This window comes from Candoia aspera, chromosome 2 (genome assembly GCF_035149785.1).
Source record: "Candoia aspera isolate rCanAsp1 chromosome 2, rCanAsp1.hap2, whole genome shotgun sequence".
Taxonomy (NCBI): domain Eukaryota; kingdom Metazoa; phylum Chordata; class Lepidosauria; order Squamata; family Boidae; genus Candoia; species Candoia aspera.
The window spans coordinates 252,677,411-252,739,282 of record NC_086154.1 but is presented as its reverse complement, the minus strand read 5'-3'; the positions used below and the strand labels follow the sequence as shown (position 1 = coordinate 252,739,282).

The window sequence follows — 61,872 nt, the reverse complement described above, 5'->3', positions numbered from 1 at the left end:
TTCTGAGTCAGTGATAAATCTTTTTCTGTGCTTCAAGTGGGCCTATGTATTAAAAAGGGGAAAATAAAGATCCACATGTACAGTCATTTCCTTATACATTTGTTTTTGCTTAGTGAAAAGAGGTAGAAATATTCCAAACAGTTGGAAAAGCTCTCCAGTGAGATGCAGTTATGAATGGCTGGTGTGTCATGTTACCAAAGACAGTTATTATTCTATTTCTGGCTGAAGTGAACTGGTTCTGTTGAAAAGTTGGCATGAAGTAAAAGTCTATGCTGCTTTGGTTCTAATGGCCTACTCATACATACAAGTCATCACTTGATGCTACAGTAACAAACCTGCTTGTCTGATGAAGCGATGGAAAAATTCATTGCAGTCTTCATGATCAATCCGGTTGCATGCTCTGTGCTTTCTACCTTTCACAGAACTATATTTACTTACATTCCCCTCCCTACCCTTTTTTTAAAGAATTCAAAAATCACAGTGAAGTCTTGTGACATGCATTAGAAAATGCAGGTCAGCAGGACAAAGGGAAAGATCACTATAGAATTGGGTGGCCTTATAAATTTAATAAAATAAAACAATATATAATATATAATAATAAGATAAGTATGACCAGCACAGGCTAAACCACGTTTTTTCTTAAACCCTTTCCTCTTTTTTTCTGACGCATTTCCCTCATTCCCCTTCTCTCCCATCTTCTCAGATCTTAAAATAAATTTCATTCTGACTGGCTTGCTGAAAATTGGCAGCGGCATCTGAGTTTCAGTCACTTTATATTTTAGACAATTCTAAAGTGTGTTTTATCCTTTGTGTGGATCAAAATAAAATAACTGAAAACTGTTCATCGTGTTGATGGCCTACATGTACAATAAGTAAAATGTGACCAACAAGGGCTTGTGCAAGATTGCAGTTCCTCCAGTGTGGTGAGAACAATATGAGATTTCTAAACCTGTGTGGAAAAGGAACTGCCAACTCATGCATCTTCCCATTTAAAAGGTAAGAAAAACAATAAGTTGGCTTGACCTTCTTCCCCATTTTGGGTAGCTCCAGATGTGCGGGAACTGCAACTGCAAATTCTCAAGCAGAATTGTGGAAGTTGCAGCACAAATTATATGGAGGGCCTCAGGTTGGAAAAAGCTGAAATGGAAGGCATTTAAATGTTAACTTTCAAGGCAGTCTGGAAGACCAAGCCTGTCTTAAACAGCACAGAAATTAAAGTTGGGAGTTTAATGCTAGAAGAAGAACTTTGCATTACTATGAACCTATTCTGATTCAGACTATTGCGTCCAGCTCATTCTGTGGGCTATGATCCATGCTGCAATAAAACAATTGTTAAGAGATAGGAAAAGATGACTCTAGGAAACCATATAAGCAAACATTAGTTTGCTGCAGGAGAAGTAACTTCAGTTGGAAATAAATTCTCTTTTCTATTTCATTGTCTTCACCATCCATACAATGGAGGGTAAATAATTTCTTTTCAAGTGGTGTCACTATCTCTACAGAATGAATTATGAAGGTGAAAGGATGAAGAATCAGTTTATATATCTGTATCTATAAAGCATATCTATATATCTATATGAGAGCCAGTTTGGTGTAGTGGTTAAGGCACTGGGCTAGAAACCAGGAGACTGTGAGTTCTAGTCCTGCCTTAGGCACAAAGCCAGCCAGGTGACCTTGGGCCAGTCACACTCTCTCAGCCCTAGGAAGGAGGCAATGGCAAACCACTTCCAAAGAACCTTGCCAAGAAAACTGCAGGGACTAGTCCAGGCAGCCTCCGAGAATCGGACACAACTGAATGGATTTAAAAAATATCTGTCTGTCTGTCTGTCTAAATACTTTTAAGTCATAATTGTCCTGTGTTGCAAGCAGTCTTTAATTTTCATTTTCAATTCAACTCCAGCAAAAATGATTCTAAAATTGACTGATTTTCACTTACAGAATGGTGACTGTGACATTTGCCACAGATCTCGTAAAAGATAAAATTAAAAGTCCCATCTGAGACTCCTGAAATGAACAACAGTATAACTAAGTTAGGCATATCAAGAATTTTTGAAGAGAAGGCAAAGCAATCAAACCACTCAATTATTTAACAATAATAGCTACTGTTAAAGTAAATTCTGAAGTTCCAGGTTTTTAAGAATGCTATAGAAGATCCTTTCAAGTTGGTCTCCATAAATGACAGCACCCAGCTGAACCTTGTCGGGGTTGAGATGCTAAGCAGGATCAGACCAGGTTAGTACTTAAATGGGAAATGAATAGGGAATCCCTTGTTGGTAGACTACACTGAGATGTCCAAAAACATTCCAGAAGAAGGGAATGGTAAACCACCACTTCTGAAGTACCTACCAGGAAAACTGGGCTTGTGTATACAGTCATCAAGAATGAGGTTCAACTCAGAGGAGATTTTGCCTAGAAGCCAAACAGGACAGTAATTGGTTTACAATGAAATAATTCTTCTCTGAAGTGCTTTTACAACTTGCTGTAGTCATTGAGAGTAATTGAGAGAGAGGAAGAGGAAAGAAAGTAAAGAAATACATCCTGTTGCGAGGTTTGCCAGTGCTGTCATCACTATTTCAGAATAGCTTTCTATTTCTTCTTTCACAATCTGGCTAGCTTAGTGAGTTATCTAAGAAACAACAAAATGGGGTATGATGCTACCTTCCCGCCCACTTTATGATCCAGATCCTGGGCTAAATAGGTCCTTGATCTAAGCCAGCAGGATTTATCTTGTCTCCAAGAGACATAGAGGCCCCAAGAAAAGTGATCACATTTGAGCATAATGTGGAATTGGAAATTCCCTTAGGGTGGGATTTCCTGAGTTTGAGTCTCTTTAACCTAGTCCACCAACTGGAGCAATTGGCCCCAGCATCAGAAATAAGCCAACATTCCCACCTCCCAAAATTCCACAGCTCTTGGAGCTGATTTGCCAATGTAGGTAGCATGGTTGGAATAGTCTCACAGGAATGCTAGACTACAAACTGGTGGTTTTTCGTCTTGCAAGGAGTTTGAGAGAGGGCTCTGGTTGCCAAGATGCATAAGAGAGAAGAGGTAAAAGTACAAACCTTGAGGATGGGGAACCTTCCCTTGTTTAATGAAAACATCTCGTTGTATCAAAAAAAAAAATCAGAAAAGAATAAAATGATGTGGCTATGCAAAGAGAAGTAGAGATGCAAAGGCTAGACAGAATCATTAATTGTCTGGATAGGTCATTTCCTGCTTCATGCCGATAATCTCTTCAGTTGCCCATCACCATCAGTGAAGAAATAAAAAGCTTTTCATGGATTGGACATAAGAGTTACCATTACCACATCTCCATATATCAAAAAAACAACAAAAATTGAATGGGGGAAAAAAATGAGTGGTTGGAATCTAGAATATATAAATATTCTGCCTTCCAGAAACTCAACACTGCAATAGTATTTGCAGAGCTGCATTTGCTCCTTCTTCTAGTAATTCAAAATTTCTTCTGCTTATGGACAAGTAGCCAAAATCACTGCACAGGTATATTACAAATAATAATAGAATTGGGATAACTTTATTATTTGCAGAGACAAAACTTTGTAAAAGTAGAAGAGGTCGCTCCACAGATGTCTTAAAACAACTTGCTGGAATTAAATATTGCTTTAACTGGGTAAGAGGAACATTAGACTAGAGCGGTGTTTTTCAAACTTGGCAATTTTAAGATGTGTGGATTTCAACTCCCAGAATTCCCATGCTGGTGGGGGAATTCTGGGAGTTGAAGTCCACATATCTTAAAGTTGCCAAGTTTGAAAAACACTGGAATAGAGGAAAGGTTAATAGTTTAAAACCTGGATTGGAAGATGACTGGAATAGAATAGCAGGGGAAGGAAGGTAAGAGGAAAAAGACTGATGAAAGTAGGTTGAAGGACAGAAGTGGAAAATAAAAAGAAAATGGGAAAACTATACAGCCTAAGGAGGACTGAATGTGCTTAGTGAATATGAAATCTTGATGGAATTAAAAAAAAAGGGAGGTGTGACAATGGAATGAAGGATACCTGGAGAGGACTAGGCCATATTGCAGTATTCTCTTGCAGATCCTTGCTTGTTGTCTTTAATAAGAAATGAGCAGGGATAGAAAGAAGAATGTTATGCAACATTTTAATTTGGTTTTTCTCTCCTACCCAAGCATATGAAGAATGTTTTAGCCTAGAAGGAATGGATGAGTAATGGAGGGATATTGAAAATGGAGGATTTAATAGCCTTCTCCATCCTAAGCACATTTATTTAGAAATAAATCCTATTAACATCAGTGGGTCATAGGGAAACATAGTGGAAGGCAAGAATTAGCTTAAATGGAGAATTGTGAAGGAATGTTGATATATTTAAGTTTAAATCAATGTGCCTGGATGAGCCTTCTCCCTTCAACATTGATCTTAGTCCACCTACATGATTGTTGTAGGGATGGAAAGCAAAAAACCCCCCATGACTCACCCATAATATATTTGATTGATTAAATATCTTCTCTGAGTTGTTCTGGTCAAGGATAGAAATTATCTCACCCAATATTTCTGTTGCAAACCTATTCTGAACTTTGTTTGGTGAAAGTGCTATACTTAATACAGTTTACTTGTGTTGACGACCGATACAGAACAGTATCATGAAGGGACTGCAACAGGAGTGAAGAAGGCAGTTACCTTCTGCCATCTCTACCTCCCAGACATACAGAATTATACTTGCTGTTGATAACCAGAGGTTGGGAAAGAGCTGGGAGAGAACAGATCAGGTATTTTCCCGAAAAGCGAATCTCTCCTAAACAGAGAGAGGAGGTGGAAAGGGACTGAGGAGCTGGGAGGAAAAGAAGTGTTGTTGTGCTCAGAGGAGAAAGAGGGGGAGGGGGGCATCCATACTAACATCCCAGCATCTTTTCTATCCTCATCTGCCTCCTCCTCCTCTACCTCCTCCCCTTCTTCCAAGGCCAATTCTACCCCTTGGGAATGACACTGGAGATTACCTTGAATTCTTCTTTGAGTACGTGCCTCCTTCCATTTCCTATACATGTCCTTTTTTCTCTTCAGTATTTTAGATGGCTCTCTGTATATCCACAATGACCTCTACATTCTTTCCATTTTCTCTTCTAGGTATTGTTCACTCTTCTATATTCAGTATCTCATTTCATAGGATATCCCATCTTCCATGGATGCCTTTCTCCTTCAGGAATTCAAACCACTGGATCCAAGCTCCCTTCCCTCAGAATTCATCAAAATCCTATTTCTAAAGTCCAGTGTGATGGTCTGTTTCTTCTCACTTCATCCTCCCCTAGATATCATGTATTCAAGGATAATATCATTGCTTTCTCCCAAACTATCAGTCACCTTCACTTTCTCAACCAATTCCTTCTTATTGGTAAGGGTTAGCTACAGGATAGCAGACCCCTTACAGTCTTCTTCCTTCCACCTTGTGACAAATGAAGATGTTAGCAAGAGGATAAGAACATGTTGGTCCTCTGAGTCTTGGCCAGTTTAGGTTCCCAGAAGATACCTCTTTGAAGGACTAATCCTCTGATGGAGAAAGGCCTCATCTTCTCTCTGCCCAGGCAGCCTCTAATGGACTCCCGCAATGGTGTCACTTTTTTCCCCCTTCTCTCTCCTTTTATTCTTACCTAAACACTTTCAGCAGGATTTCCATTCTCTTAAATTAGAATTTCAGTGCAGCTAAATCATCATCACATCGTCATCATCCTCATCCTCATCATCCCATGCAACACCCGCAGTCCTGTCTGTTGGATCTGTTCTTTTTTCGTGTGCTATGTATCAATGATGGATATTGTTCATCCAAGTTTCAGTAATGCCTATCATACCATATTCATCTCCCTGAGTTAGGATCTCTAGTTCTCCCTGCTTATTTCTCATACTCTGTCCATTTTGCAGAAACATCTGAGGCCCCTACTGCCTCTCTGTGTAGTTTTGTGCAAACCCCTGAGTCCCCACCATGACCTCTTCCTTTTCCCTTTGTGGTCTGCCTTTTTCCCTCCAGTCCTTTGTTACATATTTGATTCTGTGCTTTTGCCACTCACCCACCTACCTATTGTAGCAGGTGACTCTCCTAGCCCTACTACCATGCAAATCTTCCCTATTAGCTTTCTTGGGTTGCAGATTCCGCCACCCCCTCCAAACACAATTGCTTTGATGTCCGGCTTGTGAAGAGAGGCATGGGGCACACTTGCACCATGATGAGGGATATAAATGTGCAGCAAGCATCTCCTCACTAGGTGGATCTTCCCATAGGAAGAGGATGTGCAATTCACTGACCTCTGCTCTGTGTATTATATATGGATAACAGCCATAGACCAATCAAAATGTCATGTTCCTCTTGTGCTTTGTGCATTCATTTGATGCAATTCCCTTATTTTCACTCCCTGTCATCCTTTATTTGTTCTCCCCAGTGTAAATATATGCAATATATATTTTTGGCTGCCGCCCTTCTGAATTTCCACACTTCCTTTTCCTCATAACATTTACTGTAATATGAGATGGGTATGATTGCTATCCTCTTTTTTAAAAAAAAGTTTGGCTTTGTTTATCTCTTAAACAGTGATTTTATCACTCAAAGGAGAAGGAGGGACTGAAACCTCTAATTACATACTTTTATGCTACAGGGCCAAGAGGGTTCACTGCAGAAATTATTTCATTCTTCCATCCCATTTTCATAGCGTAGTACAGGGGGATGGTACAGATTGTGGGAGGCCTATTTTTTTCACAGAATATTGTTAGGGGAAGGATACAATGTGAGATGCCCCCTGGAGATAAGTGGTAGCAGCAGTAACTACCATGCGGAAGGAGGGGCCAGGTGGACAGACTGGTGACATTTTGGGAAAGAAGATTTGATACTTCCAGCTTTTCATTTTCTGGGCTCCATCCTGACATGCCACCATACTTTGTGTTTTAACGGATATGAATTTTGGCTAGCTTAAGAATCTATGGTTAAGATAAACCTTATGTACAACATGAGCCAAGCAGTCTCCTCCTAGGCCATAAACCCACTAGGATGGTTTAGGCAATGCTAGATATTCCCATCTAAAGAGTATCAATTTTTATTGCATTCATACATCAAGTTATGCCATGGTATCATAGTTTTATCATTAGAAAAAGCATAACTGCTGGAATTCAGAGAACACATGGAGCTAAAAAAAAAGAAACAAAAAAAATTCCACATTTTAGCTTAAACATTTTAGTTTAAATGTATAATTCCAACTCTCATCATTCAAAAAGTATACATGAAACATAAGCTTTTAAAAATACTATTTAAAATTTAAACCATCTTATTCAAAATATCTGTGAATTTGAGAAATCTTAGCCTAATCTACTTTACAGAGTTGCTTTGGGGACAAAATGGAGTGGGACTGGAAAAACCATATACCATTTCAGAGTTTTTAAAGAAATATATGAGTTAAGTGTGTGTGTGTGTGTGTGAGTGATTTTTTAATTCCACCTTTGTTATTTTTATAAATAGCTCAGGGTGGTGAACATACCTAATACTCCTTCCTCCTCCTATTTTCCCCACATTTTCTATCCCATTTTCTATCCCACCTTTATTATTTTTATAAATAACTCAAGGCAGCGACGTACCTGATGCTCCTTCCTCCTCCTATTTTCCCCACAACAACAACCCTGTGAGGTGGGTTGGGCTGAGAGAGAGGGACTAGCCCAAGGTCACCCAGCCAGCTTTCAGGCCTACAGCGGGACTAGAACTCTCCTACTACACCTGATTGGCTCTTGGGCTGAGAGAGAGGGACTGGCCCATGGTCACCCAGCCGGCTTTCATGCCCAAGGTGGGACTAGAACTCTCAGTCTCCTGGTTTCTAGCCTGGTGCCTTCACCACTAGAACAAATTGGCTTTTATTAATAAACAATTAAGTATTAATAAATTATTATTTATTAATGATTATAGTATTTATTCAATGATTATTTATTAATAAATGAATTATTAACAAACAATATTAATACTGTTTTCTGTATACAGGATCCAAAGAATTCATTTAACTCTATTGTTTCTACTTCATTAATAAGAAAAAGTGTTGAACAAAACCTGTACCTTTCTTAGTATTCTTGCCTTTTTCATAAACAATTAGAAAATAAATCTCCAATAATTTAAATACCCATAGAAATGCTACTTTATCAAAGACATAAGAACTGAAGTACACCTTTAAACCTGAATATTTATTGGCATTTTCCCTCTTTCACATTCTTTCCTACCAGAGGCTAATTAATCCTTTTGTTTATTCCCCTCCGACCATCTGCCTCAAAATTAAAGCATTCAGATATTTGCAATTTCAGCCTTGAAATGATTTCATCTACTACTCTGATGGGGATGGAAAAATATATTAAATAAACAAATAGGAACAGAAGGATTCTAAATGTTGCCTACAAACAGCCCCAGTGTGGGAAGCAGTGTGTTGATGAGGCATTTCTCTTCTGCCATGAGCCAGGGTGAAATTAAAATGGAGATGCCCACAAGAAATTGATGAAGGTTTGTGACAATTTGGCTGCTTCTGGATGTACCAGTGAGTCAGAATCGCTGAAGATCCTGGTTTATTGTGCACAAGCAGTGTGCTGATACAAGGTGTGATTGCATCAGTGGACGCAGTAAAACTAGCAAGGAGGTTAAACCTGTGCAATACTTTTGAGCTGGTCCTACAAATAAAGCTGAAGACTGAATCCAGGGTCTGAAGCTAGTTTCCAATTCTTTCTTTGTTAGAAGAGTGAAAAGCCAGAATCTAGGTTCATATGTAACAATGTTTTTGCTTCCAGTTCCAATTCAGTCAAAATATAAATTCAATTAATAAATAAATTTACTTAGAACATTCAGTTAGCTGAGGAGCACTACAGCAGCATCGGAAGAAGAGAGGGGAAGCAGAGCAGGCTTGGACCTAACATTAAATCTGAGCAGACGCTGCACTCCCCAAGGACATGACATGGAATTAGCCACTTCCCCAATAATGTCTTTCTTTGTGCTCTTTAATTGTCTTTCAACTAAATGAATAGTCAAAAGAACTTAAGAAAAGAGCTGACAGGTCAGAACAAATGGTTGTCCATGTTTTTGATGGAACATGAAAATAGCTCAGAAGCTTCATTCACTTACAAATACCCATATGCCATCTTTATCTCTAGTGGGTTTGATGCTTGCAATTCCCCTCTTTAATTGGTTGAAATATCTTTTTGTATAAACATTACCAAATCCTATCTTATTCTAGCCTGGGTCTTAGAACAATTGTGGCCTCGAGAACTGCCTAGAATCGCCTCCTCTTGATCATCCAGTTTTTGTCAGATTTTCTGCATGCTAGTTTAAAAGCTGCTCTTTGATTTTTTGGGGGTATCCGGGCCAGCAGTCGGGTTCTATTTGCTCTCCAGGTGACCCCCGTCTCTTTTGTAAAGACTTGTTATCTTGTTTCCATATTTAGACCTCTTAACTTCCAGCTGTCTATTTAGTCCTGTGTATACAATATGTGACATTTCTGAAAATGCTGTAGGTTTACTGTCCAACTTACAACTCGAACTTTAGTATTTCCCCCCAGAGATACATGGCTGCATTTCCAAATACCATTTATGCTGAAGGGTCCCACAGAAATTACTTCTTCCTTTCTCCCAGAGTGCTCCATATTTTCTTTGGATTAATCAGTTTCAGCTGATTAATCCAAAGAAAATCCTGATTTCCCCCTTCCCCATTCCTCTATCAGTTCCAAATTATCAACCATCATTTCTGTAGGTTCAATTCAGATTTGTGTGTTAATTTAAAACACCTGCATTTCTGCTCCTATGGCTCTCCAGTTTGGCCCCCAGCAAATAATAAACCCTTATGTGGCCAACAGCTCTTTACTCATAAATTTCCTCCTTTCTCCTGCTACCCCCTTCCTCTCCCACTAAGAAAAGACTGTCTGGACACCTGGCATCAGATGAGAGTTAAAGAAGACACAGCTTATTTTAAGGTCTACTGCCCATTTTAGCACTTCTGCCTTGATAGAACATGTGATGGGATGAGATGACAGCAGTCAGTTTGCATAAAACGTGAGCAGTTCATGGCTAACCTTTTCACTGAACATGACAGGCTTGTTCATTATGTATGATGTAGAATTCTAACATCTCAATAGGATATGGAATTATATCTTTGGTAATGTGTTGACAGGTGGGACAGGCTTGCTTGCTATACTTTGCAAAACGTTGCCATGTAGTATAAGCACACCACAGTTGATTAGCCTGACTGCAGATCTTTTGTTTTAATAGTCTCATCCATTTCAAGACATTTTCTCACAAAAACGCACAATGCAGTTGCAATCAATTAATAGGAACTGCAAGAAACGTACCTTCTTGTTTAGATCTATAAATAAGCTGAATAAAGACAAGATTGGGAACAAGATGACATGACTGTTACCACTACCTGGTACTTTCTTGTTCCTTATACTTGCAATGAATCCTGATTATTTAATCTGTAAGAAAAGAATCTCTCTTCCCCAACCCAGTGCTTTCCAGATGCATTGCATTTTACCTTCCATAATCATTACAGGCAGTCCTCACTAAACAACCATTCGTTTAATGACAGTTCGGACTTACAACGGTGCTGAAAAAACCAACTTACAACCAATCCTCACACTTACGACACGTGATCACCATTTTTGAACTTTCTGGCCGGCCTCTGGCAAGCAAAATCAATGGGGAACCGCATGATTCGCTTAACAACCATGTGGTTCGCTTAATGCCTGCAGTGATTCATTTAACGACCGCTGCAAAAAAGGTTGTAGAATTGGGTTTGATTTGCTTAATGACCACTTCACTTAGCAACCAAAATTGTGGTCCCAATTGTGTTTGTTAAGTGAGGCCTACCTGTAGTCAATATGGACAGTGTTCATACCAGTTAGGAATTATGAAACTAGAAATCTGGTAGACACCAAAATGGGGAAGGGCTCTAGTCAACATTCTGTTTCCTACAATAATCAGCAAGATAATTTCAGAAAACCCTGCCCAGCAAAATATTTCACTCCGCAGTTCCCCATAGCAGTTGTTTTTGAACACTGATATTCACGACAGCCATTATAGGTAATATCTGTTTATGGACTCAGTATTTTTCAGGAGCACCTTCTCTTCATTGAGACAGTAATATTATTTGGGGCTTGGGATGTCACAGAGAGATTTTCTGAAGATAGGTAGATGCCCTCTATTTTGTAATAATGAAACTTCAAGTCATCCCATGGAAGTGATTAAAAAGAGATTCAGGAAATGTAAAAGAAAGTTCTAGCTTCATAAAATGTAGAATTGTATGTCACATAAAGATTACCACTAACTCAAATGGCCTTAAAAGAAAGCAAAACAAACTGATGAGGGATAAAGCTGTCAGGGGCAACTGATCATGAAAGCTATCTCCAATATTTGAGAAAGGACAAAGAGTGCTGTACTCCTACAGGAAGAATTCATGATGGATTTCTTTTCAGGTGGAATGGCTGGATCTACAATGATAGAATTTGGTGCAGCACAATAGGCATGTAATTCCAGCCTGCCTGTTTCAAAATCTTCCTGCGCCAAGTGTTGCCCCCAAATTGTGCACCATATGCCTAGTTACTGAAAACATTTTTATCCTGCATTTCTGCTGTAAAGTACCCACAGGACTCAGAAAAGAAACTGCTCCGGGAAGCTGCATGGAAGAAGCTTGTCCAAGATTAGATTAGGGATAATTCCTATGAAATGTGTGTGTGTGTGCGCGCACACGCGTGTTTTAAAAAATCCCCCAATCCTTTGAATTCACAAGGATATAGAAGGAAATGTGAAATTGACTCTAATTGAACATAGGGTGGTCTGAACATCCCTACATTCCTGTCTTGAATTTAGGCTTCTGAGGCATCTAAATGGCTATTTTGGAGAAAGAGACTGGAAGAATCTGTGGTTTGGTCTCACGTACTTTCATATATTCATTTATTTGCTCAATACGTTTTTAAAATTTTCTGGTCATCACTCAATCTCATGGCACTTGAGTCACAGAGAGAGGAAGACTCCAACTTTTTCCCTTTATGCAGGGCTGCATAAACTTCTCTTTTGTCTCTTTTCTTTTCCTTTCCAAATAGTTCTCCCTATCTCAGAATCAAGGATGTCATCACTGACATGACTTCCTCCAAAATTATTCCGGAAAAAAGTGTTGGTTCTCCTATCTCTTTTAGTTGGACTTTTAGAGAAGACATCTATAATCCCCATTCACTCAACATGTTTTGTAAAGGAGAAATTCCCAGCAATTTGTGCCTAAGAACAGCATTTTTTTTTTTGACCTTAGAAATAAAAGACAAAGCATCAGGCAAGAAATAAGTCTCTTTATAAAGGGCATTGAAATCTAAGAAACTAGATCAGGTTCTACAGCAGATGATCATTTGTATTTTCAGTCCAGTGACAATGATAGAAATAATAATCATTCTAGAGACTTTTAGCAGTGCAGAGAAATTTTCTAGGGCTGAATATTTTTTTTGTTTGATTATTTAAATTTATTTTAAATTTTCTACTCAAAGCACAGTCAGGGCAGAATGTTTGATACGTCTTCATCAAAAACGTTCAGTGGTAGAAGTTGCCAACTGATCAAGTGTTTTCCTATTGCACAGAATATCCTAGTGTTGGCAGTTTTACCCAAGTCCAAGGGCAATCAAACTCAATAAAATGGCAAAATCAGTCAAAATATTACGTGATGTGGCACACACAGGAGCATGGCCCACGGAGTCTGCTGGCCTCTGTCTTGATATAGTTTTTGGATCCAAAACTTCGTAAGTTACATGTGTTTGGAGAAGCTGCATTGCAAAATATGTATTTGGGAAGAAGGGCGCAAATTCCATACGCTGAAGCAAGTTACATTTGACAACTCTTACAACTTTCATGGCAGTTTTTTAAAATGTGAAAAAAATGGACAGAGCTGACTACATTCGAATAGATCTTATTAAATTTAGAATCTGATCTGTAATCTCACCAGAAAGGAAAAAATTATATTGCGCGCCTTCTTCCTATAGGGCTTTTAGCTGTTCAGGATGGGGTCTTTTAATGGGAGGAGGCTGCTTTATTAAATGGGCCTTGAAGTAAAAGACTTGGTGAAGCAAACTCCCCTATTTTATTTTTTTTTGCATAATCAACACACACACACACACACACACACACACTTACTTCATTGAATCTAATAGCCATTTCTTTTTCTCATAGTAAAAGGGTCTTGGGGTCTATTTTACAATTTGGCATCTCAGTCACCTGTTGTCCCTGCTACAGTATTGTCTTCCATGCTTCCCAGCTAGTTTGGGTTTAAATTAGATCTTCCTTAAACACTTTAGATGTCCTTGCTGAACCAGAATGTTTGGCCTCTCTTATTTTTGACTGATTTCAGCCACACAGTACAAGCCCAGCGTGCTGTACTTTTAGTCCACTGCATTTTTTTTTCTCTCTAAAAGTATGGATGTGGTCCAACAAGCCTGTGCATGGATTAAGTGGCAGAACAAAACAGAGTTTTGACACTATCACAAACCAGCTCTCAGGATTTCTTTATGGCTGGATTCAAAGAGCGCATGTGGGCATACATGGCCATTAATTAAACCAAACTACAAACAGCAGTGAAAGACTTTGTATTTCTAGGTGTGAAGATTACTGCAGATGCTGACTGCAGTCAGGAAATCAGAAGATGCTTAATCCTTGGGAGAAGAGCAATGACAAATCTCAATAAATAGTGAAGAGCAGAGACATCACACTGACAACAAAGGTCCGCATAGTTAAAGCAATGGTGTTCCCCGTAGTAACATATGGCTGCGAGAGCTGGACCATAAGGAAGGCTGAGCGAAGGAAGATCGATGCTTTTGAACTGTGGTGTTGGAGGAAAATTCTGAGAGTGCCTTGGACTGCCAGAAGATCAAACCAGTCCATCCTCCAGGAAATAAAGCCAGACTGCTCACTTGAGGGAATGATATTAAAGGCAAAACTGAAATACTTTGGCCACATCATGAGAAGACAGGACACCCTGGAGAAGCTGCTGATGCTAGGGAGTGTGGAGGGCAAAAGGAAGAGGGGCCGACCAAGGGCAAGGTGGACGGATGATATTCTAGAGGTGACGGACTCGTCCCTGGGGGAGCTGGGGGTGTTGATGACTGACAGGAAGCTCTGGCGTGGGCTGGTCCATGAAGTCACGAAGAGTCAGAAGCGACTGAACGAATAAACAACAACAACACAAACAGCAAGCAAGCCTCATGTGATTGTTTTCTTAGTCATTCAACCCATGCACACATATAATCGCCAATAAGTGATGAGGATGAGAAGAGACATACAATGCAACTAATAAGTAACACTCTGCCAAATGTTAGAAATTTTCCAAGTTATATCTGAAGACAGATGGAGCAAAAAGTAAGAGAGGGTGAACCCCAAAGCAATACTAGAATGGAATGCAGGAAATCTCACTTGTTAGTTACTATTGAGATGCCACAGGCAACGATGGAAATGCTTGCAATCTGCAACAGAGCCTAGTTTTTCATGTTTCCTTACTGCTAATGGATCATTTTAGAAGGTGATCCTCCCAGATAGAAGGTCCCGATTTTCCAAGCAGAAGCTGGTATTTTTCTCCTCTAGTTTGCTAACAGTATCACTCATGGCCACACTAGTGATCTATGATATAGATATAGGAAATGATTATAGGCTGTCATACTTGCAGGCAATTGGAAAGTTAATGTAGAGGTTATTTTTGCAAGATGTCAATATACATGACTAACACACTGTAAGCAGAAAAGAGGGGCAGAAGATGTGGTAGCAGAAAGATGGGGTGCTTAAAGCTAAAATAACAACAGATGAACTTGAGCAAACTTAGCAAACTTAGGACGGACTGAGGAAAAATAAGATAAGCGGATTAAAAGAGATTTTGTATTATCTGCCAGTTAATTAAACAGCTATAAGGACATTATTCCTCACCAAGTCCTGCTATGCTGCCTCAATGTGGTGGACAGGCAGAAGGGGTGTTCCTGGGAAGGATAAGTGAAGAATGCTAGGAGTTTTTACCACAAATCTGAAGCTGCAAAGACAATGAGAACATGGTGTCTGAGTACTGATGGCGAGCAGGAATGGGCCTCTATCCAGGGTGGAAAACGCATGCGTAGTACTGAGGAATTAAGCAGCCATTCAAAGAGACACAGATCAGACCCGCCTTGACTTTTGGGGTTTATCTGTCTGGGTTTTCCCCAGGCTTCTTCAGTTTGTTAGGATTCTGTCTTATGTAGCAGCAATAAACACTAGAGACCTACTCCTCGTCTCAGCGTGATTCCTGACTGTTAGGACACATGGGATGTAAGAAGCATGAACACAGGAAAGCTCAACTCAGCGAAAAATGAAATAAAATGATTACAAATTGACATCTTAGGCATCAGCAAATTGAAATGGACTGAAATTGGCGCTTTCAGTCAAAAGATCAAATTGTTTACTACTCAGGACATGAAAAACAAAGAAGTAACAAGTAACAGCATTGCTTTCATTGTCAGGAAGGACAATGCCATGGTCGTAAATGCCCGCTGGTTGCGAAGTGCCCAAATGTCGATCACATGACTGTGGGATGCTGCATGGGTTGTAAATGCAAGGATTGGTCATAAAGTTACTTTTTCAGCACCACTATAACTTCGAGCGAAGTTCTTTAACTATACTTAGTGATCTCTTAGCCACATAGCTGCTAAGAGCTGCATGGAAGAAAGAGCCAGGCACATGGCTTTAGGCCCAAGATGGAGACAGAAGCAAAACTTCTTCTTTAGGCCCAAGATGGAGACAGAAGCAAAACTCAGATGGTGAAGGAGGAAGAGAGAGAGAGAGGAAGTGGGAGTGGCAACAGACAGCTTTCTCAACAGCTTGGAGAGTTGCATCCTAGAGCAACCATCCATATGCTGGATTTGCCAGGACTTCCAACCCTCTCTCCCTCCCTTCCTAAAATCATTTTAGCCATTATTTTATGGAGGACGGGTGATAGGTAGCACTCGGCACCTATTACCTTTTGTAGTCCTGTGGTAAACTATAAGGCAACATGGCCTTGTTTACTTTTTGGATGGTTCTCCTTGGAAGAAACTTGAAATGTCGTCTGTTTTGTTCTACTGCAACTCAGCTTACTCGGCAAGAATGTTCTGAGTGGGTATATTTTGTCCTAAGCTTGAAACAAAACTACTACTGCTACTACTATTCTTTATACACAACAATGTGAAATCACAGCTGCCAGTTCTTTAGCTGGTGTTGGCCTTCATTCACACTGAGTTCTTCCCAAGAACCTAGCATGTATATTTATCTTGTATTTATTTTGTATTTTAATTGTTTTAACTGTTCTATAGTTTTATTGTTGTCAGCCGCCCAGAGTCACTTGCTGAGATGGGTGCCTATAGAAATCGAATAAATAAATAAATGCTGTAATGTATCGGCGTAGTATATATGTGGATCCAAGCAGTGTGGCCTTTTGTAATTGCCAAATGTAAATATTGTCATGAGCAGATTTTCTAAGGGCTGTCCAAGGTTTTCTGGTATGGCACCCAGTTCAGGAACCACCACGGCCAGTTTATGCCATAATCTTTCAACTTCGATTTTCAGATCTTGATACTCTGCAATCTTCTCCAATTCTTTGTCTTCTGGTGTAGAAGACAATAGAAGTGTGGTATCGCCACATCAATTACCAATCTTTTCTTTTTTTCAACCACAGATAAATCAGGTGTGTTATGCGCCAAGGCTTTATCAGTTTGCATTTGGAAATCCCACAATATTTTAACCTGCTTATTTTCAACTACTTTTTCAAGCATATGTTCCCACCAATTTTTCATTACTGGCACATGGTAATTTTTAAAGATGTTCCAGTGAATCTATTTAGCAACTGCGTTATGTTATTGTTTATAATCAATTTGTGCAATCTTCTTGTACAAGCTGACTATGTGGCCTACTGTTTCTTCTGCTTCTTTGCACAATCTGCACTTTGAATTATTTGGTGATTTTCCAATTCTGGCCTTGATTGTATTAGTTTGAATAGCTTGCTCTTGAGCACCCAAAATCAAGCCTTGAGTAAAATCAAAATCAAGCTTTTAGTATGCTGCAACTCAGCTTATTCTGACATAATGTTCCGAGTGGGTGTCCTAAGCTTGAAACATGATGATGATGATGATGATGATGTGCGCATCCTTTTTCTTCATGGGCACCAACTGCATACTTCTGTAATACTTTACATATCCCATTACTGACCCCTCCAGTTGAAAACAGATTTGGGACTTATGCATAAGTGAGCTTCACCCTAGTTAATCATAAGCCAGATTTGGACTGTTCAACATGCATGGAGCCAGAAGATATTTATTCATATTTAAAGGTCAGATTGGCTTCATTGATTCAACCCTTGAGTTTGCTATGGTCACTTGAATATGAATCGAACTTACTACATGTGCAGAGACCCAGCTTTATCAGGGCATCTGATTGCAAAAAACCACAAATTGTAACCTGCTTCAGATCCTGCCCCCAACATGGGAAGGTCAGGTGCTTAAATCGAGGCAGGGAAAGTTGAGGCAGAGCCAGTATTTACTTCCTTGTCCCTCTTCTATGTGAGTAAATACCTTGTTCAGTTTGCCTACCTGAAGAGCTGGTTTGGTTTCTATTTTAGCTGTTGTCTTTTGGGTGGGAGATGCAGCCAAGTGATTCCCATGGCCATGTTTATTCCCTCAACTACGTGCGTGCGTGTGGAAATAAAGCAATAAAAGCGATGCATTTGTCAAATGCAATATGCGTCCGAATCGCAGACAAGTAATCAAAAGAGACCCGCGACATTCATTAGAGCAGATCTTCCCATTCGGAGCTTTTAAAATAATCCTCAAAACTGCGACAGCTCATCTCAGGAGACGGCGGTATTTCTTCGACTATTGAAACTTCGGTGTTGGCCACGCCAGGAACAGGAAAGCGGCGGCGCAAAGTTTCAGCAGCGCGCGGAGAGTGCGTTTAGCGGCGGCGAACAATGCGCGCCGTTGAGTCATCGTCGCCAGCTCGCCTTTCCTGGGCTACCTCCGCCACATCTGTGCGGCTGCGGGGAGGGAACGCCTTTCCCTTCCCAGCGGCCTCCGGAGGCAGAAGCCTCCCCAAGCCGAGGGCGGTGCCAAGTTAAAAGCGAAGTGACTTTTCGGCGGCGGTCCCCCGAGCCTTCCTGGCGTCCCTTTTCCCTTCGTTTCGCCCACCCGCCTTTTCAGCGCTTGCTGCGGAGGTTCCGGGAAGGACGGAAGAAGAACTTGGCGATCGGGCGTCCGAGCCAACGAAGGAGAGTCTTCCCACGCCGGTAAGTTTTTCCCACGAGGCCCGCGTCGGTGTGCCCGGTTGGGAATCGGGACGTGCCCGCAGCGGATTGCTCGGCTCCTTTGCCGAAGGGGAAGGCGGGTCCCGAGGGGCGCAGCGCGGAGGTGCGTGCGTGTTTCTGGCGCCCTTGGCAGTGCCGTTTGGGGGTGCGTGTGATTTCTGCGCGGCCGCTGCGCCAGGCTGCAGCTGTGCGTTGCAAAGTTTTCCGAAGGCAGATTTTTACGGAAAAAAGGAAAAGCACCTTGCCCGCCGCTCCGCGGTGCTCGCCTGCCACACAGCCCAGAGCCCTCGAGGATTTAGAGTGGCTTTCCCTAGCAGCCTGTTGCTGCCTGTTGAGCAGGAACTTGAAAACAGCAGACACATGGGCATGAAAATGCCCCTGCTTATTCCAGCCCCTAGGAGAAATTATTTTAGTCGATCTAAAACAACTAACTCGGAATTAGCCTCTATTCCCGTTATAAAGTGTAGCTGTCTTGTTCTACTGTTTTAGCGAGATGGCTGTGCCTTTTTAAGATAGTGATCTCTGCTGATGTGTACAGGAAGTGTTGTGGTTGCTTTAAATAAATGAACAGAAGTATGGAATCGCGTTATAGTCAAAGGTGAGGTAGGTTGTAATCCCTGTTTATGCTGCTTGGAAGCCACGCACATACTGGCTTACTGTGAATAAGGCATACAATGTATTTGCACCTGCTTGGTTCCTCCCGCTAGTCTAAACCGCTAAATATACCAGAAGCATGCTGGCTTGCTGTAGCTTTTACGAGCCAGGATCGTAAATGTTACCTTGTGCGTGGAGCTTGCAGCTGCACTTTCGAACACCGTTTTAGCACAATGCCGAAATGAGTGCGGATTGCAATGGCCACAAGAGAATTAAAAGAAGGCACAAGTTTGCCTGAAAAATGACATACGCTGATTTACATATGTAGATGCAAATTTAAAAGTAGTTACTGTAATTTAATAGAAAATGCAATACATTGGCATTAACAGGGAAGACAGTGGCCAAGTAACCAGTGGGCAATTTCAATCTGTTGTTATGATTGTTTTGACCTGTCCAGCCCTTCAGGCAGAGTCACAGAAAGTTTATCCGTCTTAGAAAAGAGACTTTCTTCTGAGTAAACTAGCATAGCATTATACTGCACGACATATGTACTCTACATCAGTTTCAAAATGAAAGTGTTTATTACTACTAACATATTAACTGTCTGATTTCAGTAAAACTTATGTTTGGGCACTTAAAGTTATAAAGAAGTTCCCACACTTAAGTTGTAATTTGTTTTAATAAAGTCTGTTCAACAAGCTGCAGTGGCAGGGCTCAGCCACAAACCATGATTTACAAATATTGTAGTGGGTTCACATGCTGCACCCAATCAACCATTTTATGGCTTAGTGCAGAGGTAGACCACCCAAGGCTCCTGGCTCCTTTGAACTCCCCGAAGTGATTATGACATGATACAGCAGAAGGAGAAAATCCCTTAAAGGCTTGAGTGACGAGTAACAAGATTAGCACTTAAATAATTAAAGTAGGACAAAATGCCCTAGTTTTACCATTTTGAATTGAAAAGCCAATCTAGGATATTAAGGGGGCATGACCGGGATGGGGAGAGCAAGGATGTCAGAAAAGTCAAGATGGGTGCTGTAACTGCAGATTCAAAGCCCCATCTTGTTTTTTTTTTAATGTTTATCCACCCTTGTGGACATCCCTGGCCCTGATTAAGTTCCAGCCCCTATTTTCATATGACTTGTGAATTCAAGAGGAGGCTGAATGCCTGTAAGTTGCTCTGAAATGTCTCCAAAAGCCAAGTCAAGGTGTTGGGTTGTCCGGAGCTTGATTAAATGAGGAACAACAGAATTGAAAAATGTGTTTATAAACAGCATTAGGAAAAATGAGGGCAAATCGTCCAAGGAGGTCCAAAGGGTATGGTCAAAAAGGTAATGATGGTTGGACATGCAGCATACATGAAAAAGGTGGAGCTTCTACTGCCCTGTCATGGCTGCCATCTTGACTTTTTTGTCTATACCCTGATACCATCCTTAGTAGAAGAACCCAGCTCTTGCTGCAAGGTTGATGATGTCTTGGCCCTTTTCACTCCCACCTAAGTTTTGCTGCTTTGGGAGTCTTTCTGGTACAGAAAACCAGACGATAAAGCTGAGTAAAGCATAGCCTGGAAATGAAACCAAATCAGCATCATGGGGACAGAAAGTAAAATTAGGGTCCTGAGGTTATTTTGATGCTGCTGTGTATACTCTTCTAACTGGAACATTATATTGGATTATAGCCTGCCCATAATGAAGTTAATAGAAATTTAACCATCTAGATTTTGTAATTGTTACTTCCATCCACTTGTACAGCTAGTGATCTGATGCTCTTCACTGATGATTCTGCACTGCTCATATCCTGCTTTCATTTTCATCATTTTATTTTCAAGTAGCCCAAACAGCAGATTTTGTAACAACATAAAGGAAATTAATGTTGTGACTTATTTTATACATCAAGGCGTTCTAAGTGGTGAACCATTTTTAGACTGCTGAATCTGGCCATCATGCATGTACATTTTAGTGACTTTTGTTTCTGTTAAGAGAAGCTGAATTTAACTTGGATGTGATTTCTGCAGGGAAAGCAGCAGAGCGACACTTTTTAAGCACATGTTTTTGTATGAGAAAGAGAAGCTGGCACTGTTTCAACCACTGCATTTTTCATCTTTGCCCTTCATTGTGTGCATTAAGTTGGGATTAACTCCTTTTAACTCACCAACAAATCTTGATTTTCTTGCAAATGAATTTTGAGTTGTAAATGGCTAGACGCATTTCAATCTAATGAAATTCTTACATTGATTTTGCTGTGTTTCAAGCTTTGCTATTAATACTCTCAAGGGAGATTGTTCTGAATTTCAGGATATTGACCTGTCTTTAAAAAGTTCCACTACAGGAGCCATTGGCAACAGATGGGGTTATCATAACTGTTCTCAGAACCTTGAAATATCAAAGAATTACAGATCCCCCCCTTTTTTCCTTTTTTTATTTCTTTTTTCTTTTGCTGTTGTCCAAAACTTTTGGAATCAGTAGGTGCCCTTGAAAGTCTTCAAGTAAAATCCTAAATAAATTCCTCTATAGTGCAGTCCAGCCTTTCTCAACCTTCTGACCCTGGAGGAACCCTTGAAATATTTTTCAGGCCTTGGGGAACCCCTGCACATTCAGGCTCAAATACAGGGCCAGAAGTTACAGAATTATTATATTCGTTTCATGGGCAGACCTGTATATTTTATTTATTTATCAAATTTTTATCACCGCCCATCTCCCCCACAAAGGAGGGACTCTGGGCGGTAGATATGCATTAACAGTGTTCTTAAGCTAAAAATAAAGAATGAGACTTACCTCTTTAATGTGAAGTTGCCCAAATTTGAAATATTTTTTTAAGTAAATCATGATCTCCCAGAGAACCCCTAGTGACCTCTCACAGAGCCCTAGGGTGCCACGGAACCCTGGTTGAGAAACCCTGGTCTAGTCCTTTGCGTGGTTACTCATAATTTTTGTCTCTTGTTTATATTTTTATATTATTCATATTCTTTTTATATTTTTCTTTTTTTAAGGAGAATCATTTTCAGTTCAGAACTGTCTTTTTTGATAAATGTGAGCGTATGCTATACTAAGGCTACAGTCTCTTGTGCATTCTGACGACAACTGCGCTTTGGATTCAAAAGGAAAAATGTAATCCTGAGTTTGCATGGGTGTGTACTCAGCCCCTCCAAGCAGCTGCATTTTTTTCTCCCTGGGCATGCGCAGCTGCCATGTGATCCTGGGGAAAGACATGCTTGGTTTGAAGTGTCCTCAATAGGAGCATGTGCATCCATGCGAGCTCCGAATTACATCTTGCCCTTCCAAGCTGAAACACTGCATAATCCTAGGAAACATGTCACGTGAAGCTCAATGTAATATTAATCCTTTCATTTCATGCTGTGTCTCTCAAATCTCCAAATTGCTGTTTCTCCTGGAGAGGAGCTCCCATGAGCAACTTTTGGGTGACACCATGTGACAGAGAGAAGGAGTTCAACCTTCTTCTACTTCTTCAACTTTGAGCCAGATAGGAGACTGCATTTAATGGAATGTGGCTTTCCCCTCACCCATTTCTTTTTGTGAAGAAGATTTGGGATATGAATTCTGTTTTATAGGATGGATTTTTCAAAGTTGCATTTTGCCTGTTTGTATTGATTTGATTGCAGCTTACAGCTTGTGATACTATGCTTAATGAGAAGCTTCTGCAAGTACTTTCCTAAATATACTGCACTGAAAGAAATTCTGTTGAAATCAGTATCTTACTCCCAAGTAAATGTGTTCAGTGGTATAGCACAATGATGAAGGGACTCAGTTCCAGATTATGCACAAGTTGCCAGAATTTGAACTAATTTTTTTAAGTAAATCGTGATCTCCCATGGAACCCCTAATGACCTCTCATGGAACACTAGGGGTCCACGGAACCCCAGCTGAGAAACCCTGGGTTAGACCATTGAGTTCCATTGCTTCATCTCACTTCTGCTGCACATGGGTCATCTATGGCTCTTGTGCTTGTACGTCTTTTTGGAGTCAAGGCTGTGGTCAGAGAAGAATAATCCATGTTGCAGCATGAAACCAGGAGATGTCAAGAGATAGCAGAGAAGGACAAAGAAGGAAGGAAGACACTGTACAAACTAATGCACTTCCAAGCCAGATCTGTCTCTCTTCCTGGGCTAGTTGCCATAGCAAAGGATGAAGAGTAACTGGCAGGGGTTAGGGATGGGAACAAAACCCCATGATTGTGACCTCTGAAAAACTTCATTTGAACTTAGGTTGAAAAAGCAACAGTTCAAGAAACATGGAGCTAACTTTATGCAAAACCTTTACCTGTTCATGCAGAGTTCAGTGAATATGAGTTCTTCTTAGCAACAGATGTGTTGCTATGGGCACTATTTGATGATTGAACACAATTCTCCTATTAAAATAGCAAAGCTAAGACATCACTGCTTATTAAAAATTTATCATGTTTTATTATTATTTCCATGTTGTGTAAGCAAGAAATGGTGGATATAAGGTAGCTTTATGAGGCAGATGCATAGTTCCATCCTCTTATGCATATGTATATGTATATATGTGTGTGTGTGAGAGAGAGAGGGGGAGAGAGAGAATGTTATGTACAGAATTGCATGACTGGCACCTTGCTCGTTTGTTTGTTTGTTTAAGATTAAAATATTGTAGCAAATAACTGAGACCATAGAGTAGAAGGCTAGAGTGTCTGAAGTTCTCTTCCAGAAGACCTCTGGGTCTTCACAGTCTGGAGTTATCTCCTGCTTTGAGATATTGGCTTGGTATTTCCCACTGCCATCATCTATGTTCACCTGTCATCTACTTCTTAACTCCGATGTATGAAAAAAAATAGGCCTCTCAGAACCTGTTCTGTCTTTCTGGCGAATAAAAGGTAAAAATACTTAAAAAAAAAAAAGGTAGCACAGTACAACCTCCTAGCTCTGTAGTAGAGATGTGTGATTAGATGACCCTCACCCTTTTCTTCTGTCCTTGGGAGACGGATCAATCTCACAAGAGATAAACAAAAATCAAATGTTATTTAAAAACAAAGGTTAAAATATAAATATTTGTAAAAATATGAAAAAAAAACCCTTTAGGTATTAAAATGAAAACATTCAAAGATAACCAACAGTAAATTTCAGATCTATTTAGATCGCAGTAAAACAGCTGGTTAAAGAAGTGTGCAAAAGAAAATGCTCCAGACCACAGGATGGTGCTGGACTGCTGCAACAGAGCAATTTCAGCCAGTATCTCAGACCAGATGCTGCAAAAAAGTTCCAAGTTATATTACAAAGCACAAGAGATGTTTAAAGACATTGCTGGTTTTTTTCATGCGCTTCCTAAATTCTGAAGAAAAAGGTTGAGATTACACAGTGTTGGAACTTGTACAGAGAAATAAAAGATGATTAGACTTGATTTAGCACCACTCAGAAAAAAAAAAGGAAATCTACAGTTCCTGGCCAGAATGGTTATCTCTAATCATATCAAATTAGTAACTTTTTCCCTGCTACATTTTAAGGAGAAAATGTTTGTTTGGGGAAGATGACACTGAGAGCCACATTTGGAAAAGTAGGCTTAGCTCTGCCCTTTTTTCTTTTTGAGACAGTGCCTTCAGTGAAGCCTGGGAGAAAGAAATAAAGGGGGCAGAGGTAATGAAAACGTCTGGAATTCTGGTGCTACCTGTCAGACTTGATATACTCTTGACATAAATGAGTTATAAAAGTTGTTTCCTGGGTTCCCCCAGTTCTTAATTATTCCCTTTTATAATTGTGAGTTAGAATTGAAAGTCCCGGCCTTTATTGCTTCAGCAATCCTTGTCTCCCATAAAGTTATCAAGGACAAATTTCATGGCCTGTAATTCCCAGAAAGTAGGAAATCCGCTGTAGATCAACTGACCCTCCCCAGCCTTTGGAACTCATGCTTATTTCGTCCCATTCAAGTGAATGGCTGCAGGAAGCAAATGTATTTTAGGAAGCTGTCTGCTAAAAACCATTGACAATCACAAAACGAAACAGCAAGTAAGTGACACTAAAATAGACCCAGTAGTATGTGTCTGCATTATTTAGGAGAGTGTGAACTCCCAAGGATATAAGGGCAAGTATAGTTGAAGTGTGGCTATCTCAATCCAGGGAAAGTTTTAGCTGGTGGACCAGCCAAAACTGAGTACATGTAGTCCTCAACTTACGACCACAATGATAAAAATGTGTCGTTAAGCAAGGCATCATGTGGCCACACCCAATTTTATGACATTTTTGCAGCTGTCATTAAACGAATTACCATGGTCATTAAGTGAATCACATGGTTGTTAAGCAAATCACGCAATCGTTAAGTGAGTCATGTGGTTCCCCATTGATTTTGCTTGTTGGAAGCCAGCTGGGAAGTTCGCAAATGGCAATCATATGACCCCAGGACACGGCAACCGTCATAAATACATGCCGGTTGCCAAGTGCCTGAATTTTGATCACATGACTGTGGGGATGCTGCAATGGTCATAATTGCAAGGAATGGTCGTATGTCACTTTTCAGCACTGTTGAATGGTCGCTAAATGAATGGTCGTAAGTTGAGTACTACCTGTACTTCTTTGCCACTGAAGCCACTTGTACCTCTGATGAAAGCTTTGAATCCAGGGGGACTCATAAATTGTTCAGAGGAAGGACAGACACATCCAGACCAGGCTGTTTCTCTAATCCCTAAATCTGGAGCCCTCTTTTCATAAAATATCTGGTCCATTTAAATCTGTTTCAGTATTGCTTTGACCCACTACATCACTGCCCACAGGCATCTATATGGCACCTGCACAACCTCTCCTGTTGTGACATAAATTGTATGAATGCAATTAATGTGTAAGTATGAGGAACTGTTCCAGCTCCAGCAAATATCTCTTCTTTGAATCTGCTAGTGCATTTCAAGATAACGTCTCCATGTGGACCAGTGAGATGTTCTTTTGAGAAGCAAGAAATAGTTACAGGAAAGAGAGATTTATCATAACTAAGAGATAAATAGTTCTTCTCACGCTTTCATGTCTCAAGATTACTCACTGTTGCTGTATGCATTACATGAATATACACAATAATTCAATTCATACAGTTAATATCAAGTCTGTTTGGTCCTCAACGTGCTTAGAATCAGAAGTGTTATGTTCATGGCTGGAGGGCTGTTTTAATGTAAATCATATTAGTAAAGTTAAATGGTTCACAGGAGACTGGAATGCTAAGGTGGGCAGTCAAATGACACCTGGAATTACAGGTAAGTATGGCCTGGGAGAACAAAACGAAGCAGGACATAGGCTGATAGAATTTTGGCAAGACAACTCACTCTGCATAACAAACACTCTCTTCCAACTACCTAAGAGACGGCTTTATACATGGACTTCCCCAGACGGACAACACCGAAATCAGATTGACTACATCCTTTGCAGCCAAAGGTGGCGGACATCTGTACAGTCGGTTAAAACAAGACCCGGAGCTGACTGTAGTTCAGATCACGAACTTCTTCTTGCACAATTTAGGATCAGACTAAAGAGATTAGGGAAGACCCACAGATCAGCTAGATATGAGCTCACTAATATTCCTAAGGAATATGCAGTGGAGGTGAAGAATAGATTTAAGGGACTGGACTTAGTAGATAGGGTCCCGGAAGAACTCTGGACAGAAGTTCACAACGTTGTTCAGGAGGCGGCAACAAAATACATCCCAAAGAAAGAGAAAACCAAGAAGGCAAAATGGCTGTCTGCTGAGACACTAGAAGCAGCCCAAGAAAGAAGGAAAGCAAAAGACAACAGTGATAGGGGGAGATATGCCCAATTAAATGCAAAATTCCAGAGGTTAGCCAGAAGAAATAAGGAATTATTTTTAAACAAGCAGTATGTGGAAGTGGAAGAAGACAATAGAATAGGAAGGACAAGAGACCTCTTCCAGAAAATTAGAAGCATCGGAGGTAAATTCCAGGCCAAAATGGGTATGATCAAAAACAAAGATGGCAAGGACCTAACAGAAGAAGAAGAGATCAAGAAAAGGTGGCAAGAATATACAGGAGACCTGTATAGGAAGGATAACAATATTTGGGATAGCTTTGACGGTGTGGTCAGTGAGCTAGAGCCAGACATCCTGAAGAGTGAGGTTGAATGGGCCTTAAGAAGCATTGCTAATAACAAGGCAGGAGGAGATGATGGTATCCCAGCTGAATTGTTCAAAATCTTGCAAGATGATGCTGTCAAGGTAATGCATGCTATATGCCAGCAAATTTGGAAAACACAAGAATGGCCATCAGACTGGAAAAAATCAACTTATATCCCCATACCAAAAAAGGGCAACACTAAAGAATGTTCAAACTATCGAACAGTGGCACTCATTTCACATGCCAGTAAGGTAATGCTCCAGATCCTGCAAGGTAGACTTCAGCAGTTCATGGAGTGAGAATTGCCAGATGTACAAGCTGGGTTTAGAAAAGGCAGAGGAACTAGGGACCAAATTGCCAATATCCGATGGATAATGGAAAAAGCCAGGGAGTTTCAGAAAAACGTCTATTTCTGTTTTATTGACTATTCTAAAGCCTTTGACTGTGCGGACCATAACAAATTGTGGCAAGCTCTTAGTGGTATGGGGATACCAAGTCATCTTGTATGCCTCCTGAGGAATCTGTATAACGACCAAGTAGCAACAGTAAGAACAGACCACGGAACAACGGACTGGTTTAAGATTGGGAAAGGAGTACGGCAGGGCTGTATCCTCTCACCCTACCTATTCAACTTGTACGCAGAACACATCATGTGACATGCTGGGCTTGAGGAATCCAAGGCTGGAGTTAAAATCACTGGAAGAAATATTAACAATCTCAGATATGCAGATGATACCACTTTGATGGCTGAAAGCGAAGAGGAACTGAGGAGCCTTATGATGAAGGTGAAAGAAGAAAGTGCAAAAGCTGGCTTGCAGCTAAACCTCAAAAAAACCAAGATTATGGCAACCAGCTTGATTGATAACTGGCAAATAGAGGGAGAAAATGTAGAAGCAGTGAAAGACTGTATTTCTAGGTGCGAAGATTACTGCAGATGCTGACTGCAGTCAGGAAATCAGAAGACGCTTAATCCTTGGGAGAAGAGCAATGACAAATCTCGATAAAATAGTTAAGAGCAGAGACATCACACTGACAACAAAGGCCCGCATAGTTAAAGCAATGGTGTTCCCCGTAGTAACATATGGCTGCGAGAGCTGGACCATAAGGAAGGCTGAGCGAAGGAAGATCGATGCTTTTGAACTGTGGTGTTGGAGGAAAATTCTGAGAGCGCCTTGGACTGCAAGAAGATCAAACCAGTCCATCCTCCAGGAAATAAAGCCAGACTGTTCACTTGAGGGAATGATATTAAAGGCGAAACTGAAATACTTTGGCCACCTAATGAGAAGACAGGACACCCTGGAGAAGATGCTGATGCTAGGGAGAGTGGAGGGCAAAAGGAAGAAGGGCTGACCAAGGGCAAGATGGATAGATGATATTCTAGAGGTGATGGATTCGTCTCTGGTGGAGCTGGGGGTGTTGACGACCGACAGGAAGCTCTGGCATGGGCTGGTCCATGAAGTCACGAAGAGTCAGAAGCGACTAAATGAATAAACAATAAAAGTTAAATGGTAGGTAGGATTGTGTGTTTTTTTTAACTGCATAATACTTTTTTCTTGTGATTGTAAATATATTATCATATATACTGATTTTACTCATTTTGTGTAATGTTAAGTGCTTTTTTTTTTTTCTTTTTCTTTTTTGGTGCCTTCAAGTCAGTGTTGACTCCTAGTGAATGCCTGGGCAAGTCCCTGCAGTTTTCTTGGCAAGGGTTTTCTGAAGAGGTTTGCCATTGCCCCCTTCCTCAGGCTGAGAGAGAGTGACTGGCCCAAGGTCACCCAACTGGCTTTGTGCCTATGGTGGGACTAGAACTCGCAGTCTCCCGGTTTCTGGCCTGGTGCCTTAACCACTGCACCAAACTGTCCCTTGCTGCTTGGTAGTACTTACTATTTTTTTTTATTGTGGTTGTAGATGCATTATAAACACTATGTTTTTTTGTCATGTACGCTAAATGTGCATAGGGGGTGGGGAAGTTTACATTTTATATAAAACAAGGAACCCAACTTTTCCATGGCTAGAAGCTACACTTCTTATTTTGTTTGACCCTGAAATCTGCAGAAGCTGGGGCCGTGTTTTTGAAGTGGATAGGCTACAAGTTCCCTTTTGTTTTCCTAGCCTACTGGGAAAGCTTTAGGGAGGATTTCTTGCATTTAGAAGGCACTTGTGGCAAAACACGATCCCTGGGAGAGGGAAGTACAATCTGCCGTTCTCTTGCAGTATCTTGCTGAGCAATTTGATTTTTAGAGAGTGTCTCCCTGCAGGGCTCACTTACCATTTCACAGCCAGGCCATGGGAAACTGCTTAAAAGCTACAGAGCTGATGCAGAAACACAGAGGCAGGAGCAAACACAGAGGAAAGGGATTATTTCTCTCTCTTTAAGAGCTTCCTGAATGTATGTGTTTGGCCCTTGCACGATACTGGAGTAGATTGGTTGCAAGTCTGATCGGGTAGGACCTGTCTTGTCTTATGCTTATGAACACTTCGACCCTAACTTGCTTCACTTCAGTTGAATCATGTTTCTCATAAAGGTGGGGGGGGGGAACCCTAGGGTTTGAAGTGGCTCTAGAACAGTGTTTCTCAACCTTGGCAACTTTAAGATGGGTGGACTTCAGTTCCCAGAATTCCCCAGCCAGCCAGCTGGGGACACTGCTCTAGAAGCAGCATGGAACACCCAGCTCAGCTTTGATCTGAAGTTGGAACTGAAATAAGGAACAGTTCTTATGGTATACAGTGATTATGCCTGCCTACAAAGAAGCAGTGTTTTACTTACTGGTTCAGCTTGTGTCCTGTGGTTTGTTCATACTGCTCCATCCTCCTGTTTTTCTCTGCGACAACAATCCTGTGAGATAGCTGGGCTGAGAGAGAGTATCTGGCCCAAAGTGTCTGAGGATGGACTTGGACCTGGTCTCCCCAGTGCCAGTCCCACACCTTAATCATGATGCCATGCTGATATATGGTGACATATGACAACTTCTGCCTCCTGGAAAATCTTTTCAAGAAATAGAAACTCCAGACATGCCAGGACCCAGGAACCCTCCTTCGTTGCATTCTTGCATTCTCTACACAAATACGTGAAAGCGTGCAAACATGACCAGCAGTGAGCAACAGTTATCTGGAAATGTAACTCTTGTAGGGTATGATGTGGCAGCACCCCACTGGCCTTTTTACATTCCCGACCGAGGGTGAAATGAAGAGAAAGGATGGGATGGGGAGCGCTGTCCTTCCTTCATCTGTCTCCAATGATCTTTTTGCCCTTATCCAGTTCAGATCTAAAACCAAATGAGAAGGGAAGATGGACAGAAATATGCCTAGCCGTTGAGTTACAGTTCATATTTGAGGTACTTAGGAGCATTTGCTCCTCATTATGGTAAAAAGTGAGCTACTTATTAGGGAAGCAGATGGGCCCAAGAGGGTTTTGATGTAACCGTTGTTGATGTCAAGCCATGTTAGACGTGGGGTGTCCAACAGAGCTTGGGAACTCTGAGGTGGGCAGCAGAGAATCAAGGGATTCTTGAGTCTGGGGAGGGAGGATGTGCGGGAAAGAGGCCCAGAGTAGCTCTGCCTTAATTGTACTAGACTTAAGTTTTGTGAGAGAATTGTTTTGGTGGGCTCTCAAGATTCTGTTCAGTTACCCTACTGGCAATAAAGATCTTTCCAGACATCCAAGTGGTTCTTGTTTCCTGAGCTTTCTAGCCCCACAAGGCTTACCAGGAAGTCATCGACATCTCTTTCAAAGAGAGGAAATAATGCAGGTATTTGGATTCCATCAAACTGCTTTGAATTCTAAGGAAGAGTTAATATTAAATTAGGTAACCCCCCTTCCCCCCCCCATGCTGGTTTGCCATTCCTCATATGAAGACTGCAGATTTCTGGGATGTCTCTGGCTTCAGGTTGGTGTTCTGTTAATTAAAATAATCAACCCTTAATCACAGATCTCAGGGTGAGGTACAGTCAATAGAACAGTTTAGCAAAGCCATTAAAAACAGCTATTAAAGTGAAACACACCCAAACTGCACTCAGTAAGATTAAGTGCGTGCATACTGTAAATACTCCTAATCTGCATCTGATTCTGAAATGAAGTCAATATCTGCCTGCTGAATCTTTAAGAAGAGATTAGGGTGTCTCAAGACTGAAGGCTCACGGCTTCATCTGTAGTGGATTTCAGTAATGCTGCTGGTTCTCAGGAGGGAGGGAGAGCATTTCAGGGAGGAGGGCAAGATAAGAGAAAACACAGTCCAGGGTGGGGAAAGAGATAAGAGGAAACCTAGTCCAGGAGGCAGTTGTTGGAAGACCAAGAGGTTCAGGATAGCCCTGCCCTAGAGCCTCCCAGGCTATTTGCCCTTAGGTTAGGTAGAGTAGCTTTAGTCTGGCAAGATTCTGTCTGTACGGTGTGAGCAAATAAAGAACTGAAGTTTGACTGGACTAATTCTTCATCGTTCTTGGGCTGGGCCTGACATCATCTGAGCTGTAACAATGAGAGGTCTCAGAATATTTTAATATTTGGGCAGAAGGAAACTGGGAGATGCCGTCTCTCACATGCTGAAGCCCAGCTACTCATGGCATTATCGTTGTTAGCATCTTGGATTCTGATGTGAAGCATGTAAAGAAATTGTTTTGGTTTTAATGGGATTTTATTGGAATTTTATCGTGTATTTATTTGAGTTTTTATTGTATATTTATTCTGTGTTGTAAACCGCCCAGAGTCCCTCCGGTCGGAGGAGATGGGCAGTGACAAATTTGATAGATAAATAAATAAATAAAATATTAGGAGCCAGTGTAGTTCTTGTAGTGGGTATTGTCTATGCTCCTGCTACTGTACTTTGGTATCGTTCTGAAGGCCGGGTCCTTATAGAGCCCACTGCAGTAATCTAGGTGGGAAGCTCCAGAATTGCAACTATAGCAACCAAATGGCCCTTGGCCAAGGATTGTTGTAGCTAGTGGAGTCAGTCAAAGCTAACTAAAAATGCTTCAAGCCACTAAGACTGCACAAGTATTCAGTGACAGGGTTGAATGGGGAACTCTCAGTCTACGTACAGGTTCCTGCAGTCCCATAAAGGGTTAGTCTGATCAAAGGTGTACCAATCCGCCAATCCTTCATCGTATAAAGACTTGGCCTCCATTAACTGGATCTCATGTAGCCTTTCCCATCATCCTGGCAGTATTTGATCACCTACATTGCTATGGCTGGCTTTTATGGTAAGGAGAAAGAGGACTTAGCCTCATCATATACCAATGACACCCAATTTGAGATAGAAGTCTCAGCTTTGTTTTGTGGTGGTGAAGGCATTGGACCAGTAACAGGGAGAGTTAGGATCTAGTCTACCTGCAGGTATGGAAACTCACCAGGTGACTTTGGACTTTCAGACCAACCTATCTCACAAAGTTTCTGTTGTGGGGAAAAATAGGAGGAGGGAGCACTGTGTACAGCACCTTGAGCTCCTGTACACACACACACACACAAATAAATAAATAAATGAGAAATGTTGAATTATGCCATGGTTTATATATCATGTAACCTTTATTATTGACTGGAAGGATGTCTGTAATATCCTGTAAATTCTATCTGCTGTTCTAGAGTCTTTTAATCAGGAAACAGAAGCTGTGTGTTCTGACGTATTGATCTACTTCAGTCTTTAGGATTGTTTGAAGAAACAGAAAGCTATAATTGTGTCTTATGATAATATACAGTTAAAAGTTGGATGTATACAGATCACATTATAATTTCAATTCTTGAAAACTAAAAGGAATGGGGTAAAAATTTGTATATAAAGAAATGAATAAATTATAATGGCTTTTTGATAACCGGAAGCCAACTAAGCTTTTGCTTTGACCGTGTTCTACTTGCTGTTTGTAACTCCTGCAATCAGCCTGGATGATTCAGTGAGTTTCCGGGGTTGTAAGTAGGTAATTCATATCTGCTTTTTGTATTTCTAAGTGCCCTAATTGGCTTAATCTGCAGCCACTCACCCAATCAATTCAACAAATCTAAATTCACTTCGGGTGGATTAAAAAAGAGGGGGATTGTATTTTTGTCTGACTTAAGGCAAAGATGAATTCACCAATGGTTTAAACACATTCTGTGGGGGAAGAGATTGATCAGAAAGATGAGCTTTTAAAGATGGAGCTGTTAACAGCAGAGATTAGGCCACAGTGAGGCTTGGAGCAGCAGTTCTTTTTGTCGGCAGAGTGGAAATGTTGCCACGCTGTTGTGACCCCTGCTTATTAAAAAGGAATGATGAATTAGCCATGAAGCTTACTGGAGAAAAGGCAATGAGTAAGGATCCGAGTCCCTTCTCTTTAGTATCCATTGTCAGTTGGGAACACGAATGCAAAACTGACTGCACCTACATGAGTGTTTAAATTCGTATGTCAAATAACAGGCGAGCCTGAAGCAAGAGCAAGTGAGAAATAACATTGGAGGAAATGGGCTAATCTAGGAAGTTAAGGGAGGAAGAGATAAAAGCTTCAGCAGTTGCCAGAAAGGGTTTAAGGAAACAGAAATATTTTATTCCTCTACAAAGCCTTGTTTAACGTTGCTGCATTAAAGCCACAGTCTTCCATTTGGGCTAGAATATCAGTCGAGAATTTCTCCAACTACTTTCACAAAATCATCTAAAAAATGTAAACAGGCCTCAATGCTGAAAGCATAACAAAAATCCAGCTCTGTTTTTTTTGTTTTTTTTTTAAAGAAGGACACTTCTTTAAAAAATATGGAGTATGAAACGCTACTGTTCAACACAGGTAGGAGATACGAGACACTTCAGGGTAGCCTAGAGGGAGAAGAACAGTCCAGGGTATTTTATCAGGTGTAGCTTGTCAAGAACACCTCTTCTGTACCCTTCAATTGTGGAAGGGGGAGGAGGACTTCAACGGTGCAGTCACAGCTGCATCTTGAATTTTGATCCCCCCTGCAGAAACCCCCACTGGTCACTCTACTTGGAAGGAAATATATCAATTATATGTAATTTAAGAATGGGAATAAACTATTGCTAACAATTTTCTATAGCTAATTTAGTAACTCCATTTTCACTACGGTGTTACAAATGAGATGATGCAGAGATCCTAGCCTTGGGCTCTCAAGATGCCAGGTTAGGGAAGGCTGAGATAATGCTTCCAATATTCTATAGGTGGCTGGAAAGAAAGGGGGTGATTATGTTAGCACAGGTTAGGTAAAGGTAAAGGTTTCCCTCGACGTAAAGTCCAGTCGAGTCCGACTCTAGGGGGCGGTGCTCATCTCCGTTTCAAAGCCGAAGAGCCGGCGTTTGTCCGTAGACACTTCCGGGTCATGTGGCCAGCATGACTCACGGAACGCCGTTACCTTCCCGCCGAAGCGGTACCTATTGATCTACTCACATTTGCATGTTTTCGAACTGCTTGGTGTGCAGGAGCTGGGACGAGCAACGGGAGCATAATCTTCTCACCTAGTTAAAACCAGGTTTTAAAAGTCCCATTCATGGGTGGTATTGTGCTTTGCACCTTTCTCATAATAAAAAGTAGATTCAGGTCATCTTTGTTTACTTTGAGACATCAACCTGCAGGGGGAGAAAATAATTATCTTGGCTGATACAAACTACATTCCTCTGAAGAGCTGTACAATAGAAATACCAACAAGGCTACAATTCCAGAGGAAATGTAACTTGGCAGCCTGCATCGTACCCTTCTCCATATTCGCATGACATAATAGGACCCACACTTCTAAGAGGCCGTCTGTTGCTTTTATTTCCCCTGAACTACCTTTAGCCATGAAAGGAGAGGTAGGGTCAGAAATGGAAAAGAAGGACATAGATAGTTTCCTTGGAGTTAAAGGCTCCCCCTTTATAAACTTCTTGCTAAGAAATAGTACTGTTTTTCCTGACCCTGAAAAAAGAGACAACATCTGCCATACTTAACAGGTCTGGAAATAAAAGGTGTTCAGGGACTAGTATGGCAATCGGAGGCTGGTGGAACAGGTATAGAAACTCACCAGGTGACTTTGTAATGTCACATGTAATCCTAAGTCATGGTTTCTTCCAATGAATAAACTATGGGTTCACATAGCATACTATCATTTACAAACCACAGTAGCTAATGCTGTATGAGAAATAGCCACATTTGGCCTTGGTGCATTGTGTAAATCAGGTCATAATCTAGCTGCACCAGTGGTGGTAAGCATGAGTCAAAGCACGCTGAGCAGCTTGCAGAATAAAATGTTCTTCCATACAAAAACAGCAACCCAGAAAACATTCTGCACAGATAGTATCTTAAGGAGGCCAGTCTAGAACCTTTCTTCTACAGTACCAAGCTAATTTTCTATCTGCAAGGGACTAGGTCTCTGAATTTTTTAAGTCTCAGTAGGAGTCATTGCTCATGTTGGCTTTTGCTTGTAGTCTGAAGAAATGTAGATACAGTTTTATCATCTTCAGCGAGAAATTAGGGACAACTCATACTTTGCAGAAGGAGGAACACGGCAGGATGGAGAACATCCAAAGCCAACTCTGAAGTAGGCTGGTACTTGCCCATCCTCAACCTTCTGGTTGTGTTTTGAGAGTAATTTCAGATGAAGAATGTGTTATTTATTGCACTCTTTCTTGAGAAATAAGAATTATTTTCTTATTTGTAGAATAAAAGTCTGGGCAACAAAAAAAGTATCTAATGTACAGTTTTATTTCTCCTCTTTCCCAAATTTGAAAGATTCTATTGAGATTGCTACAGCTTTCAGTCTTAAGGTCTGCATAATTACTTTCTGAGATTCCACCAGGCATCATTTGTGGTCTCAATGACCGTCAATATCAGAATCTTCCTTACAGTTCCCTCAGTCATCAGAAGTAAATAGGCAAGGAAACCTAAGACCATCACAGTTAGAACTACCATTTTCCCCTAGGCCTCTCAAGCCAATGTCAGCTCAGTTCCCATGCTTCTAACCTGGTCCCTGCAAACTGAAAAACTCTCCTTCAAATTGATAATTCCGTTCAGAACATTAAATTGGCATCTCAAATCAGATCAATCTAATGTCTAAATAAAATTTTTAAAAGCCCACAACCACTGAATATGAATAGAAGCATCCCACTGGCCTCATTTGAGTCAAAGACGTTCAATAATATTTGATTTGACTTTTTGATTTGACTAAGAAAGGTTGATGGTTTGATCAAACTGCCTTTAAATTGAATCTCTGAATCCATTTTTTGCACAGCCCTGCTTTTATTTGGTTTCCTTATTTCATGATCATCATTTTTTGGTATTTGTTTCCATTTAATATGACTGGTAATTTTTTTCCCCCCTATCTATAGATATGGGCCAATGGAGAATACTACTTCGTGCATTGATGAAATAAATTCTTGTTTATGAAAGTCTTTGCCATATAAGTGTAGTTAGGGTTAATGTGCCAAAATATGTGACAGGCAGAAATCCACATTATTATTGTGGTGCCAGTTATCCCTTTGTTAAAGAAATAACTCTGCCAGAGAAAGGCAATTATCTTTATTATGCATTAAGATTAATTACTTGAAAGTAATCCAGATCAAAGATATGAAAATTTAAACCTTCATTGTATGTATGTGAGCACAGATTAGGCCTGTGTAAATTAACCTTGAATTTCTGATGCAACAACGATCTGATTTGAGCCATTTCTAAATCTGAAATTAAATTTAGCATTCATCCATATATAGGCCATAGTGAGGAAGCATCAAAATGCTTGCAGCTGCTTCATATTTTTGCAGAATGGGATAAAAAATTACAGAGATGTTAAACCATTTAGGGGGTTGTGAAATCTTGTGAAACTTTCACCAGACATTTGTGATTTTACTCCAATAACACTTTGAAAATTTTCCTCTTCCACCTTTTTCAAAGCAGAGATAGCAGGGATGAGGAAAGTATAGCACAGTAGCTTCCGAATTGTCACTGGCAAAGCATTGAAGCAGGTGTCTTCCCCCAACTTAAATAGGAAACTTTCAGAATCTCTTTTGAAAAACATCAGCTTTGCTGCTCACTATAGCTTGCTTTTCTGGGGTGCCCAGAGGGGTGGCATTGCAGGTTAGTTCGGCTCTCCTGAGAAGGACCTCCTCTTCTCCCATTCAGGTGCCGGGATGTGAAAGCTACACAAACTGAATTTCTCTCCCCCATGTCATGATTAGAGATACTTTCCTCCTTTGTGTATACACATCCTGGGAATGGATGTGTGCGGTAAAGAAGCCCAGATAGTGAAGTTTTCCCTATCATGAAAAGGCAACACAGAAATGTGTGAAGATGGCACTTGGAACCAGAAGTTGCTAAGCAATGCGGTCGTAAAGTACAACATCACATGACTGCGTTGCTTGGCAGTAGCAATTCCAGCAGTTCAAGTTGCCATCACAACCCAAGGACCACGCAGGTTGTTAAGCGAGGATCTCACATGATCGCGACTTCCAATTTCGTGCTGACTTCCCCATTGACTTTGTTTGTGGGAAGCTGGCAGGGAACGTTGGAGATTGTGGTCAGGTGACTGCAGCTCGCTGTTACGTCGTAATCGCCAGCTGGGTGCTGAGTGCCCGGATCACAAATTGCATGACCACAGGGATGCTGCAATGGCCGGAACAGGACTGGTCATCAGTGCCATTGTGACTCTGAATGGTTGCTGAACGAATGGTTGTAACCCGAGAACTACTTACTGTGCAGTCACATTTGAATCCCAGAAGGTACTTTCAAGTGGCAGGGAACATAAACATAGCACATGTCTGCAGCTCTTTAAAGCAGCCGTGTTTTTCCCAGCATCTCACGGCAGTTTTAAAGGGTTATCAACAGGTGTTAAGTTTGTACCTCCAGGCACCCTGAAGCACCTATTTTGAATTATGTCCAAATTGCTGCACAGCTCTATAATTTACAAATATAACATGCCCAATCCAGGCCAAAATGGGTATGATCAAAAACAAAGATGGCAAGGACCTAACAGAAGAAGAAGAGATCAAGAAAAGGTGGCAAGAATATACAGAAAACCTGTATAGGAAGGATAACAATATCGGGGATAGCTTTGACAGTGTGGTCGGTGAGCTAGAGCCAGACATCCTGAAGAGTGAGGTTGAGTGGGCCTTAAGAAGCATTGCTAATAACAAGGCAACAGGAGACGACGGCATCCCAGCTGAACTGTTCAAAATCTTGCAAGATGATGCTGTCAAGGTAATGCATGCTATATGCCAGCAAATTTGGAAAACACAAGAATGGCCATCAGACTGGAAAAAATCAACTTATATCCCCATACCAAAAAAGGGAAACACTAAAGAATGTTCAAACTATCGAACAGTGGCACTCATTTCACATGCCAGTAAGGTAATGCTCAAAATCCTGCAAGGTAGAATTCAGCAGTTCATGGAGCAAGAATTGCCAGATGTACAAGCTGGGTTTAGAAAAGGCAGAGGAACTAGAGACCAAATTGCCAATATCCGCTGGATAATGGAAAAAGCCAGGGAGTTTCAGAAAAACATCTATTTCTGTTTTATTGACTATTCTAAAGCCTTTGACTGTGTGGACCATAACAAATTGTGGCAAGTTCTTAGTGGTATGGGGATACCAAGTCATCTTGTATGCCTCCTGAAGAATCTGTATAACGACCAAGTAGCAACAGTAAGAACAGACCACGGAACAACAGACTGGTTTAAGATTGGGAAAGGAGTACGGCAGGGCTGTATACTCTCACCCTACCTATTCAACTTGTATGCAGAACACATCATGCGACAAGCTGGCCTTGAGGAATCCAAGGCTGGAGTTAAAATCTCTGGAAGAAACATTAACAATCTCAGATATGCAGATGATACCACTTTGATGGCTGAAAGTGAAGAGGAACTGAGGAGCCTTATGATGAAGGTGAAAGAAGAAAGTGCAAAAGCTGGTTTGCAGCTAAACCTCAAAAAAACCAAGATTATGGCAACCAGCTTGATTGATAACTGGCAAATAGAGGGAGAAAATGTAGAAGCAGTGAAAGACTTTGTATTCCTAGGTGCAAAGATTACTGCAGATGCTGACTGCAGTCAGGAAATCAGAAGACGCTTAATCCTGGGGAGAAGAGCAATGACAAATCTCGATAAAATAGTTAAGAGCAGAGACATCACACTGACAACAAAGGCCCGCATAGTTAAAGCAATGGTGTTCCCTGTAGTAACATATGGCTGCGAGAGCTGGACCATAAGGAAGGCTGAGCGAAGGAAGATCGATGCTTTTGAACTGTGGTGTTGGAGGAAAATTCTGAGAGTGCCTTGGACTGCAAGAAGATCAAACCAGTCCATCCTCCAGGAAATAAAGCCAGACTGCTCACTTGAGGGAATGATATTAAAGGCAAAACTGAAATACTTTGGCCACATAATGAGAAGACAGGACACCCTGGAGAAGATGCTGATGCTAGGGAGAGTGGAAGGCAAAAGGAAGAGGGGCCGACCAAGGGCAAGATGGATGGATGATATTCTAGAGGTGACGGACTCGTCCCTGGGGGAGCTGGGGGTGTTGACGACTGACAGGAAGCTCTGGCGTGGGCTGGTCCATGAAGTCACGAAGAGTCGGAAGCGACTAAACGAATAAACAACAACAACAACATGCCCAAATTAGCTAAGAGTATCACTTCCAACTAAAGTGAATATCCCTGATGAGACAAACATTGGAGTTGCTGTGTTGACATTTTGAGGACTGAAATCCATGTTTTCAGTGTCCACTTCAGGATATTGGAGACAACAGAAATTTTTCATAGTCATTTGGTTTGAATTATGGGTTCACAGAGTTTGACTGCTCCAGGGTGTGGTAAAAAATAGAACTGCGCTGAATCCCAAAGCTGGTCTTATCCATTATTGGTGGAAAGTAGCCAACATTAATGCCCAGCTGAGTTTTCCTCTTGCTTATGGAAATAAGTCACTAATGAGCTTTCCTCTTTGGCAAAAAACAAGAAATGAATAGGGAAGAAATGCTTGTTTGTCAATACACAGAGTTTCTATTGTTCATATGGCAGATCCCATGCTTGTCCACATTATTTGTGGGGTGGGGCAAAAAGGGAGCAAGAAAGCACAAAAGGTTCTTCAGTGTTTCCTTTCTCCTTTAAGTCACAGGATAGGCAAGCCAACAGACTGAATGACAGCACGCTGGGAAAAAGTTGGGACAGGGTGGGAGAGACGGAAATATGGGGAAACGTCTGTGTTCCGACTTAGTATGATGTCCAAGCCCAGCCATGTGTATGAAATGCTGACGTGTCTGCATTTTGACCACCTTCTGCTAAATGTAGTTATAAAGTGTTGTATTTAGTATATGATTAATCATTATTCCAGAGCGGTTTTCCAAAGAGACAGCCAACCGCTTTGCCTGATACGAAGTTTGAAATGTGGGAGGAGTCTGCCAAATTTCCACGGAGGATAGAGGGGAAAAAATGTTAGGTATATCAAGTGAGACCTTCATTGTATGCCCAAGGAGTTTTACGAAGGGTCCTGTTGAAATCTTCCATTTTGTAATCTTCCCGTGTTTTCCAACTGTGCCTTCTTCCTTTGTACTAAATGACTGTGAAGGAAGGAAAGATGAAGCCACTGCAGAATGCTATAAGGTTGGTAGAGCTCAGAACTGCCCATCTCAAAACATTTTTACACTCTTTCTAATGCAGATTACTTTTTAACATCATACATGTAACAAAACAGCTAAAATACCTTCAGTGGCACAAACTTGTAATTCTTTTTATCAGGCAGCTGGTCAGTGCTGCTTCAAAACAGAGCAAGTGTGAGCAGAACTTTTTATAGGTTTCTCACCAGAGTGATTAAGATTTCATGAACTGAGTTTGCTGATATGGAACGTATTGGAGAAAAAGGAATATTCCATTCTTTGTTACCTAATCTTCATGCTAAATGTAATTCTTTACCTGCTTTTTCTTTTCTTAAGCAGAAGGAGTAGGAAAACAAATGAGCTTTCAGATGCAGCAGTAACAGAATTGTTCAAAACACATTTCAAATTGGATTATAATTCCCAAAGAAACACTGAGCTCTGAAACAGCAAAGATACAGTGGTTCTCACCAGCAGAAATTGGGGAGTAGTCAATAGCCTTTTAGTGGCTTTGTAATTTCTGCCTGGAAGAAGTTACTGTAGTTGATTAAAGCTAACAGGGCCCAGAGGCCAATGGTGTGAATTATTTGCTCAGAGCTCATCAGGCAATATGGTGAAGTCTGACTCAGCTGCATGAAGAGGTAAGATAATGAAGTCTCCAGTAATTGACTTTGAGATTCAAAGCAAGTTAAATTTAATTTGTATGTTCATGCAGGGCAGACTGCAGAGTTATGGATGCAGTAAGTCTAAGATCTGTTTTAAAGTGGGAATAAGAATGCTTGGTGGGGGACTGGAGTTGCAGTTCAAGCATGTCTGGAAAATGTCTGGTTGTGAAGAGCTGTTCTAGAAGCCCTTTCGATCACATGATATGCAGATGTAATTGCAGTGTCCCTTCCTTTAGTGTCCAGGCTTCTGTTGATCAAAAATGGTAGGATGTCTTTATGAATTTGGAAATCCTGGTATCTCTTCTGTGATACCCTTGGGCATTCCTTTGTGGCATATCAGTTTGTCCTGCCACACAGTGCAGTTTCACTCCATCTGCAAGAGCATAGAAGAGTTGGGTCATCCGATGGATGGCATGAAGTGTTCACACAGTTCAAAGTCTGGTGGAAGTTCCACTAAGGCCATATGGGCAGACCACACTTGATAATTTTACCTTCCATGACATTAATTATTCTTAGACATCACCTAAGCCAGTTCCTGATGTCATACAGCACGGCGTTTTGTGTGTGTGTGTGCGCCAGTCCATTGAGTTTTATTGAGTGGCTCCAAGTTCTGTTATGGGAGGAAGAGAAAAAATCCCTGTTTATACATTCTTGTTTAACAGAAAAGAACAGAAGAAATTACAGTTTTCTGTAACAATTGGGAGACTTGGGTCTTCTCTCTCTTCATATAGCTCATGGGATAGATCATGACGTTGGAAGGGATCTTGCAGGTCATCTAGTCCAACAGGCCTGCTCAGTGCAGGGTCTGCTAGAGCATCTGATAGATGACCATACAACCTCTGACTGAAGATTTCTTTTGAAGGAGAAATTTCCGTTTCACGTGGTAGCCTGTTCTACTAAGCAAATTCCTCCTGATGTCTAAATTGAACCACATTCCTTGTAGTTTTAACCCACTGATTCTAGCCATGCCCTCTAGGGCAAGAGAGAGTAAGTCCATTCCCTTTTCTTCATGAACTACCCTTTGGATGGCTGAGGACTATTACCGTATCCTGTTTTTAACGTTGGAACTTCGGTTGAACATCTAACTCCATAGCACAAGCACCAGCAGTGGAATTGTTAACATGTTTCTCCCTGATCTGTTGCCTGCTCTGCTTTGTACCAGACAAAGGAACCTTGATCTCAGAAGGGTGATTCCTTGGAGAATCTTTTCTTTTGATCAGTAGTTAGACAGCAAGACATTTTCTTAAAACCTGCCAGACTATCCCAAAAACATATTTGTGTGTAAATAGGGTAGTTTTGGTGAGCATATGCTGAGATAGGAAATGACAGTGAGAACTGGATCCAGATGGAAGTTGCGATCAGTATACTAAAATGGGCAGCCATTTCTTCATAAGAGAGGAAGGAAAGCTCATTTGAGTCTAGTCTTATACACAACTGTTTTTTGGTAAGGAAAATTTTCATGGTACTCTCTTGCTCATATGCTAGAACCATCAGAAGAGTCCTTTAACATTTCACAGATAGCTTGGCAAAAATCTACATTAGTGTGTATCTCTCTTGACAAGAGAAAGTTGACATTTAGCAAAAGGAGTCATCTTTCACCACAATTGTGAGTTCTAATTTGACATGTCAATGCAGATGTAAGGTCTGCAGAGAAGTTTGTTATTGCTGATTCAGAAATAAATACTAGTTTTTAATTGGCTTTAGGCACTGGGAGCGAGTGTAGGGTAGTATAATATTCCTTTTTCTTTTTTCCTTTCTTTATAATACTCCTTTTTCTTCTTTTTTGGAAGAGAATTCTTAAACACATAAAAGTAGATTCTACTTTACTCAATTTGGAACTGCAGAAATTGCTTTCCTCAACAAATGTCTTGTGAAACTAGGATTCATCTTCAGCAGACACTAAAGCCAGTGTGGTGTAGTGGTTATGGAGATTATGGTTTAGGATTAGGGAGAGCCATATTCAAGCCTCATTCAGCCACGGAAACTCACTAGGTGACTTGGGGCTAGCCAGTTTCTCTAGTCCAACCTACCACACAGGATGGTTATTGTGGGGATAAAATGAAGGGAAGATTCTCCATACCCTACTTTTTGCTCCTGCAGAAAAAAACAACAAATGCATCTAACCAATCTATCACATGCACTCTCAGCCCAACATGACTAACAGAATTATAGTGTGGATAAAATGAAGGAAGAACTCCATGTAAGCCATATTCAGATCCTGGAGAAAAAAAAGGAAAATATAAATTTAACAAGTCCAGTGCACTTAGCCTAAACTGTGATGGAAGTTAGTACCAATATGTTATTTATGCTTTTCCTTGTCTCTGTAGCCTAGCTTTCTATGGCAAAAGCCTATGCAAGATACCAGAATAACCAACACCATAGTAAAAACAAACGAAATGACAAGCTGAACAAGAGTAAGAAATCCATAGCAGCAATAAAAACAGACATGCCTTTGTGTACAAGCCCACAATTCAGGGGCCCATTTAAAAAAAAGCCTGCTGCTAGGATGCAAAGAGGTTATTCAAAAGGTAGAGCCCCCAGCTGTGTTGAAAACTGATGGAGATATTCAGTCAAAAATAGGGCAGAGGTAATACGTAAGCTACTGGATCAGCCTTTCTCAACTTTTTGACCCTGGAGGAACCCTTGAAATATTTTTCAGGCCTCGGGGAGCCCCTGCACATTCAGGCTCAAATATAGGCCACAAGTTACAAAATTATGATCTTTGTTTCATGCGAAGGCCTAAATAGATGCATTAACTGTGTTCTTAAACTAAAAATAAAGAACGAAACTTACCTCTTTGACGTGAAGTTGCCTGAATTTGAAATACTTTTAAAAATAAATCGTGATCTCCCAGGGAACCCCCTGTGACCTCTCGCGGAACCCTACGGTGCCATGGAACCCTGGTTGAGAAACCCTGGGATAGGTTATAGAAAGAAGAGTATTATGTTGTAACTTTAGAGAGAGAGGTTAACATATAATTGTACTTACAAGTGCTGTGAAGAATATCTGTGAAGAATACTAATAAAAGTAATACGTAAGCTACTGGATACAAGGGAGCTAATACTGCATTCCTACGGGTCATTAATGCAAAGTTCTGTTCTTTTTGTTCCTTCTTGCCAATCTTCCTTTTCCCCTGATTTGCAGGTTTATCCAGGTCAGCACTATGACTGATGGGGACTACGACTATTTGATCAAACTCCTGGCCCTTGGGGATTCTGGGGTTGGAAAGACCACCTTGCTGTACAGATACACAGACAACAAGTTTAACCCAAAGTTCATCACGACAGTTGGCATCGACTTCCGAGAAAAGCGTGTGGTGAGTTTCCTCTTAAAAAGAGAGAGAGAGAAGGGGCAGAAACGTGTTCCTGAAGCCCCTGGACTTTCAAGGGAAATATTTTCAGTATCTCAGTGGGGCAATATCCGTTTCTTCGTATGGTTTTTGCCCTGCATTTTGTAGCCTTCACCTGAATTCTGTGACACCCGGCCAGTCTTTGCATTCAGTCCAAGGTGGTATTTGTACGTTGTTTTGTTTCTTCCCAGTTTATCCAGTCTTTCTCATCAGTTTTAACTTCTGTGCTTTCAAGACTGTTTACCCTGCGGTCTGTGAAGCAATCTGGAAGCGTCAGTGATAGTCTTAGATTCATTTTTTTTAATTTTCCATATTAATATAGATTTGGAAGTTTTTAACCTCATTATTATTTGTATTTCTGATTTGCCCTGTAACTGATTCTGAGCTTACCTTCTTCCTGTGACAGGGATTTTAAAGTCATAGGAACTCATATGGGCATCTGGCACAGGTATCTTTGTGTTAACCTGCTGTTTGCTTAGCTCTTAAGGGAGGTTTTGGGGATCAAAGCTGAAAAGTATTTGTAGGCTTTCCAGAGTCTCTAGATTGGTACGGGAGCATTTGTAAAAGCTAGATGAGAACAGCGAGGCTTCTTCTTTCTTTTTGGATGGGAGTGGTTTGTAGCTAAAAGCTTGTGTGTGTGTGTGTGTGTGTGTGTGTGTTAAAACAGTCTTTCCATTCTTGATTTCTTCAATCTAGCCCATGTCACAGCCATATGGTATCTCATGCTGGTTATAATTCTGGTTGGTGGGATTTAGTTTTTTCAGAGACACACACGAGAAATTGCTATTCCTGGAAGCCTCCATGTGTTTGCCACTATTCAACTGTTGCATTTTAACTCACTGGCAAGAGCTTTTCCCAGTGCATAAAGGAAGCGACATTACACTGGTTTTCTCTTAAAGAAGAACCACTGATAAGGGGTTGTAAGACTGCAATCTAAATATTGTACTGATGAAAAATTGAGTTCTTGTTTCCAAGGGGAAATAAGAAAAGGATCCCAAATGCAACTTTACTTGCTTGCTTGCTTGCTTAACGTTATTACAGGACTCAGACCCAGACTCTGTGTTGTGTGTGTGTGTGTACAGACACACACACACACACACTTCCGTATACATATGGAATACATTCCATATAGCCTGTTACTGAGCTTATTCTACTTTGCTGCCAACAGTGCATGGATTCTACAGGCTACAAATGGAAACTCTGCGACAGCAAGAGTCATCTTGGGATCTTGATCTACTAAAAGAAGCTGTACATAGAGAGAATGAAGCTTTGTTTCTACAGTATTGCACTGAAACACATTGCCCCATAGAGATGTTATATTTGTTTTCTTTTATATTTACATTTTGATAATAGATTATGGTTATGGTATGTAATCAGGATTAACCTTTTCAGAAATATATGATGCTTAATTTACTTACGATCTGTGGACAAGAAAATATATTAGTAATGCACAACTTGCAATCTTTGTGGGAACATCACATTTCCTTTTCTAAATACCAACTGTGAATTCTGACACCCAAAGCAAACATCTGTTTTGGGGATTCCCCCCTTTACTGAGATGTCCATTCTCCTCCTACTTGAGAAGCCAACTTCTGAAGTTCTTGGACTTGCCTGTGGCATGCTAAATTCAGAAGTTAACAGAGCTCATGATTTCTGCCACATGTATTAACCTCAAAATACAACCTTTTGAGTCCTTCTTGTATATTAATCGCTGGATGTGATAGGATGGGTACTGTATGTCCTTCTAACTGGCTTAGGATGACTGAGGTTGTTACTCAGGATCTAGTTTCTCATGGAGAGGAATAGATAGATGTGCTGCTATTCAGTGGCCAGCCAGGAGCCAATAGATTCTTTAGGATTCAAGGACAATCATGATGAAATGCCAAAAAGGACTTTATTGAGTAAATATTAAGAGAGTTAGTAGAGAAAGAAAGATATCCCTTCAGCTTGCCAGGAATGCCAAGAATGGCAGTGCCAGAAAGGGACAAAGTATAAACAATAACACTTGGTAGCACTCATCAAGTACTTGATCATACCTTTAGACAGTGGAACCTCTGTCAAGGATATTTTTAGGGAAGACTGTGTCCCTAGCAGATGGCATATGGGGATGGTTGATGACATATCTGGTCAATAACCTGGGAACCTAGATAAGTGACCCTTTACTAAGAGTGTGTTTATGAGGCTATTGTTCCCTGTCCCCTTAGCAGGTGTGCACCTCTCTCTTAGACTAGGGAGCTGGTGTTGTCCTCTTTTATCTTAATTATTGAAGTAGGGTTACAGATAACGAGGCAAGCAAGAGTGATCAACAGAATGATGCAATGTGCAAGCCTTGCTAAACAACTTCTTCTAAGGGCAGGTGTGAAGGAATGTGCAGTACAAAGCTTGCTACATTAAACAGAGATTGTGTCAGCTGGCTAAATAACCCTTTCTACGCAGGTATTTCTGATATAGAGATGCATGCATGCATGCATGCATGCATGCAGAGGGGAAAAAGGGGTCCACGCCACTATTTTCTCACAAATCTTTGCTGGCGCCAATAGAGTAGAACAGCAATATGTCTCAATAAAAGTGTGTGCTGTATTAATGACTACGGATTTGCCAGCCAGCAAGAGTTTCAGGCGCAAATATACTGCCTTTAGGGTAATGTGAGCTATGTATATTTTGCACAACTACAAATGCTTCAGTGGCCAACATCATTTTTCATGCTGCTTTTGATGCTATTTTTCAGGTCTCCCTACATTTTAAAATCTCTGGGCATTTAAGGGGAGATGAGTATGTGATTCTGAAAGCTAGATCCTAGCTTAAATACTGAAGACCATTTTTTTCCCAAGTTTCCTTTTACCTACATTCAGGCTAAGCTATTTGGCCTTGAGCACACCTCTCTCCTTCAGTTCTATTTGCATAAGGCCTATCTGCTGCTCCAGTCTTCAGTTTCATGGCAAATCTCAAGTGAAACTTATTGGACCAAATACCTGTTATGTTCCTTCCCATGTTGTTCAGCGGTGGCCGAATCCCCTGTTTATTTCAGCATCTTTTCTATACTAAAGCAACATGCTAAATCTGCTATGTATGTACAGGAGAGTAAATATGCAGCAGCTGTGCTGTTTAGAAACATACAGAACTACATAAGAATAGCATATACACAAAGGAATTAGTTTATTGTTTCAGTCTTAATTGAGTAGTCCAAAGTCCAGAGACTTAGATGTCTCCTTTGCATCTTAGGTTGTGTGACAGTGACTAACTACTTGGAGACCCTGAAGCAGTCTTCTGTAGTTACTGTTTGCCACATGGGCACATCATTTGTCCCAATATGATCTGCCTAGATAGACCACTATCCAGTATTAAGAATTCAGCCTACTGAATTCTAATCTGTTGCTTATACACTCACCTTTCAACCTTCAAGGAATCCCCATGTTATTCTCCCACTCAATAACTCCATAAGGAAAGTTGAAAGAGAATGAATGTCCAAAGGCCTCCAGAAATTTTATAGCCAAGTGAAGTGTGTCACCAGTTCCAATCGAATATTGTATTCATAAAGGTAAAGTGTCCAAATTGATTTCATCTCCTGGTGGCTTCATGGACAGATTTTTGCAGTCTTCTAGGCCACACTGCAGAGGTGGCTTGTCACTGCCTCCTTCTGGGAGGTTTTTTGATTTCTCAAGTCTAGCCTACAACCTTTGCGTTCATGGAGATCTCCTATCCATGTACTATTCCAGCCTGACCATCCTCAGCTTCTGAGCCCAGATGAAATCATCTAGTGGCTGGTACTTCCTGTGACAATATTGTAATCCTTACTGTGTGCACCTCTCCAATAAATGCAGGGCTGGCTTCCAAAATCATCTGTGGAGTAAGGTCCTGGTGATGAAAGGATCATACGATGTCGTTAGCATCTTCTCGTACCCTGCATTTTCAGTTTGACAAATCATAACTTCACTTTTAATTAACTTTTAAGCAAATAATTGTTGTCCTTCTATTAAAATAAACAGTGAAGCTTTATTTGGTGTGTTTCAGGTATACAACAGTCAGGGGTCAAGTGGATCTCCTGGAAAAGCCTTTAAGGTCCATCTGCAGCTATGGGACACAGCTGGGCAAGAAAGGTAATATGCCAGAACTTAAAAATCCAATTCAGAAGTAATTGGAAGAGGAAATGAAGAATATTTTTCTATTAGATTCTGTCATTTCAACTTAGGCAGGTTTTCAAGATAGACTTTTTATTATCATTTTTGCCATCACATTACTGCTTACAAAGAGGCTTACCCTCTAGTTCTTAACTTGGATTATTTGGAATTTTGAATAAAATGTGATTTGAAGCATTTTGGAATGTCAGATTTTAGGAGTGCATTGGCCCAAAGCCTACTTCTTGTCATTTTTATTTAGAAGGCACAAGATAAGGGCTAATATAGAGCTAAACGCACAATAAATTAAAGGTGAAAACCCCCCAAACTCAATGCAGAAATCCAGTACATTCCACATGCATTAGGTTCACTGCCCTACCCTTCCTTATCTTTGCTTTGCCCTTGGTTTTACTCCAAAAGGTAAGGGCCTCTGACCATGACAGGATTGCCCAATCTTTGAACAAGAAGGTGGACATGGAGCCACTCCATACAGAGAGGTGACATTCGTGATGGCTTCCAAGGTCTTCTTCCTGTTTGTGTATTTGAATTATTATTCCTGACTGAATATTGATCAAATGTTTCCAGTACTGTTTGCTACAGAAACTGGCCTTGTTTCTGCATTCGCTTGGATGTGTTGGACCAAGCAAACGTTTTACCTTCACAACATTGCATTGTACTGCTTATTTCACACACACACGCACACAGAGCAGTGATCTGGCAGTTGTTAATTGGATGTGAACTACATACGCAAGGCATGATCATGTTTGTCACTGACAAGCCACAATTTTTTTAAAAAAAATTGGAATGCTTTGTTCTACATCAGGAGAACGTCAGTTGGAAGAGACAACATGTATGAGTTACGTACTGTCCAGTCAGGTGGCAGGCCTTAGCGAACCTTGCCTGGTTTAGAAAAGCTAAGCAGGCTTGGACCTGTTTAGTACTTGGATAAAGGCTAATGGGAAGTATGAGGAGTGTAGGCTAGATTGAGAAGTTGTCAGGGGAAGGTGGGGGAGCCATATTGGAAGCTTACCAGTGGCAAGCTGCTCTGGCTTTGTTGTGAAGAAAACTCCCATGGATGTGTCCACGGAGTCATCAGAAGTCAAGCTTGGTTGGAAGGAGACTTTACTATTATTTTGTAGCATTGCTGATTTTAATCTGATTTGATTATACGCTTCATGATTAAAATATTTGAGGAAGATGACAGCCTTGTGATTACAACCATGAACAGCTGGCAGTTTATCAAGGCACGGAGGGTAGCTTTCAGGATTCTCAGCTTATGCCTCAGCAAAATGCTCTCTCAGCACTATAGCTCAGTTCTCTGCTTGAAGGTGCGTGAGCAATGCTATCAGAAATTTCATGTGCCTGGGCGGGCGCCTGAGTAAGGTCTCCGGTGGCTGACCTTGCCCCTCTCTTTGGTAGTCAAAGGGAAGTTTATAATACAAATCCCCATGGCATGAAACAGATGATAAGAGAAAATAAAATGACCCCTGGGTCTGCCGTGTAACCTGAAGAAAGGCTTGCACTTTAACAGTGAATCTGGATACGGGTTGACGAGCCCTATGAAGAGAATATTAAAGCTTTGCCTTGTCGTTTATCTGTTGCGTGCAGCACCTGCAAAAAGCTTAGTGAATTGTTTACCTAATACCCATTGCTTTTTTCTTCTTCTTATAGCTCATGTTGTATGTTGATCCTTTCACTCCTTTTCTCCTGACAGATTCAGAAGTCTCACAACAGCATTTTTCAGAGATGCCATGGGCTTCTTGCTAATGTTTGATCTCACTAGTCAACAGAGCTTCTTAAATGTCAGAAACTGGATGAGTAAGTGGAAAAAGCAGCTGCTTCTCTCAGCCTAGAGCACTTTTAGCTTAAGCGGCATTGCATCTGTCATCTGTAATGCAGCAGTCCCCATAGAGGGTGGAATTATCTATGCCATGCTTGAGATAATTAAACACTCTGCAGCCAGAGACACACGGGCACCTTAGAAGTGATGTGGGATCCTCTCTGAAGCTGGCTTCTAGAGGTTCCTGGATCACTCGTTGCCTTGGTCACTAGCTGCAAGATACCTTTTATGGAAGCTTTAGGAAAGAGGTGGACTTTTACTTCAACCTGACAGAGTGGTTTTTCCTCTGCTTTGTTGCCCCCTCCTTGAAGCCAGCCAGCATCACCACCACATCGTGTTTCTGCAAAATGCTGAAACCTGCCCAGGCTATTTTAAATACGCTGAAACAGTGTACTGTAGACAAATTGTTTGAAATATATTACCTGTAAGTGAGCTATTATTTTTGTTGCAGCTGTAATGGAGAAAAGCAATGCTTGTTGGCACTGATAGATATATTAACTTGATGTTAATACGATTTATTGATTGGATGGTGCAGTGTATGCTGGGCAAAAGATACCTAACCATCCTGTTTCTGTCATACGTAACTTATTTTTTTGATGTAAAAATAGGTAGTGAATTTGCCCATATTTCATCTACCAGCCTTTTCCAGCCAGGTTGAGCAGCACAACTGGAAGATACCAGGTTAGGGAAGGCTGGGATAAACTGTTATTTCTGCTCCTCTGTTTCCAGATAATATTTCCATGCTCCTTACCAAGTTTCTACATTTTCTTTAGGTCAGTTGCAAGCAAATGCTTATTGCGAGAGCCCTGACATAGTATTAATTGGAAATAAAGCTGACCTATCAGAGCAGAGGGAGGTCAATGAAAGACAAGCAAAAGAGCTTGCAGACAAATACGGGTAAGTCCAACTCATTTTGTCCTCTCAGCTAACTCAGAAGGAATCTGTATGGCCAACTTCAAAGGTGGGATAAGGACACCATCAAATGTCTAAGACATTTGGTTTTAGAGGAAGAGAACTAAGCATAATGTTTATTTTTTTCACATTGACAACAGTGGTTCTTAAAGCAATTCCCTAATGGATAAGTCCTAATGCTACTAAGAATTTTTTTTCATTAGAGGGGGAAGAGGGATGAGTTCAGTAGGCTTGCTGGTCTTGCAGAAAGTGACTCAATATTCTTACTGCTGAAGCCAAGCAATTCTGTTTTGAGACAAGACCCTTTGAGAACTGAATGGAAGCTGTTCTTCGAAGGAAAAGCAGTAGGTTATTGTAATAAGTGTTCTCTCTCGAAATATCTTAACAATACTTCTGATGTTTTCTTGTCTTAGCATCCCATACTTCGAAACAAGTGCAGCTACTGGCCAAAATGTGGGCAAAGCTGTGGAGACACTCTTGGACTTAATAATGAAACGAATGGAACAGTGTGTTGACAAGTCTCAGCTCTCTGACACAGCCAATGGGGGAAGTTCAGGAAAACTGATGTCATCAAAATCTGATGAGAAGAAATGTGCTTGTTGACTTGGCCATTCAGGTTGAAGAAAAGGAATGAGAAATCATCTAATCAGAAAGTAACAGAATGACCAATTGCTAAATTCAACCTTGAACTCCAGTGGACCACATGAGACTGCTGCTGTTGTCTTAAGCAAGCCTGATTTCTTTTCAGTGCTGAGAAATCATGCTTCTGCATTTGAACAGATGTCACCCATCTTCATAAAAGATCCAGAGTCTCTTGTCTTCTCAATACAGTAGGCGAGTAAACACAGAAAGTATTTGCTGTGGGGAGAGGATAATTGAAATGTTAGGAGATACCTTTACAATAAAACAAGGGGTTGTCTTTGTAGGCCTGTACCATCACTTCTCATCTCTTTGCCTTCTGTTATGATGGACATTGTGCATTTGCTAAGCAGTTGATAAAAAACAAACAAACCCCAAAGTATATATTGTGCAGCTTCTTGTAAACATCTTTATTTTTTTGAATACCAAAAAGTCACTGCTGTTACATTCAGCTGACTATTCTCATAAGATGAGATCTGATTAAAACTGCAGTTTAATCATTAGGTGGGATTGGAGATATGTGGACTAGAGAAAGAAGATGTCCATACAGTATAGTACAGTGTTGGAAAGGAACAGATATAAACCATGAGGAAGTACTTGCTCAAAGCTGAAAAGTACTATCTGCCATGAAATACTTGGCCAAGAGAACTGTGGGTGCACTTTCATTGGTGACTCTGGGAGAGGTATTTCAATGGAATCCCCTTTCACTAAGAGACAGTATGTATTTATTAAGTTCCATATGGATACAGTTCACATTTCTAATTAATGTCCTCCAGGACACACACACACACACAACATTATTTTTGCTTTTATTTTACAGGCAGAGCACTTCCTAAACATGAAGCTATGTTGAATGCTGATTTGGAAAATCAAATGTTCAAGGCAAAGTCTTGATTAAACATATAATGTATGCCTGTTACTTTGATCACTCAAAATAAGAAAGGCAGGAATAGCAACAGAGGAAGTTCCAGTAATAATTTTGTTATGGTAGAAATACTCTTAGTGAAAGATACATATACTTTAGAGCCAGACATGATAGGATGATGGGGATGAGGAGGATGAGGAGGACGATGATGAACCAAGTGCATGTCTTTAAAAAAAAAATCAGACATTGTCTTTCTCCTATGCACCATTTCTCTGTTACGCCATTTTGGACTAAAAGGTCTGCTGGTGAAGTCATCAGAGCAACATGTCGTGTTCCAGAAGTGCCGTAGTTAGGCCTGTTGAGTTTGGCAACCCAGCCATTCCAAAATCGTCTGCAGTCCCTTGCCACTGTTTTCTAGGCTAGAGAGTTCATTTCACCAGATTCTTCATGTTATCAACCCAAAGCAAAAGGGTTGCTTATAATATTTATCACAATGCTCTTCATCAGTCTCTCAGTTACGAAAAACACATTTCTGATTGCAAAATGTCTGCATATTTCCAGAAAGAGAAATAATGTAGAGGGATAAATTCACAGGGATATCTTATTTGTCATTTTTATTCCAATGCTGTGATACCTTCAGTACAGTTTTAAACGTTCACTGCTTTTTGTAAGTCTGGAGAACTGGTTTTCAGAAAAAGGCAATTACTAGACCCCAAAAGTGTATTCACTTTTGCTAATGTTGATTGCTCAGTGCTTACGTTGGGAAATACTAATGTTTTTGTCTATGAAACCTGGAGCATATTTGCTTGGATTCAGAATGCTTTGTTTGAAATCAAGGGCTGCGGGATACATTTAACTCAGTGTAAAAGAATAAGAGATTCTTTATGCATTAAAGAGAATCTTCTCTTCTATATGGCCCTGCACTGTGAGGAATATTTCATCTCCTTTTTCTGCAATTCCATTTTATATCAAAGATCTTTTAGCTTTTGAGTGGAAGAGGAGATTGGATCAATGTATCCTCCATATTCCCAGCTGTTGCTACCTGCTCACTGCTCTCTGTTGCATAGTAGTAAACCATGGAATTATCTGCTGCAAAATTTGGGCATATGGCTGACCTTAGTGAGGAATCCCACCCAACTTATTGAAAGTTGCCATTCAGAACTTTTCTAGCAGCTAGCTTGACAGTTTTGGATCTTCTGGCACTGTTAATCCAATCTGGAGAGACTAGTATACTCATATTCCAGTGGTATGCAAATGTCTCGGACTACCGTACATATTTGGTTGCTTACTATCTGGAATAGCAACTTTAAGAACTTGAAGCCACTCCTAAAGGCACAATTATTCTTGGGCATAATTTGTTGCAATCACATGCTGGGAAATCTACCAGCATTCCTGCAAGATCTGCCCATGCCTCTATCTCAGCATAATACAACATGAGTGAATGTTTTATGCATGCATGTTAAACTTTTATATTGTGTACACAGAGTATTTCCTGACATTAAACAAGGCAAAATAGCTGTTGGTGTTGTAGCTGTCATTATGCACACCTAAACTCCTGCATGCATAAAATTTAGATGTTTATGGGGAACATTCATGAGCACAATGTTTAGTCCACGTGAACACTTGATTTGAATTCCCAGATTGGCACTGTATCATCTTACTAATACCCTTTGAAATCTGCTTGATGCAACTGGAAGGTTGCCACGAGGGCAATACTGGAGTCCATCTTGTATTTTCAGTATAAATTCCATATCACATCAAAAAAATATTTCATTATCTCTTGTGATCAATAATTACTGTATACGGGATGAATCAATATATACTTAAGAGGTGGTCCTATCACTGAAAGTGTTTCTGTACTTGCCCAGCAGCCTTTCAACAGTGTTCTACAAAGATCTGCAAAGTGTTCCAGCTAAACATTTAGCTGCTGTTTTGTTACGGAAATCTAGCTTCCCCAATACAGTGAGAATTCTGTAGTCTGGTATTAAATGAAGTGATCACTGAAACAATTCAGCCCTGTTGGGTTTTTTAGCTCCCTGTCCATGCCAACTGAGGCAGAGTTGGCCAGAGGGCCTCATGGTCAGCTTTCTAGAGTTGCTGTTGAAGCTCAAGGTTAGTAACAATCAGGAGGAGTCTGGCCAAGATAGATTAATATGGCTCTCCTCTGACAACTTCCTCAAGGCTTGTAAGGAATTCTGTCTTCTTCCCTCAAAGATGTTTTCCTTTCTCTAAAGTGCTTATAAAGGGAGCGCTTCTAAAGGTCAAACTAAAGCATAATCTGAATCACATGTTTATGGCTGTTACAGAAGGGGGGGGGAAGTTATCAGAGAAGCACTATTACAATCAAATTCTCAGAAGGGGTGAAATTCTGCGATCTGTGGGCCGTCTGTTCTTAAATTTTCAGTTGGAGGCTGAATTTACAACAGCCCTCCCCATCTCATGCCATTTAGCACAAGGTCTGTATGGGATAGAAACAAAGACCCATCTTCTTCTTACACTTAAAAAGATCCTATCTGGGGCTTTCCTAAACTTGATTTCACCCCAACTTTTTAAATCAAGAATCATTTCTCTAACTGCCATTTCTTCACCCCACAGTGGGATTTTCAGTGTATATAGCTGTATAATTGAAGGTACTTTATGTATTCCCCCCAAATATATTTATTGAAATTATTCTTTTCAGATTTCGATTCAACACTAAGAGCCTTCTAACTGATCAGTTGCTTTTTTTTTCCCCTTTGTTTTGCTTTTAGTGTGTCCTTAAGTTGGGTAACTCTGAGCATGTTTTCTGTTGGTCTTTGAGACAGTTCTGTACAAGTTAAAGATTTACATTCTTTGACCTAGGTGTTTGAATTCTCTCTCTCTCGATGGACTGCACTGCCAGCATATCAGCATCAGTCATTACTATGTTGTACTACTACTACTATGCTGTGGCTTTTAAATGATATTTATATGTGTGAGCGTGTGTGTGAATACACACATATACATACATACTATCAGATTTTATCTATTGGTGTCTGGGTTTATACAATATGGCTAAGGAATGCAATTCTGTAGTTTCATTTCTGCACTGTTCTTTTGAAATTAAAAACAATACATTTTTAAAGCAGTAGTGGATTGTTGTCTTGAAGAGCAAACATGATCTAATGTGTCCTGTGTCTGAGAAGGGTCACAGAGACTGCAGATACCACACTTAAGTCATAATGTGTCTTACTTGATTCTGGCTTTGCATGTGATGTGAATTCACTCACTGTTTGTTAACAGTGTAGGAACTCAGCTAATGGTGACGTTTTCAAAAATGGCTTAAGAAACCATGGCTTCAGTGTAGGAACTCAGCCAGAAAAAGGGTGAAGTTGATAGAAATTATTCACTATAGTCCCAGTAATTTTTTTAAAGAAAATATCAACCTCATCCCGTCCAGGTCTTAAGAATACAATTTCTTGAATTACCAGCCACTATGACCCAAAGGCTGGGGGTCATTTGGGGAAGATTATACCCATTCTTTGCGGGAACTGGGTTTTATTTCACCCTTAGATTGCTTATTTGCACATTTTTATCCTGCTCTTTCACCAAATAAGACTGCTGCAACTGTTTGGAAATACCAATAATATAATCTAGTCCCTATCCCAAACCAGATGGTCAGAAAGACATGGTCATTTTATGGGTTTGTATCAGCCCTGTATAATCACTTTAGTTTTAGTTGCATTGGTTTGTATTATTTTATTATTTTGATTCCATGATTAAACTGAATAATGTCTAGATGAATCTATTTGCCAATCATTTAACAGCTGTACTTAATGGATAACCCAAGGGAATGAGGAAAGGATGGCTACAGGTCTTAACAAGTGCATCTGGGGAAATGTTCAGGAAGCCTGATAGAACAGCTGCCAGCTAGGTGGGAGAATGACAGCAGGTGGCTTCATCCAGAGTGTGAATAAGGCCCCATTTCTCTTTTCTTTGCCAGGCACTTCCTTCATACCCATCTGTGAAGAAAAACTATGGAATTTAAAATCCTGCCTCTCATTTGAGTACAGACTTTCATTAACGGCCCAAAGTTAGTTCTGAAGTAGGATCTTGCAGAAGGAACATGTGCAGTGTGTGGCTCCATGGTCTCCTGGATGAAAGACAGGGTATAGATCTTATACATGAGGACATGCATACGTACCTACCTGTAGGAATTTTCTCAACTTACCGAGTTGCAGGGGAAAATGGAAGGCAGGAGCAGCATGCACACTACCTTCAGCTTGTGTGTGAAAAGTGGGACATCAACCTAGTAAATAAATAGCTTCCCTAATTCCAGGATGGAAGGCCATGGCAAACCACCCCAATACAGTCTGCCAAGAAAACATTGTGAAAGCAGTGTCCCCCCAAAGGGTCAGACATGACTTGGTGCTTGCACAGGGGATCTTTCACCTTCCACCATCACACAATTCCAGGGTATGTTTTTTACTGTTGACTTGCCTATTTTCCAAATGCAGCTTGAGTAAGGGGCAAGCCACTGGCATTATCTAATGTTACCATTTGCCATAGTAATAATCCCTGGGGACAGCTCAGCAACTATCATTGGGGGAGATGGGCGGTGATGGAAATTTGAAATAGAAATAAAATGCTGGCACTACTAAACAAATCATGTACAAAGATATAGGAAAAGTGTCCTTTGATCTTTAACGATGGCAACGATGCCTGCGCTTCAAATGATCAATGTTTATTTAAAAATTGAAACATCTGCATCCTCTTCGTGGTATTTCTGGTTTCTTAAAGCATTTGGGGATAACTGAAAGGTGCACAATTTGGGTAATACATGAGATTTCAGATTGGAAGTATATGGAGAGGCAAACGGGATAGGCGTGACAATTGAAACATCACATCTTCCACATCATGAGAGCATCATAATGCAGGAAAAACAATGTCGTAATATGACTTTTTGCGGTAAAGCAGATTTTTGGATAGAAATATATCCAGAAATTTTATAGATATGTTTAAATCTTTTCTTGACACTTCTCTGTTCATATTTGGAATAGAATAACGTCAACATGCATCAGGCAGAAATCACTTGCTCCATAGGTACTGATGGTGGATGGGTGGTACTCAGTTTCTGTCTTACCCTTTACCAGAGTAGGTAGGTTTTGAGAAAGCTCCCTCCCTTACGGAACACCTCAGCCATGCACTCCTCAGGAGCATTTCTATCCAATAATTTGGGAAGCTGCATCTGCTGAAAGTCTGCTTGCGCACTTTGCCAACTGCAGTTGACCTGAAAAACAGTCTGTAACTATCTGACCTTCTTTACTGTCCTGTAAGGTCATTATAACCCACAGGACTAAGCTCTTTGCATGGCATGGATTATGAAATGTATACCAATTTCTGGAATTTTTGAAAGAAGAATAGAAATTGGAAGCACCTGCTACCTTAAACAGAAGAGAGTTTTCTTCTATTACTTGTCCATAAGAAAGCCAGTTTGGTGTAGTGGTTAAGGCATCAAGCCAGAAACTGAGAGTTCTAGTCCCGCCTTGGGCACAAAGCCAGCTGGATGACCTTGGGCCAGTCCTCCTCTCTCAGCCCTAGGAAGGAGGCAAGGGCAAGCCACTTCTTAAATCTTGCTAACAAAACTGCAGGGACTTGTCCAGGCAGTCGCCAGGAGTCAAGACTGACCTGAAAGCACCAAACACACACACACACACACACACACACCCTTGACCATAAGCTTAGAAAGCCATTTGACCTATACCTTTGTGTGCAGCACACAAGTCTGGGCGATTCAATCATTCACCCCGTGACCATTTATTTTGATCCTCCCAGCTGATACAAAGCCCATTAGGAAGTTTTTATCTCTTGCAATTTTTCCCTTTTTCCCCCCTCTCCAGGTCAAACGAACAAGCCTGTATGATGCAACAGAGGTGAGTGCCACCATGCACAGAATGGGGGCGGGGTGGGGAGGAAGCAACCATACCCACTCATTTCTGCCCACTTTTCACTTCTTCTATTGAACCATGAGGCAGTTTATGTGAAACTGAAATGGCTGCAGACAGAGGGCCTAGAGCAGATCCATATTCACAAGGCCTGTCTAAGACTTGGTCTCTGGCCCAGGAGTCAGTTAACTTCCTGATCAGCTGTTTGCGTGACACAGTTGATGGGAGGAACTAGGTTATCCCCAAATTAACTGGGGACTGTTGGGGGCTAAAAGCAAATTGCAAAACAAGACCAAAGGAAAGTTGGGCTCGATAGTGCCTGTGTTTACACCACACTCTTCTCTTGATCAGTTACACCCCTAAGACCTGTATTGATGAAACATGATCAGTCTGGTTAATTTTAACTTTGGTTAGGGTTTCTTTAAGGGTTTAGTATGTTGTATCAACTCAACCCATTTGGTTAGCTTACTCTATGGTTAAGTATATTGTGTAAATTTAGTGATGGGGGTTAAAACTGTGAACACAACTAATAAGTATAGTGGGGAGGAGCAGGGAGCAACTGCAGCAATTTTGCCCTTGTAGTTCATGATACTATATACACACATCCCACAGCAGAGCACTTACAACATGTTGTAAAAATATCCAATATGCCCACCAGGCCAAAAAGATTGGGAGACCTGTGGTCTGGCCTAAGCTGTTCATGATATTCTACATGAACTGAAAATCATCAGACGTGAGCTTATCTGCATTTTTTTCAGGCTTGAATTCTGGGATTTTCCCAAAAGGATATTACATTCAGGACCACACACAGACAGAGGATGACTCTGGGCAAGGAGATCTGAGTGACTCTTTTTGAGTAACTTGCCCAGAGTGTCAATGAAGATTCTCAGTCATCCAGGTGGAATTGTCTGTAGGTTGAGTCACAGCAACTGGCTTTCTTTCTTTTTGGTTGAAACATTTTGCTGCTTGTCCAAGCAGCTTCTTCAGTCTGGGCAAAGGTTGGTAAGGGGACCTCATAAATGTCTTCCAGGGTGGCTGCATTGTCCCTACGCCTGAATGGCTCATTAGTGCCATGGAGGTGTGGATTGTCTTTGGGATGTCTTACTCCTAAATCCCTTGTTCATCCCCAAGTAGATCATTAAGAGCAGCCTTCCTGGTAAACTTGTGAAGTGGACTTAATCTTCCTGGGGACTAATGAAAGGGCAGCATGCTTGGATGAACAGCAAACTGTTTCAACCAAAAAGAAAGAAATCCAGTTGCCATGACTCAACCTATAGACAATTCCACCTGGATGACTGAGAATCTTCATCGACACTCTGGGCAAGTTACTCAAAAAAAGAGAGTCACTCAGATCTCCTGATCTCCTTCATCTGCTCTTTCTTTTGGAAACTGCTAAACTTAGGAGACTTCCTTCCTGCTTTGCCTTCTTGACTCTCTCTCTGAAAGTAAGTAAATTAGCTATGTGCTAGGCTTTCACCTCTCCCCTTATCTCAAGTTAGATCCCCACTCTCCAGGAACACAAACTTACATCCAATAAGTTCCTCTCAATTTTGGTCTACATCTCCCTGTGGCCCCTCTAAATCCCAACTGTAAATCTATTGTTTCCTCATTCACACTTTCAGAACATGGTCCTCCAAGCATACCTTACAGAACATCCTGCTTCCTAACACAAAGGGAAAATGGCAGTTCCAGTACTGGCAAAATGGTGCCAGTGCTCTGCATTGTTTTTCTTGTGCCATTAAGGAAGGGAGAGAAGAGGAAGGGGAGAAGGCCGGAGTGTTGGCTGTTGGGTCAATTCAGTGTTTCTCAACCTTGCCAACTTTGAGATGTGTGGCTGGCTGGGGAATTTGGGGAGCTGAAGTCCACACATCTTAAAGTTGACAAGGTTGAGAAACACTGGGTCAATTGAGAAAAGGGACCAAGTTGAAGCTCTGCTTTGGGGAGAAACGGAAGCATCTGCCTGCAAAGAGGAAAAGGACACCAGAAGTATTTCTCCGTGAAGGATCTGCATTTAGGCAGACATGTGATGGCGTAAGACTGATTGTGCCATCAAGTTGTTTTTGACTCCTAGCGACCACATAGGTAGGTAGATGAAAGATGACATATTTGCTGTTAAAAACTTGAAACCACTAGCGACTTTGGGGTGAATTTCATCCTTTGGGGTAAAATTAAAGCCATTATTTCCATTTGCTAGCTGAGGTGCTCATTGTGGTCTGGTCCCATCAATACTAGGTCACTGGCCAGGCCCTGCCACGAGCCTTTCTTAACACAATCCCATCCCTGAAATGTAAATGGGAAAAGGATTTTCTGTTTGCCCAAATACAGGGAGCAGGAAGGAGTAAAGCACTCCAAAACAGGCACGCCTCCGAGCCAGCAAAACAGGAAGCAGCTGCACCCTGGAGAGAGCCCTGAGTGTTCTGGGGTGGCCCCCACCTTGGGAAAGGCGAGAGGAAAGGTTGGGCTGAAGCAGAGAAGAAAAAAGTTGACTGCATTCTTGACTCATTCCGAGGAATCCAGATAATCAAATCATGCTGGCTCTCATTACACTGAGAAAGTTGCCTTCCGTCAAATTCATAGTTTTGTCCATAATGTACACTGGCCCCTTACGGCCTTGTGGCTTAAATAATTGATGGAACAATGTGCCAGTTATTTATTCTGCTATGATGATGATATGATCTAGCCAGATTTAAGCATAAATCCTGCTGGAGGCCAAGGAACCGTCGGCCTTACCTTTTATTATCCTATCAGCCACTAGCAAAGAGTGTCCTTGAGATTTTTAGATGCCTTTCTCTTCCTGATAACCATATTAAGGATGCTATAACAACAATCACAGATAAATACATTTATTCTTCATTTAAACTTATGGGAAAACAGGCTCTTGCTCTGTCATAAAACAGGGCAAATGTACAGTCTGTTTTTATAGAGGTATAATTAAAATATATATTCCTACTTTCTTGCCTCGGGCATACTGCCTGATGAACCTGCATAGAAGAGCAGAACATTTACATTTTACTGATTCTAAATCATGATACAGTGATGGCTTTAGGACTGTGTTCTTTGTGCTTAGCTGCACTTCCCAGAGGTACTTTGTTTTCTTCAGAAGCACCATTTGTAAAATTA

At 40.8% G+C, this 61,872-nt stretch overlaps 1 protein-coding gene across 1 annotated transcript; it reads left to right on the top strand.

Moving 5' to 3' along the window:
• The first annotated feature begins 17,999 nt into the window (after positions 1-17,999).
• RAB27B (RAB27B, member RAS oncogene family) lies at positions 18,000-55,955 on the top strand. Its single transcript, XM_063295813.1, has 6 exons — positions 18,000-18,270; positions 44,274-44,445; positions 48,490-48,575; positions 50,308-50,411; positions 51,207-51,330; positions 51,759-55,955. Exons 2-6 carry the CDS (start codon positions 44,293-44,295, stop codon positions 51,946-51,948), a joined length of 657 nt encoding a protein of 218 aa, XP_063151883.1. The 5' UTR covers positions 18,000-18,270; positions 44,274-44,292; the 3' UTR covers positions 51,949-55,955.
• Positions 55,956-61,872: the final 5,917 nt, after the last annotated feature.

Coding starts and splice junctions, on each gene's coding strand:
- RAB27B (XM_063295813.1), top strand. CDS start 44,293: ATGACTGATGGGGACTACGACTATTTGATCAAACTCCTGGCCCTTGGG. Junction 44,446..48,489: donor ACTTCCGAGAAAAGCGTGTG/GTGAGTTTCCTC, acceptor GGTGTGTTTCAG/GTATACAACAGTCAGGGGTC. Junction 50,412..51,206: donor AAATGTCAGAAACTGGATGA/GTAAGTGGAAAA, acceptor CATTTTCTTTAG/GTCAGTTGCAAGCAAATGCT.